This window comes from Mustelus asterias, unplaced genomic scaffold (genome assembly GCF_964213995.1).
Source record: "Mustelus asterias unplaced genomic scaffold, sMusAst1.hap1.1 HAP1_SCAFFOLD_300, whole genome shotgun sequence".
In the NCBI taxonomy this organism is placed as follows: Eukaryota; Metazoa; Chordata; class Chondrichthyes; order Carcharhiniformes; family Triakidae; genus Mustelus; species Mustelus asterias.
Genome location: NW_027590265.1, coordinates 1 through 72089, shown reverse-complemented (window position 1 = coordinate 72089; position 72089 = coordinate 1). Strand labels below are relative to the sequence as shown.

General features: G+C 44.8%; 1 long non-coding RNA gene across 1 annotated transcript; it reads right to left on the bottom strand.

Annotated features, from left to right (window-relative positions):
• Positions 1–49326: 49326 nt before the first annotated feature.
• LOC144486219 (uncharacterized) lies at positions 49327–71945 on the bottom strand. Its single transcript, XR_013496233.1, has 4 exons — positions 71795–71945; positions 66510–66680; positions 60375–60542; positions 49327–50827 (listed from the first exon to the last, which is right to left on the bottom strand). It is a non-coding gene; the product is annotated as an uncharacterized LOC144486219 (long non-coding RNA).
• Positions 71946–72089: the final 144 nt, after the last annotated feature.

Genomic DNA, 72089 nt, shown 5'->3' with positions numbered 1-72089 from the left:
CAACATTTAGGGCATTTAAATGGTAATTGGATAAACATATGGATGATATTGGAATAGTGTAGGTTAGATGGGCTTGAGATTGGTTTCACTGGTCGGTGCAACATTGAGGGCCGAAGGGCCTGTACTGCGCTGTAATGTTCTATGTTCTATGTTCTATGAGGCCTAGTCAGACAGAACTTGAATTGAGAACTAGTCACACAGCCCTTAAATTGAAGCCTAGTCGCACAGGCTCTGAATTGACGCCTAGTCAGAAAAGCTGCATTATACCTCAGGTGCAAAGAACAAGTCCCTGTCCCACCGCAACCCCCTCCCCCACCACTAGTGAAACTGAACAACCCTTTCCATCCACAAATCCCACCACCCTGTCTGAAAACACAAGCAGGACTCTGGCATGGAGAACAAGCCTTTCCCCAGGCTCAGGAATGTGAATTTCAGCTCCCTCTCCCTCCCGAGTGCTTCGCAGTGAGAGAGGGAGACTGAAAATGTTACAAACAGAAACTCAGTAAAAGTAGATTGAAGCGCTGCCCGGGTCTCTCACACAGCACCGTGACATTACTGAGAGTAAAGCACAGGCACTGTCCAATTGGTCAATTAAACCGGGTCCCAATCGCAGCCTTTTTCATTCTCAGCCCCTGTGAGAACTCGACTGAAACTTCTTTTCTATAGCTCTGCCTTACCCTGTTCCTCTCTATATCCCACCCGCCTTTCCCTCAATCTTTTATGTTTAAAATGTGGACACTGATGCAGTGTGAAGAATATGTGGCGGGTTTAAGAAGCACAGAGCATGAACGCACACCAAGATCCCCCGCCCCCACCCACCCCCCCCCCCCCCCCCCCCCCGCCCACACACACACACAGTCTGAACATGTCCAGATACAACGTGATATTTAAGTGTGGATTTCGGTAAAGCTATTGGGCAATGAGGGACCACACCTCTCCCTCTCCCTCTCTCTCCCTCCCTCCGCCCATATTCCTTCCACCCCTCCCCAGTTAAAATAATAACAAGTCACTCCAGGTTTGTTGCTGTTTGTGCATCTGACATGAACAGGGAACCTTCCACTTCTACGGCAGTCACTCCTCTCTGTTTCCCTCTCTGATTCCCTCTCTTTGTTACCTCCACTATCTCTGTCCCGATCCGCATCCCTCCTCTCTCTCTCTCTCCTGCTACTGATGATCTAACTCTGTTCTCTCTCTCTCTGCCTGTTCATCTCCCCCTATCTCTCTGCGTACCCATCGCCCTCCTCTCTCTCACTCGCCTGCTCTGGATAATCTCTCTCTCTCTGATGATGAATCTGGATTGAAATGCTCTCTGAAAGATTTCTGTCTGACCATTTTAAATCATGTCACCCTGTGACCACTCTTTCTGTTGATCACTGATTCACATCGAGAAATGAGGCTGGGGGCAGCCGTGGGAAATGGAAGTAATCACAGTCAGTTGTCAGTACACTGAATTTGGTGAGCGAAACCACAGTCTCCCAACAGGATAGGCTGCAAGAAAAAGATGCACAGCAAGATCCCACAAGCAAACGGCTCAGTTACCCTCCAGTTCCCCCCTCTCTCACTGTTACCCTAAATTTCCCATTTATCTCCCTCTCTCTGATAACTCGAAATCAAAGGAGAATGATGGGAGACAGAGAAAGAGAGAGGGAGAGCAGGAAAACCCACAATCTCTTCCTGAATAAAATGAATTAAGATCCACTTCATGAAAGCAGAGAATGCTCCTATGAAAATCTTCCCCGCAACAGCCGAACGGCGTCGCTGCTCTGCTGCCCTTGCTGGATGCTTGCCTTAATTCGAACACGGAGGGTGTATTCTGCAGTTCCACTTTCTGGAAGCAGTGTCTGCGTCTATGAAAATTAGCTTGCCCAACACTATTGATAATGATAGTTTCCAGGTCCTCACCTGCCATAGTCTTGTGGTCGTAAATTTTTGGCATTTTGTTTGTGTCTTCCACTGTGAAGACTGACACAAAATATCTGTTCAATGCCTCGTCCATTTCCTCCTTTGCAGTTATTACAACCCCGTTCTCATCCTCTGAAGGCCCAATGTTTACTTTAGCCAATCGTTTTCGTTTTTTTAAATTTGTTGAAACTTCTGCTATCTCTTCGGCTCAGATAGGAAAAGTATTATTTTATGCATGACATGTGGCAGCATCCTTAATGCCAACCTTACCAGGCTTCAGAAAGGAGATGGATGATGCCTGTCCTCCAGTTAATGACGTGTGTGAAATATTAGATGCAATGCGCATTAAGAGAGAGAAGTGCTGGTGGGACAACCATGCCTGAAAGGAGATAGATGATGAGAGCCCGATTAATTTCTTCTCATGCACTGAAATGAAGCTTAGGATGAAAGACTAGATTTCCTGAGGATCAGCTTTCAATCTTCACGCGGCAGAGGGCAGAGTACTGAAAGCCTGAAGGCCTATGCACGTTGTACTTTTGTTTACACACAAGTGTGATTGATAGGCCAAATGGCTATAAGCCAGTCACTCTGTGACAGTGGGTGTACAGTTTAATAGAATATTTTCTCAGAGACTGGATGAAGTGTCACTTAGAACGGCAAGTGTTAATCAAGGGCAGTCTCCGTGACTTTGCTCTGGATAAGTTGTATATTAAAATCTTAATTAAAATATTTGAGGAGCTAAAACGGATGATTGATCAGGTCCATTTTGCACATGTGGTCAACATGGATTTAGTCGGGAATATGATCTTTGAAACGTGGCTGGGAAGTAAAATCCCGTGTTACAGCAGAATATGCAAGGTTGGATTGGCTCAGTCACCGGAAACAAGGGATTATAATTCACACATTTTGGTGAATGGAATGTGGTTTCCAGTGGAATTTCACATAGCTCAGTCCTGGCCTCCTGTTGTTATCACATTCCATTGACATGGAGTTATCGGTGGCAGGCATGATTGGTAAATTATCTGTTGATTCAAAAAGCGATCGAACGTTAATGGTGAAAACCATAGCAGTTTTCTCCAGAATGACACCAATATTTGGGTTTAGAAATCAGAAAAGTGGCAAATAGAAGTCAGTTGGAGAAGTGTGAAGTGATGCAGTTCGGAGGGAACAGAAAACAATGGAATTCATCACAACTGAAAAGATTTTGGGAACTGTGAAGGAAATTAGAGTTATTACAGTTTGTGTCCAAATTTCCCTGAAAGTGACAGGACAGGTCGGTAATCTGGTAAAGAAGGAAAATGCAATGCTTTCCTTAATTGGACCTAGTCGAGAATATCAACCCAGTGCGGTGATGACGGATTAATAGAAAAACACCTGTTAGGCCACAGCTGGACGTCTGCATCCGGTTCCGTCAATCAGATTACAACGAGAATATAATTGTATTTGCTTAATTGTGTAAAAAGACTTGCAAGAATCGTGCTGAGCTTGATAATTGTACATATGAGGAAATCTGGGCAGCTTAACATTGTTCACCGGGGAACACAGTCGGATGAGTTGTAACTTGATTGAATCATAGAAGTCTATGTTGGTTCTAAAATGAGTTAGCAAGAAATATCTGTCTCGCCTAATGGATAGAACAATTACTGGGGAGCATAGTTTTAAGTGGCTTGATGGGAAAACTGGAGGTTGCATTTGGCCAATTGTTTTTCATGCAAAGGGCAGCTGTAGTCCGGAATTAACCTCTTCAGTTGAAACAGAAACCTAAACTGATAAAACTGTACCGGGGTGCGAATCTGAATTGCTGTAACTGACAAGGGTATCAGTCGGGTTCAGTTACGTCTGATGGGAATATATCGACACAGACACGATCACTGAATGATCACTTGTCCGTACCCTACTTTTTATGATGTTCTATATTTTTTGTTTCAGTATCTATGCAGCATGTTTTGTATCTGATTTAATGTGTACATTTACGTGCTGTGTTACGCAAGTTGCACTCTGTTTCTCTTTCTCCCGCTTTGACAACCTTTGCTCACCGTGTATCATTCCAATTCATTTTTCTCAGATTCTGCTCCAGTGTTTCTGGAGACGCTGTTTTCTGATTATTATCCGTGTTCTAAAATTCCAACACGTTGTTCTCAGCTTCTGTTTGTTTCACTCCCCCTCACTCAAGACGCTGTTCACTCTTTATGACATCGGCGATGCTCCACCTGGCACATAGAGAAGCACTGTTCAAGAGACTATTTATTAAGAGAAGAGGGCTGCCCTCCATTGGTACAATTATGATGCGAGGAGAAGTAAATTAATCACAGTCAGTGAAAAGCAGATTCATTCACACCTTTAAATCCCATACGTTTTACTCTCACAATGAAGTAGAGCACGTACCCACTCTGTGTGAGATGTATAGTACTTGCAGATTCAGGATATACTGGAGTCAGCAGAGTCTTTAAACACTCCTTATCTATGGAATTGAGTCTCTGGACTGTGGGTTCTAAATATTCCACATTCTTTATAAAAAGAGAGCGGGAAAATCCGTGCGACTTCAGACCAGTCCATGCAATATTGCTGAAACGATGCATCAAGTTTCAAGTTCCATAATTAGGAACAACATAGTGTTTGCCTTTAAAAAAACAGCAAACAATGACTCGCACAAGAATGTTAATAATGAATAATGTCCGATAAACTTGTTGCAGTTCTTTGATAAAGTAATGGAAAGGTTGGTGTTGGAGATCATGCACTTTTATATGGATTATCAGTTGTCCTTTCATAAACTGATTAAAGTGGTTGTGTCAATTTTGTTGTAACAATGGTTAGAAGACTAAAAAAGAGAAAAGTTGTGGATGATGCTTTTTTTTACCAGACGTAAAGAACATCTTTCAGACCCTGAGTTAGCCTTGAACAAATGACATACTTATTTCTCATGGGCACAATTTCAATAATTGCGATAACGGGTCATTCAATGGAACGTGGTCATCGCTGACACGGTGGCACAGTGGTAAGCACTGCTGCCTCAAAGTTCAAGGACCCGGCTTCGATCCGGACACAGGTGACTGCGTGAAGTTTGTACGTTTCCCGGAAGTCTGCGTGGTTCTCCATCGGGTGATCAGGTTTCCTCTCACAGCACAAAGATGTCCATGTTTCTTATTGCCCTAAGATATGGCGGTTGCGTAGGTTCAATCTCACGAAGGTCGATGTGAAGGATGTATAAAACACGGAAAGCAGGAATATATAAAAGACATGGGACATTGTTTTAAAGGAGGACAGACAGCGTCAGATGCGTCAACAATCATTTAGGAAGGTGATAGGAGAAATAAAATTATTGCTAAATTCATCCAATGTGGAATTAATAAAAGAGGCTTAGAGTGTCAAAACATGTTTCTTATCTCTCACGGAGTACGTGTCAGTTGAGATATTGTGAGTAATTCTGGCCATTGAATATTAGAAAGCTGCAAAGAGTTTGAAGAGAGTGCAGAGGAGATTTACTAAAAAAATACCGGGAGAAATCAAATCTAAGTGAGGGAGGCGAGGTAAGATGGCTGCTTGTCTCTCCTTACATCAGAGGAAATAAACCAGGTAATGGAACTAAGTCTGAGAGAGACAGAGAGAGACAGAGAGGCAGACAGACAGACAGAAACAGAGACAGAGACACAGGGAGGGACAGACACACTGGTCCTCCTTAGACATCCATATATCTGTAACTTCCTTTAACTCCCATAACCTCTCTGCATTGCTCCAAGCTGGCCTCTTGAGCATGCACGAGAATCATCCATTCAACATTGCAGAAATGTCAGCAGCTGCTTTAAGCCTAACTCTGCTTTTCTTTTTTCCTAACACGCTCTGTCATCATAAGCCCCTTTAAGATGCTTTTTACTACTTATTGGCCTGGCCGGATATTTGTCCTCCTTCTTACCAGGGATTCGCAGGACCACAAAACTTTTAAGGCACGGAATGAGTTTATTCGTATTGTGCCTGTTCTGGTGTCTGAATGAAAAATACACCCAGTGTCATTGGCCCACCTTCTGCTCCGACCCCACAGTATTTTTCCTTTTCAGATAACGAATGCAATTACTCTAGTGAGGTTGAAGCCACTATGTCAGAAGCCTACCATTGATCAAGTGTAAGTGATGTTCTGCCCGAAACCTTCCATGATTCACCTGGAGGAAGGAATATATTGGTCACTGACATCTTACTGGACTTCCTTTAGGTCTCGATAGTAATGGGAAGGGTGTGTGATGTCATGAAATGCAACGGCAGCACCTGTATCAGAAGAAGGACAAGATGGTTTACCTCACAATTGTTGATGTTGGACATCCCTCTCATGTCTAACTGAACCGCAGTGTCCATTTTGACTTAGACACGAGACTGAACAGTAGGCCATTCCACACTTTGAGCCTGCTCCGCCATTCAGTATGATCATGGCTGATCTTCAAATTCAATATCCTGATTCCCTATTTCCCCCATATCCCTTCATCCCTTTAGCCCCATTACTATATCTAATTTATTCTTGAAATGAGACAAGGACTAGTTCGAGTCCGAGTGCAGCTTCTCTTTTGGTAAAATAAACATCGGTCTGAATAGTGCTGTCTTCATTCTGCCCACGTCCCGCGTTCAGTGCATGTGGAAGTGAGTTTTGTTTATTTTTAGAGCAAATAAGCTATCTATTTTTTAAAAATTATCCAATAAACTGAGGGGCAGATATGAGGAGCCACGTCTCAAGGAAGTGAACGTAGGAAGCCCATTCATACTGCCACAAGGATATTGTGTTCAATCAGCAAATGACTGCTAACTGAACCGGTACTTCCATGGAGGCAACTTCAGTCCATGGGGATCACCAATTTGGACCAAATTTATTGCTTCCTCATTCCGTGACAGAACTGGAGCCAATTGGCCAATGGTGTGGCAGTGAAGAGTGTAGTAGATTATGTCAGGAGTAGCAGCAAATATTCTGCAAAATGAGGTGCCATCCTGGTGAAGCTTCATCAATGCAATAATTGCAAGCCCAGCCGCTTGCATTAAGAGAGGTCTGTAACCCCGTGTCAAAAGATCGGACCACAGGTTTGCAGTCAGGTCACGCTAAGGCGTGGCGCGCAAACATAAAGCAAACTCGTTGCACTTATATCACAAGCCAAAATGATGGAATGCCCAGATCATCAGTGTAAAAGACATGCAGAAGCATTTGTAACACCTCGAGGCACATTTACGGAAGGATGGTATATCTCGACCTCCTCCTGAAGTCCACAGCATTAAAAAGTGCTCGTCTTCAGCCAATTTGATCAAGTCTACGTGATATGAAGAAACAGTTAAACTTGCATTTGTTTATGTTTTAGTCTCTTCAGGAAAGTTACAGCTGTGGTTGTCACCAGTTACGGGAAACATTTGGGAAACCACTTTAGCGCCGTCTTCCACCATCACTCTGACACTCCAGTGGTTATCGATTGAAAATGGGACGATTTGGACATCAGCAGTGGGCAGCTTGTATATCGTCCACAGTGATGCACAGTGAAGTATTAGATCCTATCCTGAGCTGGACTCATTACTGTAAAACACTCACACCGTGCTCAAGGCTCTCAGGCTGGCTGGCAACTGGTGTCTGTTAAATTCCGTGTTCCAGGAAAATATTTAAGAGGCTGTAAACCTGCTCAAAATCATCATGGTCTGTCAGGGCTCAAATGGCCATCATGGAACTCTTTCTATACACACACTGCATTCAGTAACTTCCAAATGTTCATCCCACTCCTCTATACATGAATAAATTAAGCTTTCAGCTAATGCCCAGAACTGGGATACAATGAAAACATAAATACAGTTCGCTGCACAGAGATATAGCGACACTTTCGGCCCATCGAGTCCAAGCAGCTGAAATCCAATGATTGATCATTTTGCACAGGGTCCCAAGGAAGAGCTGCTGGGTACAAGCGCTGGAGAGTGATAACATTCGGAAACGTTTTGAAAGGGCTGGGGTCACGGAGTGGGACAAGTGTGCTTGGGGACAAGAGAGTAGCGGGGTGTTAATTTGGAGATTCAGATCGCGGGTTGAGGTGGGAAAGGGGAATACATTGTGTCATCGAATCATGGAATCCCGGCAGTGCAGAAGGAGACTATTCAGCCCATCAGGCCTGCACGACAAAAACCCCACACAGGCCCCATCCCTGTAAACTTACGTATTTATTTTGTTAATACTCATGACACAAAGGAACAATTTATCATGGCCAAGGAACCAAATCAATGCACCTTTCAACTGTGGGAAGAAATTGGAGCATTCGGAGGAAACGTATGCTAACGCGAGGAGAATGTGCCCCTTTGGAACAATATGTAGACAGCCCGACTAGAGAGGGGGCTATACTGGACCTGGTACTGGGGAACGAGCCCGGTCAGGTCTTCAAAGTTTTGGTAGGGGAACATGTGGCAAATAGTGACCACAATTCTGTTAGCTTTAGGATAGTGATGGAAAAGGATGAGTGGTGTCCCAAGGGTAAGGTGTTGGAAATGGGGGAAGGCTAACTTTATTGGGATCAGGCAGAAATTGGCAGCTCTTGATTGGGAGAGGCTGCTTGAGGGTCAATCCACATCTGGTATGTGGCAGTCTTTTAAGGAACGGTTGTTAGGGTTACTGGACAAGCATGTGCCTGTAAAAAAGAAGGATAGGAAGGGTAGGATTAGAGAACCGTGGATAACCAGGGAAATTGAGGGACTGGTCAAAAAGAAAAGAGAGACGTATGTTAGGTCCAAGCAGCTAAAAACGGAGGGAGCTCTGGAGGAGTACAAAGAAAGTAGGAAAGTACTCAAACGGGGAATTAGAAGAGCAAAAAGGGGTCACGAAATGTTCTTGGCAGACAGGATTAAGGATAATCCGAAGGCATTTTATTCATACGTTAGGAACAAAAGGGTTGTTAGGGAAAAAATCGGACCTCTCAGGGACAAAAGTGGGGACTTATGCTTGGAGCCCAAAGAAGTAGGGGAGATCCTAAATGAATACTTTGCATCGGTATTCACAAAGGAGAGGGATGTGTTGACTGGGAGTGTCTCTGAGGGGAGTGTTGAACCGTTGGAGAAAATCTCCATTACAAAGGAGGAAGTGTTAGGTTTGTTAGAGAATATAAAGACTGACAAATCCCCAGGGCCTGATGGAATCTATTCAAGGCTGCTCAGGGAGACGAGAGGTGAAATCGTTGGGCCTCTGACGCAAATCTTTGTCTCGTCACTGGACGCAGGTGAGGTCCCAGAGGATTGGAGGATAGCCAATGTGTTCCCGTTATTTAAGAAGGGTAGGAAGGATAACCCGGGTAATTATAGGCCGGTGAGCTTGACGTCCGTGGTGGGGAAGTTGTTGGAGAAGATTCTTAGAGATAGGATGTATGCGCATTTACAAAGGAATAAACTCATTAACGATAGTCAGCATGGTTTTGTGAGAGGGAGGTCATGCCTCACTAACCTGGTGGTGTTTTTTGAAGAAGTGACCAAAATGGTTGACGAAGGAAGGGCCGTGGATGTTGTCTATATGGACTTTAGTAAAGCGTTTGACAAAGTCCCTCATGGTAGGCTAGTGAAAAAGGTTGGATCTCATAGGATAAAGGGGGAGGTGGCTAGATGGGTGGAGAACTGGCTTGGTCATAGAAGACAGAGGGTGGTAGTGGAAGGGTCTTTTTTCCTGCTGGAGGCCTGTGACTAGTGGTGTACCGCAGGGCTCTGTATTGGGACCTCTGCTGTTTGTGATTTATATAAATGATCTGGAAGAAGGAGTAACTGGGGTGATCAGTAAGTTTGCGGACGACACAAAACTGGCAGGACTTGCAGATAGTGAGGAACATTGTCAGAGGCTACAGAAGGATATAGATAGGCTGGAAATGTGGGCAAGGAAATGGCAGATGGAGTTCAATCCTGATAAATGCGAAGTGATGCATTTTGGTGGGAATAATGTTGGGAGGAGCTACACGATAAATGGAAGAACCATAAAGGGTGTAGAGACGCAGAGGGACCTGGGTGTGCAAGTCCACAGATCTTTGAAGGTGACGTCACAGGTGGAGAAGGTGGTGAAGAAGGCATATGGCATGCTTGCCTTTATAGGACGGGGCATAGAGTATAAAAGTTGGGGTCTGATGTTGCAGATGTATAGAACGTTGGTTCGGCCGCATTTGGAATACTGCGTCCAGTTCTGGTCGCCACACTACCAGAAGGACGTGGAGGCTTTGGAGAGAGTACAGAGGAGGTTTACCAGGATGTTGCCTGGTATGGAGGGGCTTGGTTATGAGGAGAGATTGGGGAAACTGGGGTTGTTCTCCTTGGAAAGACGGAGGATGAGGGGAGACTGAATAGAGGTGTATAAAATTATGAAAGTCATAGATAGGGTGAACGGTGGGAAACTTTTCCCCGGGTCGGTGGTGACGTTCACGAGGGGTCATAGGTTCAAGGTGAAGGGGGGGGGGGAGGTTTAACACAGATATCAGAAGGGCATATTTTACACAGAGGGTCGTGGGGGCCTGGAATGTGTTGCCGGGCAAGGTGGTGGAGGCGGACACACTGGGAACGTTTAAGACTTATCTGGACAGCTATATGAACGGAGTGGGAATGGAGGGATACAAAAGAGTGGTTTCGTTTGGACCAGGGAGCGGCGCGGGCCAATTGTTCTTTGTTTCTCGTTTCAAGGCTTCATTCTATGATCAACTTGCTGATGCCAGTACAGAGCGAGACTGCGGATAGTTGGGAACCTGTCTCGGGGGCCGGGAATTCATATGCTGTTCGTGGAAGTGGAAAAGAATAGGGTTGGGAAGCATTTTCCGATCTGGGCCAGTGTGATCTCCTGGACTCGTTTCGATCGCCTCAGGGGGTCGGAGAGGAATTTCCCAGATTTTTTTTCCCCATATTGGCCCTGGGGTTTTCACTCTGGGGTTTCGCCTCTCCCTGGAGATCACATGGTCTGGAATGGGGGAGTGGGGGTGAGTTAATAGGTTGTGATGAACAAAGCATCGTAGCTGTGAGGGACAGCTCGGTGAATAGGATATTAGTATGCAGATAGGCTGGAAAATTGGGCGGGGATCCTGGATTCAGGATTCAATCCTGGACCGGGGAGCGGCGTGGGCTTGGAGGGCCGAAGGGCCTGTTCCTGTGCTGTATTGTTCTTTGTTCTTTGTTTTGGTTAACTCAAGTTGCACCAGGGAGAGCCAAAGGGCTCACTTGGACAGTCAGTGACACATTGTCCCGATGGAGCGCAGAGTTCCTTGCGCTGAAGACAACCACACGAAAAGGTCATCTGTGAGATCTTAGAGCCCTGCCTCTACATTCAATCTGAGATGTTAGAGACTGCAAATACTGTCCCTTATTTGTAACAAAGCTGTGATGTGGGGATGCCAGCGTTGGACTCAAGTGGGCCTAGTAAGAATTCTCACAACAGCAGGTTAAAGTCCAACAGGTTTATTTGGAATTGGAAGCTTTGCGAGCATTGCTCCTTCATCAGAAGCGCTGCTCCTTCATCAGGTGAGTCACCTGATGAAGGAGCGGCGCTCCGAAAGCTCGTGATTCCAAATAAACCTATTAGATTTTAACCTGCTTCTGTGAGACTTTTTGCTCTAAAAAAGATAACATCAGTGTTTGTGAATACAAAACACGTGTATTCTGATAAAGACCCGTTTGCCTTAATAATGTGCTTTGGTGAAGGATATCTGCTGTGTTTACCCAGTCTCATCTACATCTGATTCTGGTCATGCTGCAACGGGGTTAAATTTTAAACGCACCTGGACTATCATTCGGTTTGGTTTGTCACGATAATAGCAGGGAGAGAGCAGACGTCAGAACAAGCCAAGGCCTCACTGGCATTTTCTACCTGCAATACACTCGCACGCTGAATCTGACTCGTGAACAATGTGTCAGTGTGATTCGTCACCATCCCCGGTATGTCCAGTCCCACTGGCATTGCAGAACCAGCACAGCTGACAGCTGTCTGGCACACATTCTGGATGGATTGTGTGTGGGAAATCCTCAACAGTGACTCCGGAAACTATGATTTATCATGACATTCGTGCAAAGGCAGGGAAGTACATCTTCTGCTGACACCCCCTAACACCCTCTGTCAGCGGAAAAATCCCTGTTACTCAACGCTAAATAATAGTTGAGGGAATCATTAGCTTCAGATTTCCACCTCTCTCTTTGGTCCATGTCATTTTCTCAACCACCATGGGAATCACATCATCTTTTGCATGGAAGTTCAAACGTGTATCAGTGTCCTCTGAACAGAAAGGTCTAATCTACTCGGAACTAAGTGCCAGATTATAATACATTTTTCCAATTCGATATGAGTAACAGATTTCTTAGGCTCAGTCGAATTTACGTCTCCATATTGTGAACTTAAAATCTGAGGCAATTGTCTGCAACATTATATACCTGGCACCAATCTCTCACTGAAAAAAATATGTGCCTTGATTTGATATTCATCAGTTGTGAGGCTGTGGCGTCGTGGTATTGTCGCCAGATTAATAATCCAGAGAACCAGAGTAATTTTCTGGGGTTCTACGTTCGAATGGCACCTGGAGAAATTTTAATTCAATAAAAATATGCAATTGAAAGTCTACTGATGACCATGAAACCATTACCGATTTTCGTAAAAACCCATCTGGTTCACTGATGCCCGACAGGGAAGGAAATCTACCATCCTTACCTGGTCTGGGCTACACGTGACTCCAGAAACACAGCAATTTGTTTGACTCTAAAATACCGTCAGGGATGGACAATAAATGCTGGCCCAGCCATCGACGCCCACAACCCATGACTGAATAAAAGAAAAATAAACCACCGTCAGTTATTATAAACAAATAGTTACATATACAAAAGCGATAAACCCAAACTTCTGAAAACAAAATTAAATATCCTGCACAATTGAAACAAGAGACAGGGGAAAAGGGATAGGTAGAATAGATAGACAGATAAAGGAGAGTGAGAGAGAAAGGGTTAGGCAGACATGTCGTGAGACTAACAATGACAGGGACAGGAACAGAGACAGATTAAGGAATGAAAAAATGAAATGGAGGGAACTATCCGCTAAACATAGCGAATGAAATTCTTACCCCCCTCCACCGCCCCCCCCCGACCAACACACTACCCCCCCCCCCACCCCTCCATCCGCCGCTCCCCTGCCCCCCGCGCACATATGCTGATATCGTATTGTATTGCAGCTACAATTATAGGCTCTCAAAAACATCTATTGCAGACTGACCGGCGAATCACTGTCAGTGACATTGGTCGGCGGATGAATGTTGCTACAGGGAGAGAGCCATTTTCCCTCGAGGGAAAACGCTCCAAATCTTCTTTGCACAAGGTTCAGGAAAGTTTGAACGTGGCATATTCGGTTATAACTCTGCTAACCAGGTACTGGTTAGTCGGCACTGTTTTGGGAGTTTCAGTGTATTAGCTTTCCAGAGGTCTCGACTGGTGCTCCCAGATGTGATTTAAAATCCATCGTGGTTGGTGTATTTAAAATCCAATGAATACAACCCTCAACTGAAAGTTATTCTCAGTAATGTGGACCATGAACATATCATTGGAGTACAAAAAAACAACCCAGTTTATGAATGCATTTAATGGATTGACTCCTGTCCACTTTGCAAAGCAGGCTTTCATGCGATTCCGGACACTGATTAAACTGGTTGACTCTCAAACTCTCTCTGAAATGGCCAAGCCAGTGTTTCAGATCAGGGCCATTGTTAGGCACCAAAGGCTCCTTCAGCCACGCACACGTCCGATGAAATAGTGAAAATGAAGTTGAAAGAGGGTGAAAATAATTCACAGGTAAACCAGCGGACGAGATTTACCTTTAACACAGCGAGATATTGCGATCTGGACTTTCTGACTGCAAGGATAGGGGAAGATATCCAATAGTATATTTCTCAATGAGAATTCAACCAACAAATCACAGTGGCTGCAGTCACTTTTACACAGCAATCAGCTCGCTGTTGCATGGAGCACCCCGGACCAAACCGAATGGGGAAAGACTTGCTCAAGCACATTCGGCTAAACTGGAAGTCTTCAGGTTAGGCGTGGAATATACTGTTTTCTGATCATACCCTGGAGTTAATTTCAGGAACATCGAGGTAATTATAAAAGGGGCCAAGGCCAAGATCAACGTGAACCCGAATGCTAAACATAGCTATTTCAGAGCCAAACCTGGAGAAGGTGAAAACGGAACGACGAAATCTTGAAAAGTTGGTGCAGTCAGTCCTGTGCAATTTGCAGAATGGATTGTGCCCATTGTCTCTGTGCTTCGGCCTGAAAACTCAATCTGTCTGTGTGGTGACATAAACCGACAGTCAACTGGGTCTCCAAACACTATAAATACCCCAGGACCTGGATGAAATGTGTCAACAAGTTAACAGGTGGCAAGATGTTCTCCACATTTGACATGAGTCATGCCCAACTTCACTTGAATCGGACGAGTCCTCCTGGAATGTATGTGACATTCAACAAATATAATGGAGTATTTGAGCATACCTATTTGCACTTCGGGGTCACATCAGCATGGGCCATGGGTATCATCAGTGTATGTCGCCTTGCAAAGAGTTATATCGAACATCCTTCATGGGCTACTCAAGTTAACAGTATTTTTTGCTGACGTCTTGGCTACGGGCATTTTAGAACAAGAACAGCTGGTCAAAAAGGAAGATGTCTTGCAGAGATTTTCCAGAGCAACAGTTTGCTTGCAGAGAGAGGGAGATCCATTTTCCAAGCAGGTGAAGTAACCTAATTAGGCTTCCAAGTAGATGATGAGGGATTACTTGTGCTGTGCATAAAGAAAAGGTCATCAAGGAAGCGCGAACCCCAAGGAACGCATAGAGTTAAAATCCTTCTGGAGCTAATTAGTTATAACAGAAAATTTATTCCGAATGTAGCTTCCATGCTGCCACGTTATATAGTCCAATATGAAAAAGCCTCAGATTTTCCTAGGGAGCTACGCAGAAAGAGAATATTTCTAAAGAAAACCGTCAGTTACTGTCACCAACTTAGTGGCCCGTTTTGACTCTGAAAAATACCTTATTTTAACTGATGATTCTTCGTGCAGTGCTATCAGATTGCTGGCAAGACGGGAGAGAGAATCCCGCCATGTACACCTCCCAGACCCTTGAGGATGCAGAGCGATGATACTTTCAAATTCAGAAGGAAGGATTGGCGGTCACATTTGGTCTGGAGAAATTTCACCAATACATCTACTGTTAATGTTTTTTTTAATAGTTGCCGATCCAATACTGCTCTTCATCAAAGAGGACAAAGCAATCACCACCACTCGGATACAATGCTGCACATTGTTATTGACTGACTACGAATAGATTCTGGAACACCTCCATGGAATCAGGGTAGCTAATGTGGACAGACCGTGTCACAAGCCTGATTCCTTTATCAACACTCGAAGATGTTGTGATGACACTGAACAATATGGAGACCTTGCTAGTGTCAGCAAAGCAGATTAAAGTTCCGATTCAAAAGCACCCAGCCTTATCCAAAATAAGGCACACAATATTACACACTGAATTCTAGCTTGGAAACTCCGAAGAAATTAAACCCTAGCTCATTAAGGAAGCCAAACTTAGTGTTGAGAATGGGATCATTCGTTTGCGGTCCAAGGAAAATGTTCTGACCCGAGGTCAAAGCCAAATATTAATGGAACAACTTAATGGCCGCCCGGGAGTATATAAATGAAAATGCTGACTGGGAGATTCTTCTGGTGGCCCAGTGTCGATTCTGAAATCGCAGACTTCTGGCAGCAAAATCAAAACCTGCCACCTCAAGCCTCCTTAAACCCAAGGGACGCGCCTGGTATGTGCGCGGTTGCATGTGGACTTTGCTCGTCTCTTTGAGGCTTCTCTGCTTTTAATAATGATGGAAGCGCACTCCAAGTCGCAGGAGGTGCATCGGATGGGCTCCACGACATCTCAGGTGATGATCTTGGGCAGGACAAGCAAGACAAGGAACCTGATAATGAAACGCAGTGACTACCAAAGATCAGAGGGACCACGGTGTGCGTGTACACAGGTCATTTATGGTTGCAGGGCAGGTAGATGATGTGAATAAAACGGCATGTGTTTTTCTTTCATTAGCCGTTGCACAGAGTTTAAGACCAGGATTGTTATACTGGAACTATATAAAACGTTGGCGTGGCCACAGCTAGAGTATTGTATGCAGTTCTGGAATCCACATTATAGATGGGATGTGATAACACTGGAAAGGGTTTAAAGGAAATTATCCCGATGTTCCTTTGTCTGAGAAGTATTATTCCTGAGAGATTTGGTAGAATGGTGTTGTTTCAGTTGAAGCAGAGGGTTGCATGGTTGAGATGTAAATAATTATGAGTGACATGGACAGATTAGACAGGAAGAAACTTTTCCCCTCGGTGGAGTGAATCAATGACCAGTGGCCATGGATTTAAGGTAAAGGACAGGAGGATTAGAGCGGACGTGAGGAAAGTCCATTTGACATAGCAGGAGCTGGAAGTCAGTACTCGCTGCCTGAAAGTGTGGTGGTAGCACAAAACCGCGCTCCTTTTAAGAACTATTTATATGTAGCCTTGAAATGCCATTGCTTGTAAAACTGTGAGCCATTTGCTGGCGAATCGGTTTAGAATAGTTAGGTGGTTGTTTTTGACCAGCCTAGAAGAGATGGGCCGAAGGGCATTTCCTGTGATGTCGACCTCTATGACTCAATTACACTGATTTGATATCAAACCGAAAAGAGAAAATAATTTGGAAAACAGAAATGGAGTGGGAAAGAAGAAAGAGTAATTGGGAAATTGGGAGAAATCAAGATGAGAGAACTTTAAGAAGCATAAGCACTGAGAAAGGGAATTTGTAAGAGACGGGATGATGCGAGGGAATCCAAAGCAGCGTCCAGTTTACAAATGAAAAATCGGTGTTTTAAGGAAAGTTTTTGAAATGTCCAACATCCTATAGATAAATTAAAATCAGAATATTCGGGTTTCTAACCTAATCCGAAAAGTGTATCTGTTTTGCTACAACCCCGAATGAGATTTACAGTGAGAGAAAGCAGGTGTCAGCAGCTTGTTTCTTCACCAACCTGTGAGTAACATTATTAGGGGTGTAATTGTTTAACATCACTAAGCATCTACTTCAATATAAACAAACCGTTCATTTCTCTTTACTGCCTAAGTGTCCAGGAGGACATTTCTTCTCCAAAACCAGCACGGTTCCTTAAGGCACATCCAATGCGTTGGACAGCAATTTCCCAGACAACAGCTGTGTACTATCCGATACTCGCAGCAGCTGGAGGACCTGGTAAGTTACTTTGATATCTTGAACCTTTGAACTTTCTACTGTTTTGTGTTCTGTACCGGCTTAATGTATTGAACTTGCCTTCAACTCTGTGCGAATAGTGGCGTTCTTGAATTGAGTGCAAGCGTATCCATCTGGTCTAGAATGTCTTATCCCTGGAGATTATTTCTTACTGCGACTGACTTTTGTCCTTCTGCTGTTGACTCCCACACTGTGTTACAATTCTGATGTATGTTCCTTCCTTGCAATTTAGTAATAGGGGTTTCTTCTGAATTTTCTATTTTTCGATCTGCTACAACATTTTCTTATCTATTGCCAATTTCTTATCTCAGCCCAGCTTGATTTTAATGATCTGTATTCTTTATGATGCAACGTAGTGTTATCGTTCTGCTCCTTTTACTTCAGTTTCGTCCCGTCTTTCCTAGGACACTTATCCTGGTTGTTGCCTCCCTCCTGCTGCATACACCATTGTTGTTTTATTCTCTGGCGATTTGTTCATCATTGATACTGTCTGCTTGCTCAATCCGTTCATCCTGGACATTATCTCCTCTGCTGCACCGGCTTCGTGCTCAATTTAACATTACCAATGTACATAGATAAATAGCCGCATGTAATGGATCGCACATAGCTTTACACCAATAGATGAGACACCATAATGTATCCCAACACCATGCACTAGATATTCAGAAAATACATGTAGATCAGCGGGGATGGGGATTTTAGTTTAGGCAACATCAGATGATTCCAGAAGATGGAATTATGAAGTTGAAATCGCAGAAGGAGGAGTTTCAGAAGAGCAGATTAAGCTGACATGCTACTATTTGTGTGTGTTTATTTTATAGATGGGTGGAGGTGTTACATGGCGGACTAGGTCATTGAGACAGATTGAAAAGACTGAGGTCCATTTGGCTGGAAACATTGCCATAGACGAGAGCAAAATAAATTGACAATGGCTGGAGGATGAACGCATGAAGGAGTTGGAAATGGGGGACGGTGCTGCACTGTCACATTTCAAACTGTGGAAATAGAGCACATAAGTAATCACAAGGACAAAAAGGTGGTGGTGTGGAATGGTGGAAGTTTCCAATACGGGAAATAGATTGCTGAAGATATACACGACTGGCAGGTGGTGAACATCAGGCACGGGAAGTTTGACGAGCTTGAAAAGGGGGATCACAGGCGAATGGAAGGGGGATGGAAGTTGGTTAATGAGTAGAACAATGGCAGTGAAGTTATGGAGGTGGCCACGTAGGTTGCAGAGTGAGAGACAGTGGATGATTAAGTCATTGTTTTGGCACCGACACAATGAAGGATGTCGGCGATTTGGTGTGGAATAGAGGGGTTCAAAGATGTGGTGGATTGTGGAGATGCAGCAATGGATGTGACCTGCGTGGTGAGGGGAGGGGTGATGCAAGATCTGATGTGCATGAATTTTGCAGTTAAGGATATGGACAACAATGTATTCAAGACGTTTTGGAGTGGGATTGTGATCACATGGGATGATAGGTGGACTGCATGACGTTTTAAATACGTGGGAGTGGGTTGATGTGCCGCTTGATGGAGGGCGATTGAAGTGTAGTTGTGGATCGGTAAGAGAGAAACAATGTGATTTAAGATGTCCTAAATTGACAGCGTTTTTGTAGGGAGGCATGCTTCGATTAAATAGATTGCACTGGGAATATCTGCATGATAATGGGCTTATGAAGATTGGCAATAAGGTGACGGACTGAATAGGAGTATTGGAGGTGAAATTACAGAGATGGAAGGGAAGTGAGTGAAAATGTTTTGGAACATCAGGCTGCAGGTTGAGGCAGGAGTGCTGGGGTGAATTAGATAGTCCTGAAGTTGGGATGGGAGTGGGCAGTGATGCCGGTCTGGAGGCGAGTGGGCTGTGGGCGAGTGAGGAGGGCACAAAGTGGGATGCTGCAGCTAAGGGGACAGGAGCAAATGTATTTCAAATGCTTGGAAGAGATGCGCTGGACACATGGAGCCGGACAGAGACTGAGTCCAAATTGGGTGAAGTGTGAGGCACAGAAATGAAAGGTGCAGATGAAGAGGTGATGTGATGGGTGCGCAGAAATAGGGAATTGGTCACACAGGCGATTGAGACTTTGGTGCAGGGTGGGACGTTCGAAATGTTTCGGGAAAAGATGCCCTCTTCCAGATGTTTTAGTTGGTCAGTAATATGTGGTGGCGAGTGTCACAAACTGATGGAAAATGGAGAACAGTTCTGAAGGAATTGTTAACATAAATTGAGGATAAGTATTTAAATTGACTGACTGAGGTTTGATTAACTATGGAGTTAATGGTTCTGGGAAACAGGCTGGAAAGTGAAGCTAATGTTACAATCTGATCAGCCATGATGCGATGGAATGATTGAGCTGGTTGGAGCGGCAGGTTGACAGACTCATACTCATATTCCTTGTGACATTGTGACTAGTTACAACAGCACTGCCTCACAGCGCCAGGGACTAGGGTTCAATTGCAGCCTTGAGTGACTGTGTGGAGTTTGCACATTCTCCCCGTGTCAGCGTGAGTTTCCTCCAAGTATTCCAGTTGCCTCCCTCAGCCCTAGATGTGCTGGCTAGGTTGATTGGCCATGCAAATGTCCCCTTCGTGTCAGGGAAATTAGCAAGTTAAAAAGGTGCAATAACGGTGATAGTATATGAGTGGGGTTGCTGTCAGTGCAGGATTGATGAGCCGAGTGACCTCTTTCTGCACTGTCAGGATTCTATTCTATGTTTCTATGAACAAGTATATTGTTTGGCGAATTATACACCCTACGCACAGCAGCTGGTAATTAATATCTTGTTTTAATTACGAATTAATTACCACACATTACACTGGACCTGGTCATAGAGTCACATATCGATGCCAGACTGGGAAATCTGTACTTCAGCGGTGATACAATGCTCCCAATATTTCTACACTTCACATACATTCATTCCTAGGCAGATGACCGACTCGGTCCATTCAATTATCATCCAAAATAATTCACAAATCAAGATTGTGGAAAGGAAATGTTATTGAACAGGGTTACAAAAAATGGAAATCCTAAATATGAAAAATTCACAAGTCCAATGATCTGGTCAAAGCACGTTAAAATAGCTGATTATATTTTATCATTTTTCCTCTGTGCAGATGTTTATTCACAAAATAAACATGAAGTTCCAAGCATATATATCTTCCTGCATTCTCTCACGATATTTAATGCTTCGCATTTCTTCAATTGTTCGCTCTATGAATGCAATACATTATCAAAAATATATCTACATTGTCACGTTGGGTGCAGATTCTCAAGACCTCGTTGAAAGTTCACCTCTTGAAAAGACGTTCCTGAATATGTATTTTAACAGATTCATGTCAATAAATGAAATATGTGAAATGATTTTGCTGTTGAAAGGTTCTGCACGAACAGCTTCTTCCCTGCTGCCATCAGGCTTTTGAATGCACCGACCTCGTATTAAGTTGATATTTCTCTACATCCTCGCTTTGACTGTAACACTTTATTCTGCACTCTCTCTTTTCCTTCTCTATGAACGGTATGCTTTGTCTTTATAGCGTGCAAGAAACAACAATTTGCGCTGTATGTTAATACATGTGACAATAATAAATTAAATCAAATCAAAAGATGAAATGTTAAATATACCCCAGCACCAATGACAACTTGACTTATTTTGCCACAGTTCTGCACAAACGAGCTAAGTCACTCTCGCTTTTTCCTCTCTATCTCGTTAACACGATTGACGACAGGATCATCCTGCAACACCTCCTATTATCATTCCCCTGGGCAGGACCTGTCCTGTCAGATCACATTCATCTTTGTCATTCATTGTCCTAAAGCCCCCATCAATGATTATTCATCCTATCCTGCACAGTTTAGTTTGGTGTGCCCCAGGATCTCCTTTCTGACACTTCTATTATATTTTTGTGCACGTCCTGTGGCGAACAGTGGGGAGAAAAGTGAAATTCTTTATCCTCAATACATCAGAAGCTGTGGGTTCGAGTCGCACCCCGGGGCCTGATGGTCAATGAAGCTGCTTACATAATGCAGATTCAGTGTCAAGTTGGAAAATCTTTCAAAAAGGCCAGTGTGCGGAGGTAAGAGTGGCATTGGCTTCTGGACAGATAGACTTGATGTGCAGTGACGTTCCTCAATCTTTAACCCTCGGGAGGCAGACGACTGATCTGTGCTAGTAATAACCAGCTCTGGAAATAGGTGTAAGTCTGCCTATCACCGTTCATCACCGCGAAAGGGAAGGGAAAGGGCTTGGAATGCTGTAAGTCACACAGAGCGAACGCTCTTCATCATTTCCTGGAAAGACTAGTCTCTTTCGAACTCAGTCCTCGGGGGGTGGGGCTGCTTTTTTTCTTTACAACCTCACACATATTCACAATAAATGCGGAGGTATTACAACTAGAGATGACATCAATAAAAAGAAACATATGTAAATATTAGCTTGTGTCATTTCCAAAGTCTGAGAGCTCCAGTCCCAGGGAATCTGATGGTCTGGATAAGTTTCTGTCTGGAATCAGCAACTCCTAAATCCTTGAAACGAATGATGAGGCATGGGACTGATGTACTCAGACCGCTTGACAGGAAGTGTCAGAGATTGTTAAAATTAAGCAGGATTTAAGGAGTTCACAGAGAGTGTTCGCCACCTTTGTCAGAACCGTGAATTGTTGAAGATCTTTCTAGTTTGTGTTAAATCAGCTCAACTGAGCTTTGGTTTGGAAAAGAAACAAATGGGATTTGTGGACTTTTTCACGCAACCTGTGGTTCAGTCTGGAATGTACTGCCTGGAAATATGTTGGAGGTTGTTTCAATCGAGGCATTCAAAGGAGCATTAGATGTTGATATGAAGAGAAACACCGTGCAGGCGTTCCGGAGAAAGGCAGGGGAATGGCACGAGGTTCTGATGCTCATTTCGAGAGTCGGTGCACCGAATGGTCTCCTTCTGCAGGGTAACAATTCTGTGATTCTGCGATTTAGTTATCCATTATTACCTGAAAGCTGTTACCACTCAAACTAGTTTCCAACCAAACTATCGTCAAACTAAAGTGAACTTCTGTCGAACCTTCTCAGCACTGATTGCATTGGCATGGATGGTGATGATCTGTCACTTTGGCTCCATTCGAATCTGCAGTGATAACTACGTGCACAACATTGTCACTTCTGGTCAACCAGGTACTTGTATTTTTCCGATAAAAGTCACAATCTTCATGCCACTAATACCTCCTCCACATGCTCAACTCAAAATCCATTTATTACATTAACAATCTGATACGGACAGAAGCTGCCATCCTCCCACTCTGCCGTATGTCAAGGTCAAATATTGTTCCAGGAGATGGAAATTCTGTCTCAACATTCCACATCCTGCTCCTGTCAAACCTGGGCTGGAATTCTGCTGTGGCAAAGAAAAAATAAAAAGGGGGCAAAGGTGGAAGAGAAATGTCACATTGTGAAGTTATTGATACCAATGTTGAGTTAACAAGGATGTAACCTACTGAATCGGATGGTGAGATGCTGTTCCTCCAGTTTGCGTTGGACTTCACGGGGACACTGCAGCACCCGAAGGACAAATATGTGGATGTGAGAGCAAAGTGCTGATTTGCAATGACAGCAACGGGAGGGTCACGGCTATGCTTGCCGACTGAACAAACGTCTGCCACAATGTGGGCACCTAATTTGTGTTTAGTCTCCCCCATGTGAGACCACACTGGGAGCAGCGAATATAGTTGCCTAAAGAGATCCATCCCGCCACAACCCTACAAACAACGCTCACACCCTCCACTGCCTCCGCCACAGGGCCATTGGTTTAAGGTGTGGTTTACACCAACCTTCTCAAGGATAGGGAGGGTTGAAAATAAGTTTCGGCCTTATGATTGGAGCTCACACTCAATAAGGAAAATTGGTCCAAAACTCAGGGAATGTTCCTGGACGCCATGATGCAGGGTCACATCCAAATTTACCTGACCTCATCATTTATACTGGCAGATACAAGAAGATCACTCGCTGCTTCAGTGAGATTAATATCAGTGTTTTCCAATTAAAGTGCAAGAGGAGCGGATAATTAATTGATTGAGGAAATGCTGTTTCAAACAGGATCAGGTAAATTGTTAATCATGCACTCTTATTTTTTTTTACTCAAATGCATTGAAAGTATCACAGTGCGGGACAGTTTTTAATATGATATCTCACTCCAGTTGCATTCCAGGCTCTGGAGTTTTATCTCTTCATTCTCCCATTTCGACAAGTTGTCTATCTTTGAACAGTTCTGTGCCAAAAGCTGTCAATAACATTTGATCAAACCTACAAAGAACAAAGAACAAAGAAAATTACAACACAGGAAACAGGCCCCTCGGCCCTCCAAGCCTGCACCGATCATGTGTTCCTAACTCGACCTTTCGTTTGTATCCCTCGATTCCCTGTTTGTTCATGTGGCTACCTAGATAAGTCCTAAATGACCCTAGCGTGTCTGCCTCAACCACCTCGCTTGGTAGTGCATTCCAGACCCCCACCACCCTCTGTGTAAAATACATCCCCCGCATATCTGTATTGAACCTTGCCCCCCTTACCTTGAACTTGTGGTCCCTTATGCTTGTCATTTCTGACTTGGGAAAAAACTTCCAACTGTTCACCCGATCTCTACCCTTCATAATTTTAAAAACTTCTATTAGGTCGCCCCTCAACCTCCGTCTTTCCAGGGAGAACAACCCTAGTTTAGTCAATCTCACCTTATAGCAAATACCCTCCATACCAGGATGTTGCCTCCACGTCCTTCTGGTAGTGTGGCGACCGGAACTGGACGCATTTTTCCAAATGTGGCCTAACCAACGTTCGATATAACTCTACCATCATAGGCCAGCTTTTATACACTATGCCCCTTCCAATAAAGGCAAGCATGCCATATGCTTTCTTCACCACCTTTTCCACCTGTGCTGCCACCTTTAAGGATCTGTGGACTTGCATACCCAGATCCATCTGTGTGTCTATACTCCTGATGGTTCTGCCATTTATTGTATAGCTTCCCCCTGCATTAGATCGACCAAAATGCATCATTTCGCATTTATCTGGATTAAATTCCATCTGCCATTTCTCTGCCCAATTTCCCAGCCTATCTCTATCCTGCTGTATTCTCTGACAATGTTCATCACTATCCGCAACTCCAGCAATCTTTGTGTCGTCCGCAAGCTTACTAATCAGACCAGCTACATCTTCCAAATCATTTATATATATCACATACAGCAGAAGTCCCAGTATAGAGCCCTGCGTAACAACACTTGTCACAGACCTCCAATCAGAAAAAGACCCCTCCACTTCTACCCTCTGTCTTCTGTGGGCAAGCCAGTTCTGTACCCATCTAGCTAGTTCACCTTTGATCCAGTGAGATTTAACCTTTTGCACCAGCCTGCAATGAGGGACCTTGTCAAATGCTTTACTAAAATCCATGTCGACGACATCCAAGGCCCTTCCCTCGTCAATCATTTTTGTCACCTCCTCAAAAATCTCAACTAAATTTGTGAGGCATGACCTCTCTCGTACAAAACCACGCTGTTTATCGCTAATGAGATTATTCAGTTCTAAATGTGTATAGATCCTATCTCTAAGAATCTCCGCCGCTCTACAGCGGTACACACATGGGAAGGGAGGTGGTGGAGCTCTGATATTTAAGGATGACATCAGGGAGGTAATGAGAGGTGATATAGGTTCTACGGAAAAAGGAATTGAATCCATTTGGGTGGAAATTAGAAATAATAAGGAGAAAACGTCACTGATAGGCCTAGTCCATAGGCCACCAAATAATTACATCATGTTGAGGCGAGAAATTTTTTAAAAACTAATGAATGTAAAAATGGTACAGCAGTTATCATGGGGTATTTCAATCTACATATCAATTGGTCAAACCAGGTCGGTCAAGGCAGCCTTGAGGAAGAGTTCATAGAATGTATCCATGTTAGCTTCCTTGAACAGCATGTAATGGAACCGAAAAGGGAGCAAGCTATCCTCGATCTGGTCCTGTGCAATGAGACGGGAATAATTAATGATGTTGCAGTCAGGGATCCTCTTGGATGAAGCTATCACAGTGTGGTTGAATTTAAAAAAGAGATGGAGCGTGAGAAGGTGAAATTCAATACCAGTGTCTTGTGCTTACAGAAAACAGACTACAAAGGGATGAGGGAGGAATTGGCTCAGGGAGACTGGGCGCAAAAACTTTACGGTGGGACAATTGAGGAAAGTGGAAAACTTTCAAAGCGATCTTTCACAGTGCTCAGCAAAACTATATACCAGTGATAAGGAAGGACTATAGGAAAAGAGATAATCAGCCATGGACAGCTAAGGAAATAAAAGAGGGTATCAAAATGAAAGTAAATGCATAGAAAGTGGCAAAGATTAGTGGGAACCTAGAGGATTGTGAAATCTTTAACAGTCACCAGAAAGCCAGGAAAAAAGCTATAAAGAAAAGTAAGATGGATTATGAGAATAAATTAGCTCAGAATATGAAAACGGATAGCAAAAGATTCTACAAATGTATAAAACGAAAAAGAGTGGTTCAAGTAAACACTGGTCCTTCAGAGGATGAGAAGAGGGTGATGTAATAACTGAAAATGAGAAAATGGCTGAGGCACAGAACAGGTATTTTGTATCGGTCTTCACCGTGGAAGACACGAATATCATGCCAAACATTGATGTCAGGATGGCGATGGCAGGTGAGAACCGAGGAACTATCATTATCACGGAAGAGGTAGTGTTGGGCAAGTTAATGGGGCTAAAGTTAGACAGGTCTCCTGGTCCTGATGGAATGTATCCCAGCGTAATAAAATTCTTGGCGGGAGAAATAACAAATGCACTCGTGGTAATTTACCAAAATTCGCTGATCTCTGGGGTGGTTCCCACAGATTGGAAAACAGCAAATGTGACGCCACTGTTTAAAAAAGGAGGTAGACAAAAGGCAGGTAACTATAGGCCGGTTAGCTTAACTTCTGTAGTAGGGAAAATGCCTGAATCTATCATCAAGGAAGAAATAGCGAGACATCTGGATATAAATTTTCCCATTGGTAAGTCGCAGCAAGGGTTAATGAAGGGAAGGACATGTCTGATTAATTTGGTTGTTGTCGTTGTGGAGGAATCTCAAGAAGTTGGTTTGCAGGTGCAGCAGATAATTCAGAAGGCAAATGAAATCTTGTCCTTCATTGCTGGAGGGATGGAGTTTAAAAACAGCGAGGTTATGTTGCAGCTGTATAAGGTACTGGTCAGGCCACACCTAGAGTACTGTGTACAGTTTTGGTCTCCTTACTTGAGAAAATATATACTGGCACTGAAAGGGGTGCAGAGGGGATTCACGAGGTTAATTCCAGAGTTGAGAGGGTTGGTTTATGAGGAGAGACTTTGTAGACTAGGGCAATACTCATTGGAATTCAGAAGAATGAGGGGAGATCTTATCGAAACCTATAAGATTAACAAGGGAATAGATAAGATAGAAGCAGAGAAGTTGTGTCCACTGGCGGGTGAAACTTGAACTAGGGAGCACAGCCTCAAAATAAGGGGGAGCAGATTTAGGACTGAGTTGAAGAGGAGCTTCTCCATACAAAGGGTTGTGAATCTGTGGAATTCCCTGCCAAGTGAAGAAGTTGAGGCGACCTCATTGAATGTTTTTAAGGCAAGGATAGATAACTTTTTGAACAGTAAAGGAATTAAGGGTTATGATGACAGGGCGGGTAAGTGAAGCTGATTCCACAAAAAGATCAGCCATGATCTTATTGAATGGTGGAGCAGGCTCGGGGGGCGAAATGTCCTACTCCTGCTCCTAGTTCTTCTGTTCTTGTGTTCTTATATAGCGGAGCAGTCACTTCGATTTCAGCTGTGCCCATTCCTCTCTTTCATCTGCTTTCAGTCCATCAACAGCGCTCTGCACAAATTAATAACTGGTTTCGCAAACAATTGACGCAAATACTACACCTTTCAGGAAAATAGCGATTCATCAAGAAAATTCCAGAGTGGCAGGTAGCTGCTGGCCAGAAGAAACATAGTTGCTGCCGTAAATGTCCTTTAAAAATGTGGCCGAACCGTCTCTAATGTGTTGCTGATTACAGTGAAACACGCTTGGGAAGAAACACAAAACTCCAAAAGGAGGGACTGTCCTTCATTGAGTAGCTACTGAGAGGATAACTATGATGGCCGTGGCTGCAAAGACAAGACTTTCTCCGACAACGTTTGCTCATTCCAAATCATTGGGAGAATGTTGTCACAAAATCTGCTTGCAGAGAGGAAACACAAGGTAAATACAACTGAGTTCACCCGAGTGTAACACGGGGCCTGTGAAATGGGGCTTCTCTGTGGCTGGTACAGAAGTAAATGCATCAATCACAAAGCGAGTTCCACTGTGATTTTTTCTTTCTTTCAATAATTTATGACTTGCTCTAACCGGTTAAACAGATCTAGGTTGATGGCCATTCAAGAATATATTTCAGTTCACTGAAGTTGCAACTCCCAGAACCATAGCCCCAAATTTAAAATTCAACAGGCTCCAGGTAATTCTGCGCTGAAACACCGGCCATGAGTTTGGAAAACTGAGCGCCTGACCTGCAAATGGTGAAATTGTTCCTCAAAATCCAACACATTAAAGCTGGGAAAGAGTGACATTTTAAAATATTTTGACTGAAAGGTCTGAACAAATCTTGCTTTTTAAGCTGAAAAATAATTTCAAATGGAATTGGGGTGAGCATATCATACAGGTAATGGAAATGTACCCAAACCATATGACAGTAAGTGTTTTTACATGGAATTGCATCAGATTTCCAATGATGAGGAAACTTGCAGTTTGAGATTTGCTTTGTGCAGAACATATTGATCATTGCGACAAAGAGAAACACAGCTGTTGCTGAGCAGGTTTATGAAGATGGAAACATTGAGAACGCTGTGGAGAAAAACAATCCTTACAGCATGCTGAAAAGCTGAAGCTTTGAAGTTGCAAATCCAAGAGGATCTGAAATTACCACAATTGTGCGATTCGTCAGCAATAAAGCTATCCACTTAGTGTTACACTGAATATGAAAATCTGCTGCTTGTCTCTTGAACTGCAGTCGTCGGTGGCCGCTTACCTCAGGTGATTAGAGTGTGGTCATAATGTGAGTAGAGATCTCCATGTACACTGTCCCTACCAAACATCCCCAATACTGGTACAGCTCGGGGTTACATAGAGGGTAAAGCTCGCTCTACAATGTCCCATTAATCACTCCCAGGACAGGTACAGAACGGCGTTGGTTACGGAGTAAATCTCCATCGACACTGTCCTCATCAATCATTCCCAGGGCAGGTACAGCACGGGGTTATACAGAATAAAGCTCTGGATCTTAGATGTGTAAGTTCTTTCTGGATATGGGATAAGAGATGCCATGATGAGAAAATCAGCCGACACAGCATTCCATATGAGTTACATTTGCTTATCAGACGCGGTTAGACTTTCATCTTCAGGGTACCTGAAGAGTCCACCTCGAAATAGTCCACCAGGGATCACAGACCTAACCCTAAAAGTATAAATGATGAAAACATTATTGGCCTTGCTTCCAATCTAAATTTACTCATGGTGACACCAATCGACACTTACTACTTCAATATAACTGGCAATTGTTCCATACAACATGACTGGTCATTTCTCCATGTTGACAATACAGGTGGCAAAATGTTGCTACCTTGTTCCCAGGGAAGTCACAATGGTAATGATCTCGACGCTGCACATGATTTTGGCCTCCTAGACTATGAACTCCCTGATTGAGGTAATATATTGAGGAGTGTCAGGGCTACTGAGATGCTGTGAAAATTTATACCAAACCAGCAATCTAAAACCACCAATTAAAAAGGAGTCCAGCTTGGGAAGGATCACCCCGTCAGGACCTGGCTTTTAAAAAAATAAAGCAACAGGTGTCATCGTCGAGTGTCATGCAACACTCCAATCCTAGAAAAGAGTTTGGGCTAACCTGTGAAGCATCCCTGTATGGCTTTGGGGTGGTAATAGCACATAGATAGCTCAGTGGAAAGGAACATCCAATTAAAAATGCCTCCAGGACCTTCGCCAGAGCAGAAAGAGCGCACGCCCATATTGATAAAGAAGGGTTGGTGTTAATATTTGGAGCAAAATAAAATCCATCAATACATTTATTGGTGGACATTTGTGATTGTCAACAATCACGAGCCGATTTGCGACTATTCAGAGAGGACAAAGCAGTGCTACCGGTAGCATCAGCCCGTGTTCAGCCGAGGGATATATTATTCTCCCATTACAACTATCAGTTGGAACACCGGCTGGGAGGCCACGTAGCAAACGCATAGGCCATGAGTTGCCTGCTTTCGCAGACACGCCACTGATGGTACCACAAGTAGAAGATACGGTAATGGCCATAAATATTCTGGATGTCCGTCCTATGGCTGCACGTAACAGAACTTTGGATACAAAAGCCTGGGTCCTCTCAAAAGGTAAACAGTTAGTGCTGATGGGAGAAATGGAAAGACCAGTACAACCCCAATTCCACCCTTATCAGAGCAGAAGAGAGCAGCTCACTGTAGAGGGTGGAATACTGCTCTGGGTGACACGATGGGTTTCTCCATGTCAGGACCGCTGTTCCATACTGGCTGAACTAAATCACAGGAGTGTCCAGAATGAAGATGCTGGCCAGGAGCTATGCTGAGTGGCTGGGAGTGGACATGGACATTGTGGCGCTTGTGTGTTGTTGCCAACAATGCCAGCTAGGGCAGTGTTGCCACCAGCAGCTCGCCTATACCCGTGCAAATGGTTTGGCTTTGGACTCTGCTCTGCATGGATCATGCAGCCCATTCATCGGTTCGATGTCTCCAGTTATATTGGCGACCGATCCCAAGTGGGTGGACATCCATAGGGTGCACCCGGCGACCACAGCGGTAACTGGAGAGAAACTTCACACCTCCTTTTCCAAGCATAGGATCCCGGAAGTGCTGATCTCTGACAACGGGATATCCTTTTTCCAGCCAGTGGTTCACCAGGTTTATGAAAATGAATGAGATTCAACATATCAGAATGGCACCACACCATCCATTGTCGAACAGCCGAGTGGAGACAGAGGTCCAGACTTTAAAAGTTGCTGTAAAGAAAGCAGACCGCAGCCTTAATAGACAACAAACTCTCCCAGATGTTACTTGATATAGGGGAAAACCCTCATACCATGATGGGAATAGTGCCTGCGGAATTGCTCATGGGCAGACGACTCCACCTTTGATCTTCCTGAAACTGGTGGTAGAAGAATGGAAACGCAGCAAGAATCTCAAAGCGGAGGCCATGGCACCAGCAGCCATGAGAGGCAATTGGAGGCAGGTGAAAAAGTACTGGCTGATAAATTACGCCAAGGTTCCCGCAGGGCATAGTTGTGTCTAAGGGGGTCCGGCATCCAATAAAATATGCGTGGGTGAGGCCATCCAGTAAACAACGTCTGGACCAAGTGTAGGCCTCCAAAGCCCAGTTCATGCCGAAACCAACTATGGCCAGCCAGCCACCACCCCGGACCGGGCTCTCCATCATTTGTATTTAGGATTTTGCAGCCGGAAAATGAACACGCACATGAAGCCACGGATACTCCTTTGCCTCCTGAGGAATGGAGTGAACCAGCACTCTGGCACTCGCTTCATCAGAGAGGAGTGACTGTTCGATGTCCGCCACCCATGTCAGACACTGTCGGCGGAACCAGGCCGGCGCCGAAACACCACAAGGGAGGCATGCGGGGCGTGAAGCACTGAGGTTCTTTGGACTTAACGTGGGAAGGGTGTAACGACCTCAACGAGGCACATGAGGTTTGTCTCTTGGTGTCTCAGCTCCCTGATTGAGTTGATGATTGTCCGCTCAATCAGGGAGCCTTGTCTGTATATATGTTGAGATGGGGCAGGGCTACTGACGATCTGGATTCTGACTTTGTACCTGAAACACTTTTAAGAGTGGAACTAAGAATGTAAATAAAGGGAATCTGGTGAAGGGACAACGGCCTCTGAGTAATTATTTCAGCAATCAGACCTGACCCGTGTTCTTGAGCAATGTGAGGTTGCAATTTTGCAAAGTGATAGTAGGTGATTCACATGCGCAGGTAAAACATAAATCTGTTCCAGCAGAGAATCCGCCGAGGCCCTATCCCCTTTAGACTCACGTATTTATCCCGATATCTCTGTAATACACACCTTGGAACAGACACTAAGGGACAATATAGAATGGCCAGTTCACCGAACCTGCTCATATTTGGACTCTGGGGGAAAGCTGCAGGAAACCCACACTTACAAATTCCACAGTCACCCAACCCCATATTCGAAACTGGGACCCTGATGCGGTAAGACCGACAATATTAGGGATGAGGTCTCACCAATCACTGTATAATTAAGGCATAACATCCTTATTCGATGTTAAGTTCCTCTGATAATTAAACATATCTCTCCATCAGCCCTTTTACCCACTTTCTGAGCCTGTGTGCTAACGTCTTGCAACTTATGCACTGGAAGTCCCAAATCCCTCGACAACTTGGGATTCTGCAGCTGTTCTTCCTCTAAGTAATATTCCCTTTTTGATTTTTCCTTCCAGAGTGAAGAACTTCACACTTTCCTACCTCACTCGCCACCTCCAGATTGTGCACACACACAACTCTTCTAGATCTATATTCAATCTCCTCATGCCCCCCTCACGATATGTTATCTTCCATACCTTTGTGTTAAGTGCGAATCTCGACCTCCTATCTTCACTGTCCTCAATTCAATCATCCATATAAGATGGAAAAATGTAACGTGCCAGCACAGACCTCTGACAGAATGCTGGAATCAATCATGCGATTGAAAAACTGAATATTTCTATTATAATATAAGGACGAACAAGAGGCTTACGAAAAAACATAACAGAGGCAGCATCAATTTGTGATGCGGAAATTAGGATTGAGAAATGTCTTGTTGCTCACAGAGGTTGTAAGAATCAACGTGGGCTAAAGGAGAATCACTCAATTATTGTACTTAGTTCATAAATACATGCCATTAAAAAACATGCCAGATAAAAGTTTGCTCACAAGACTGGTAGTAATACATTAGCAGCGAGAGAGGATAAAACATCTACCAGGAAATGGGAAATCTGGATAACTGCTCTCCAATTAGGACGATAAAACTATTATTTTGCCGCTGGGATCAAATAAAGGTTCCCTCAGTATTCAGAAGGTCGATATATGACCAATGTTTTAGATGATGAGGCCGTGTGCATTGCACATAGTTGTGCTCACACTCACAAAGCGAGTAAGGGAAATGTGAGGAGGGCAGATGGGATATTAAAAGTGTCAGGGAATGTGCAGGACATGTCATATTGAGTACAATCTGGGACAATTGTTGTTCATACACTTTGTCAGAAGAACAGAAACACGGGCTGTTGTTTAAATGCAGAGGGACTACAGAAAATTACAGTGGAGAAGAGCTTGTTTTTTTCATACATGGATCAGGAAATGTCATCTTACATCTACAGCAAAAAATGGAATGTTGACCTTTACTCAAATAGGACTGCAGCTCACATCGAGGGATCTCCTGCTACAACAGGCCAGTGCATTGGTGAGGCCGCATCCAGAGTTGTTGCGGACAATTTCTCATATTTACAGTAATAAACTAGCATTGCAGGCAGTTCATAGAATTTACTCGGCTGTTTCCAGGAATGACGGAGTTGTTGTCTGAGAATAAACTGAATAATTTGCGCCCATACCAATGGGAGTTTAGAGGAAAGAGAGCGAATCTTACAGACACATGTCATATTCTGACCCTTTCAATGTCATCGGATATTGTCATTCATGGGACAACCAAGAAGTATGGGAAACCGTTCCAAAATAACATGAGAAAACTTCAAATTCTGGTTGGATAAAAGTATAGAGTCCGATTGTCAATTTACCAATGATGACGAATAACAAATGTTCTTCGAGGAAAGAACAGTAAGGGGGATAAACACACTCTGATGTGGTGCAGGATGACCAGTGTGTGCTGAATTGGATATGGTGGCTGCGAGAATTCACCCCAAACAACGACAGATGTTCGTCATGTTGCTCATTGGAAAATGGCCATCTTTGAGTGAATGCAGCTTCAACTTAGCACTCATGAGAAATGACGTGGAACTTTATTTCCAACTTAAAAACAGAGCTAAAAATAGGTCAGAACAACAAGGACTTAACACAGGTGCCGTCATCTGTTTGTTCAAAATTTCAAAAAACACTTCTGGGTAATTTCTATACCCAGTGGACATTCCGCAGAGTATAAGTTAAAGACTTTCTGAAAACAACTCAAAGTTTATCTGAGGCAGATTTCCACCAGTATACAGAGAGATAGACCGCTACAGGGAATACAATGCATCGTCCAATGCAATGGGTCAAGAAAGTATTCTATATGGTCCTTGCTGTCGTTGGTGTTCCTGGTAAATCACAAATGCTTTAAAATTGTGTGAATCTATGTGTGAGTCTGTGCCTGCTTTTAATCTGTTCAATGTGCCATATGCTGTTTAATGTGTTCTACGCTGATCTGATGCTGACCATTGTGAAGATGTCTGTGCTACCAAATATGGTATTTGCTACCAAATAAACCTGTTGGACTTTAACCTGGTGTTGTAAGGCTTCTTACCGGAAAGTTATAATGCAGGTATCTGTGATTGTATGTTAGATTAGCACTAACTGGAGGGGACACTGACCATGCAAGATTTGGGCTCTGAGTCACGGGGAAATTGTGCTGCTTTTGACTATCAGAACATGGGAGAATGGAACAAGAGTATTGCATTAGTACCTTCCCCACTATTCAATAAGATCACGAATGACATGACTTGTTCTCAATTCGAATTTCCTCCCGTCTGGCACTAACACTTTAGTCGTTTATTGATCAAATAAATCTACTAAAATCAGCATGGAATATATTGAATGTCACAACAGCTACGGCTTTCTGAGGAACAGAGTCGACAGACAACTCACTTTCTGTGATTGATAGAAATAATCTCTAAACATCCCAAAACCAAGAGAGACCTCTTCCATTTGTAGTCTCCCTTCCAAGAGGAGTCACCCACTTGGTACCCATCATTTCCAGAGCCCTCAAGATCTCAAAAATATTAAAGTAAAATACCGCTGATGCTGAAAAACAGGCACTGAAACAGCAAATGTGGAAACATCTCAACCAGTCTGGCAGCGATGGCACATTATCACATTGTTTGTGGGAGTGTAATGAGATCTGTTTGCTCAGCACAACAGGAGACCTACCGGGGAGAAGAGAAAAGCAGATTCAAGAATGTGGTTTTCCACGACTTGTGGAGAGTGAGGAATGGAGGCGATAACAAGAGCCATGCAAGGATCTATCAGGGTCAATATAGATCCAAACCGTGGTTCAGGGCCACTCGTTTACCAGGAAAGAGCAGGAAGAGGGATCCAGGGAAGTTTTGGGAAGTTTGAAATTAAAACAATTCCTGTCATCGCAGGAAAGTTCGCAGTTAAATGGTTGGTGATGGAGTTTACTTAGAGATGGGCCAGAACAGATGGTGAGACTTTCGTGTTATTTAAAGTTTTATTAATCCTACTGAAACTAATTAAAATAGGGAAGTCAATTCTTCATATTTCTAACATTATTAATGCAAGACGTCAGGCTATTTATTTGGCAATATGTTTCAATGTTGATGAGGTTGATTAATATTTTTAGAATGTATCAATATTTGTAAGAGTTGTGGTTTATTCATGATGGTATGGTTTGTTGAAACAGTTGCTTTTATTAAAGTAGAAAGGAATAATGGCATTGAAAATTGTATATTGAGTCATTATGTTTACTCGCAGCAGTGTTCAAGTGATCAACTGCAATGAACAGTGAACAGCAGAAGCAGCACCTCTGGAATGGGCGATCATCATCTCAGGGATAATTCGGCCACATTCAACGTATATTCCCAGCAAAGGGAGAGGCAGAGAGAACAATTACAGAGCTCACTGTATACCGAAAAAGACAGGGATTTAATTCAATAAGGAAACGTAAGAACAGATCGAGGATGTTAACATCACGAAGGACCAGATTAACTGTAGAAAGGGAAGAGAACTTACAAACAACTCAAATAAGAGAAGCAAAGAGAAAGCAGGATAAAATAATGGCTTCTTGCTGGAAGAGAATATCACAGTTTTAGTTTGAAGAACAGAAAAGTAAGAGGACGATTGGGACGAATGGTGGGGCGGGGGGGGGGGGGGCGGGGCGGTGGATGATTTATGATTGGCGATATAGGTCATAGTTACCATCAAATGAAGAGTTAACATTCACTTTTAAGAGACTGCAAGTCTCAAGTACCCAATACCAACCAAGGAATCCACCTATGGGACTCATGCATCCTCAGTTTGAATTCTTATCTGTAACTCTTCCCCTCCTCCATCACCCACCTCACTGTCAGTTCAAGAAGGCCGATCACCTTCTCAAAGGCAACATGGGCTTTCACGAAAAGTGTTGGTCTTCTCAGAGGCGTGCCTACGCCATGAAATAATATGTTAATCAGAGTTGCTGTGTCATTTCCATGTTCTGTTCCCTTCTCTGTCTACAGTTAATTTAATGGCGATTCTGGTCCTGCTCCGGGGGAAGTGTGACCTCTCCAGCTGCACCACTCGCTACATGGTCGCCATGGCAGCCGGGGATCTGATGGTTATTATCTTTGAGATCATACTGCGGCGGTTCCCTTTCTATTATTACCCACGGTGTTTCCTGGACTTGACCCCCGTGTGCAGCGTTGTCAGTGTCCTTCGCCGTGCAGCAATAGACTGTTCTGTCTGGTTCACCGTCATGTTCACCTTTGATCGATTTATCGCCATTGGTTCCCAGAAGCTGAAAGCTAAATATTGCACCGATAAAACTGCGGCTGTGGTTCTTGCAACAACAACCATTCTACTCTGTCTAAAAAATGTGCCTCGTTACTTTAGATATGAACCCAAGAAAATAATCAACAATGTATCGTGGTACTGTAAAAATAAGAGAGTCTATTACACTGATCCTAGGTGGCAGGGGTTCGCTAACTTTTCAATAGCATTAACTCCAATGATCCCATTCGCAGTAATTCTGATCCTTAACGCTCTGATTTTCCGACGCATTTTAATGGCCAGCCGAGCTCGCAAGTCACTGAAGGGTCAGAGCGAGGGAGACAAACACAGTGACCCAGAGATGGAGAGTAGAAAGAAGTCTATTATTTTACTCTTTGCCATATCCAGCAACTTCATAATTCTGTGGTTATTCTATGTTTTGTATATGCTTGATGTGCCAGAACTCTTTTTAGATGACAGTGGTTTTGATATCTTTGAGGACATCGCCTATATGCTGCAGAGTTTAAGCTGCTGCACAAACACCTTTATTTATGTGGCCACTCAGACCAAATTCAGAACAGAGTTAAAGAAAATGCTGAAATATCCGTTTGTATCGATTGCTCAGTACATTGATTGAAACAACAGTTTAAAAAAATCCATCGTGTAAGGGACAGGAACATGGTGGCCCTGTGAGAGAGATATGACAGATATCCAGCTCAAGAAGAGCAAGATGAAACTGGGGAGGAGGTGACGTAAAGTGTCTGCAGGAATGAACTGCATTAGAGGGATGTGCGCGGCGCAGGGAGAGAGAGAGAGCGGAAGAACCAGAGCTCTACTTCTACAAGGAGGTCAGACAAGGCGAGGAGAAGCCGCGAAGGACAAGAGGTGAACTTGACATAACCCAGAATAAAGAGATCAGAAACAACGTCTCTCCTGAATGTATTGATTTAAACAGTTCTTAAACTTGACAACTGCGGAAAGGGAGGTTGTTAATTTCTCATTTCAGGGTATCTCCTGGACCGAGGGGGGTTTTTAGCTGTCAGCATGTTCCCGTTTCTGCGATTCTGTTCTGTGAAGAGGACAAGTGTGTGGCTTTCTACATGACAGTAATGTTGCAGAAACAGATAACGGGAGAGAGGGAAAGATAAAGAAAAAGAATCAGGGAGAGAGATAGAAACGGCTGGATGTTGTGTGTTAGAGGCAGATGGAGCGGTGAAAGCCTCGAGTGAGGTGTGGGCGGCCTAAATGGGGGACAGGGTCTCCATTTAATTCTGAGGGTCCCGGGATTTCACTGTCCCAGCCTCACTCTGCCTCACTCTGTTCCTCTGTATACTAATTGACCACATTTAAAACGCACTCCACACTGTTGATTGCATCTTGTGGGATCTTGCTCACCACCAGGGGCTTCACTTTAAAAAAGCCATCATGCTTTTCATGACGGATGTTTACCCTTTGAGGGACTGAAGGGATATATCCAGACTTGAGAAACTGCCCACTGATACAGAGGTGTGTGTGTGTGTGTGTGTGTGTGTGTGTGTGCTTGTCTGTTTTTCGGGCCGTGTGTCTTGGTGTGTTTTAATGTATGTGCGTGTGTCTGCGTGTGACAGTGTTTGTGTGTCTGTTTGTGTGCATGTGTCTATGTTTGTGCGTGCTGCACGTTGCTGTGTGTTTGTCTCAGTGTCAGTGTATGCATCACTGTGCGATTGTACTTGCGTGTGTTGGTGTGTGTGTGTGTGTGTGTGTGTGCGCACCTGTGTGTGCGTGTGAGCCCGCCTGTGTATGTGTCCCAGTATCTGTGTATGTGCCTCAGTGTTGTGTCTCCATGTGTGTCTGTTTGTGTCTCAGTGCGTGTGTCTCAGTGTTTGTGTTTGTCTGTGTGCTTGTCTGTGTGCGTGTGTCTCTGTGAGTGCATCTCTATGCGTGTGACTGTGTGTGAGTGTGTGCGTTTTTCTAGGTGTGTGTTTTGTGTCTGTGTTCATGTGTTTGTGTGTGTGCATGCGTGTGTGTCTATGTCTCAGTTTATGTTTCTGTGTGTACAGCTTTATGTGTTCCGTGTGTTTGTGTGTATGTGTCTTCTTGTGTGTGCCTATATATATGTGTATGTATGTGTGTGAGCGTGAGTGTATGTGTGTTAGTTTGTCTCAGTGCGTTTGTGTGTGCATGCTTGTCTGCATGTGGGTGTGACGGGAGACAGACTGAGGTAAGACAGTGAGGGGCGACTTTGAGGCATCGCACAGTGCGGGAATAATGCGAAGGGAAAAAGAGTGAGGGAGGAGAGAGTGAGATGGAGAGATCAAGGCGGAATAGCGCAAGAGGAGGATAGAGCGACGGGTAAAGAGTGTAACGGGAAAAGAGTTGGGGAGAATGTGAGGGAAGAGAAAGTGAGGGGGAGAGTGAGTGAGTGGGAGAAGGATTTTAGGGTGCGAAGGAACAGTGTGATAGGACAGAGTAAGAGGGGGGAGGAATAAAGGAGTTGAGGGAGTGAGATACTGGGTAAGGGACGAGCAGATGGGAGAGAGATTGTTGAGGTGAGAGGGGAGTTAACAGAAAGCAGAATATACTGGCCAGTTTGAATTTAATCTCAATTCATGAATTCTAACTTTCTATCTGAAGGAATTCACATCTGAGGAGTCCAGTTAAAAATCCCAGTGACCCTCCCACTGTGATGTTGCTGAAGATGCTGTATTTAGTAAGTGGAAATATTATATCTCACAATGAGAAAATTAAATTTAATGCAGATTTCTAGAGCAAGCAAATCCTAATTGAGTTAAGAAGAATACAACTGTACACAATGCTCCAGGTCTGGTCTGGCCAAGGTTCTGTGCAATTGCAGCAAGACATCTTTACTGCTTTACACAAATCCCCTTGCGATGAAGGCCAACGGACCATTAACCTTGCTAAATGATTGCAGTCCCTGCATGCTCGCTTTTAGAGTGCCATGAACAAGGACACCCAGAACTTTCTGGACATCATCTATTTCCAATTTTGCACCATTGCATAATTACCTTGTTTCTCTGTATTTTCTACCACAATTGGAGAACTGGACACTTATCCACGTTATATTCCATCTGCCCTGTCCTTGCCCATTTCCACAGCCTGTCCAAATCCCGCTGAAGAGCCATCACAAGTGTGTGTGTGTGGGTGGGTGTGTATGTGGGTGGGCGTGTGTTTGTGTGGCTTCAAGGTGATTTAAACAAGTTGATTAAGTGGGCAAATACATAGGGAATGCAATGAAACGTAGATAAAATAGTATAATGTAATTAAATGTGAATTTATCCATTTTGCACGGAGAAACGGAATGGTATAGTATTCTTTAAATGGTGACATAATAAATTTTAGAAAATTCAGAAATCAAATTCACAACAAAGTGTTGGATTGGACATGTTCAATTATAAACCCAGGATTAAAGTTCAAACATACAATATGTTCTCACTCCTCATTAGTGTCCTCACAGTTACTTCCCTGCCTTCCTTAATATCATTAGCAAATTTATAAATGATAGATTTCGTTCCTTCATCCAACTTACAGATATAGGAACAGCAGCACAGATCATCGGTACGTATACCGTTAAAAAGTGGACAGAGAAAATCACAAGGAGCACCAATCAGAGCGAGAACAGGATAATAAAAGTACTGAATAACATAAAGTGCGTATTCGATCCGTGTATTCATCCATCTGGCTGTAGTGGCAATGTGAAGCCACACTGATAAACCCCTTTCCAATGTTGTAACATTCGAATCTATTGTTCTGAGATCCTGATCCCTTGCTGTATCATCCCAAACTATTATTCTCAGATTCTCATCCATTGCTGAACCGTTCCTAATTATTGCTGTCAGAACTGGATCAATTGTTGTCATCTTTCAAACTACAGTTCCAATCCCTCCCATAACTCTCACTTGAGCCACCGTTTCCTGTTGCTGCTGTTAACAGTTCATAACTTATCGAGGTGACTCCCTTATTAATGAAACAATGACGCCCTCCCGTGAGGCATAATTGTCACGAATCCATGGAGAATGAAATTAATTTCTGTCACTAAACAAACAGGTTACGTTAACCCGTTTTGATTTTTGGATTCCGGGGCTTCAAAAACAACAATGGTCAGTTGACTGTCCGTGACTAGTTTAACATTATTTAATATAGTTATTGATAACAAACAGTTTGGCTGAAGCAAATTATCTGCATTGCCGAGACAAATCGACAGTTGACAGCTGATCACTGATCCGAGAGGAGCACCGAGAGAGTGGCAAGGAATGCACTTTTTTTTCCTGCATTCTCCAGGCACATCATGTGTCACCACTTTGATATTTGACATCAAAACGGTATATTCCCTGAGACAGATTGGACAGCCAACCACATTCGGGATCAGCATATTTGAATCATGGACTCTACCCACCATCATGTGCCCCCCACCCCCCAACGTCCCCTCCCACTCCCCCCCCTCCCCCCCGCCACCCACCCCCCTCCCCCGCCCCCCCCCAAGAAAAATTACCATCCACTTTCCCCTTGCCCTATCGTATGTCGCCACTCAGGCTGAATCTCTAAGCCTGGTTTGTCGCAAACCTCAATCCAGACATCCATTCACAAAGGTCACCTAAAAATGGGGTGTGGGGTTTCGTTTGGAGGGGGGTCCGAGCGTTAGTGAGGTGATAGAGTGGAAGTAAGATGACAGAGACTGAAAGCATTAACACAAACTAGCGGCAATGTTCGACGGAGAGGAATATGAGAGGGACGATTAATTCCGGGGCTGAATGGCAAAACGTTGGAGTGTCAATTTGAGGTGAATTGAGACCAGGATCCTGAAGCAAGATAACTGATGAGAGTTCAAATAATTAACAAAAAAAGCAGAGTCAATTGCTTCGAGATACATTGAAGTGAAATTCAATGATATTCAATCCCACCAAGGCCCTATCCCTGTAACCCCATATGTTTACCCTGCGAGTCCCTCTGATATTAAGTGGCAATTGAGCATGGCCAATCATCCTAACTCGCACATCTTTGGTACGTGGGAGGAAACAGGGGCACCCGGAGGTAACCCACGCAGACATGGGGAGAATGTACAGACTCCATACAGACAGTCACCCGAAGCCGATATTGAACACGGGTCCCTGGCGCTGTGAGGCAGCAGTGTTATCCACTGTGCCACCGTGCCGCCCCTGTGAGACTGCAAATCCCAAACTTAACCGGGTGAATGGCTTCCCAAAAGGAAAACCAAATGTGAAACTTCGATTCTGCAAGGACAGAAATATTCTTTTGCAATGTATGATCTGGTACATGTTAGGAACTTAGGGGATGGTTCCGATGAGTCCATGGCATTTTTATGAAAGAAAAAAAACATGACCAGATACTTACAAGGCAAATTTCAGGCAAAAGCGCTAAACAGAGAAATATCAAAACCAAAAGTAGGAGTTCGCCATTCGGCCCCTTGAGCCTGCTCCGCCATTCATTTCGATCATGGCTGATCATCAAATTCAATATCATGATCCCCTGCCCCCCCCACTCCCCCTCCGCCCTCCCTCCTCCCACCCTCCCCACCTACCACCCCCCGCCATATCAATATACCTTGTCCCCTTCCGCCGCAAGAGCTGCATCTCATTTCTTCTTGAAATCAGACAAAGTTTTGGTCTCAATTACAATCGGTTGTACTGAACTCCACATGCTCACCACCTTCTGGGTGAAGAAAATTCTCCTCACCTTAGCTCTGAAAGGTTTAACCCGTATCCACAAACTATGACTCCTAGCTCTGGACTCCCCCCGCCATTACAGAGATTCTTTCGGAATCAACCCTGTCTAACGCTATTTGAATTTTATAAATTTCTCTGAGATCCCCTCTCACTCTTTTAAATTCAAGGGAATCTAATCCTCACCGGCTTAATCTCTCGTCATGTGGCACACCTGTCATAGAGCCATAGAGGTTTACAGAATCGAGACAGGCCCTTGGGCCCAAATTGTCCATGCCGCCATTTCTTAAACCTCTAAGCGAGTCCCAATTGCCCACATTTGGCCCATATCCCTCTGTACCCATCTTAGCCATGTAACTTCCTGAACGCTTTTTAAAAGACAAAGTTGTACCCGCCTCTACTACTAACTCGGGCAGCTTATTCCAGACACTCACCACCCTCTGTGTCAAAAAATGTCCGTCTAGGCCCTTTTGCATCTCTCCCCTCTCACCTTAAACCAATGCCCTCTAGTTTTAGACTCCCCTACCTTTGGGAAAAGATATTGACTATCCAGCTGATCTATGCCCCTCATTATGTTATAGACTTCTATTAGATCTCCTCTAAACCTCCTACACTCCAGAGAGAGAAGTCCCAGTCTATCCAGCCTTTTCTTATAACTGGAAACATCTAGTCCCGTCGCATCCTCGTGAGGCTTTTCTGCACTCTTTCCAGTTTAATAATATACTTTCTAGATTTGGGTGACCAGATCTGTACACAGTGTTCCAAGTGTGGCCTCACCAATGTCTTGTCCAACTTCAACAATTCGCCCCAACTCCTATATTCAGTGTTCTGACTAATGTATACTCTGTGACTCCGCTGCCGCACACACACTCACTCCCTCATTCCCACACACCGTAACACTCACACACCCACTACAGTATAAACTTACACTCTCCAACCGCCCCCTCCCCACCAAATACAAACTTACCCGTTCACGCACTCTCTCCCTCACTCCCACACAGCAACACTCACATCCTCACTACAGTATAAATTTACACTCTCCAACTCCCCCATCAAATTCACACTCACCCGCTCACAAACTCAGTCGCTCTCTTACCCCACACGTAATCACTCACTGTCTGACTCAGACAGATGCACACGAACAATCTAGAGTCTCACTCTCTGTTCCAGTTACAGTCACACTCAAGCTTTCTCTGCAACACACTCACTTCCTCAATGCAACACAACCACAATCCGAATCTCTCATTCCCACACACAAATATAGACTAACCACCTCACTCACTTACATAGATACACTCAAACAAGCACAGACAAAACACCAAGTCTATATCCCTCACACTCATGCATGCACTCCCAATTTCACATGGAAGCCAACATCCACAAACACACACAAACACTCTCTTTGTCTTTTCCCACGCTCACAGACACACACATACATTTCTCTCTTGCACACCTTTCTCTCACACGTACAATCACACTCATTTTCACATCCCCACAATCTCTCACCCACACTCGCACATGTCCTGTCTCTGGTCTTTCTGACACAACACAGACACATACACGAACACACACATGCACGCACACAGGCAGAGTTTATTTTATTTTGTTCAGGTGCAATGTTCCCAGGCAACAGTGAATGGAGCAGTAAAGCTGAACATTAAAATAACTTTTTAATTAAAGTGTTTACTTTGTTCTATGTCCATTGTCTATGTGACTGTGTATTTCACTTTCTTGCAACTAACCTATTTACTGGTTTGATACTAACACGTGGAACATGTGGTCTCTCCAAATGTGTCACCTGCTAGTTAGTGGCCATGGCAACAGCAGAACTATTTGTAATTATTTTCGACGTGATAATGAAGCAGATTCCGCATGTTTACCTTTTACATTTTTTATTATTTGCCGCACTCTATCAAAGTGTGCAATATCCAATATACAATTCTTCATACAGCCACGGACTGTTCTGTCTGGTTCACCGTGACTTTCACCGTTGATAGATTTGTGGTCAGATGTTGCGGAAAGCTGAGAGGTAAACACTGCACCGTGAAATCGGCAGCGGTGGCTCTGGGAACAGTAACTGGGTTGAGCTGTTTAAAAAACATGTTCTGGCGTTTTACGTTCATATGTTCATATGCGTTTATAAAAAGACTATGGCTTTGTAGACTTACAGGCGTCTTTATAAGCTCCCCTATGTGGGCATCAATCGAATTGCGGCAATATATTTTAACACCTTGTATTCCATTTATCCTGATTATAATGCTCAATACCTTCACCGTCAGAAACATTTTAGTGACCAGCAGAACCCGCAGGAGACTCCGTGCTCAGAGCATTGAGAAGACTCACCTCGACCCAGAAATGGAGAATAGGAGGAAATCCATCATTTTACTGTTTGCTATATCAGCGAATTGTATTCTGTTATGGGCATTGTTGGTGTTTTCTTCGATACAGACACGCATGACATTTCTCCCGATTACGGATATTGCTGTGGGCTATTTTATCATGCAATTGAGCACCATGCTTCAACTTCTTAGTTGCTGCACAAACACTTGCATCTATGCAATAACACAGACAATGTTCAGGCAGCAGGTGAAAACTATGCGAATATATCCCTTCAGTAGAATTGTGAAATCTATCCAATGATTCAAATAGATGAATAATTGAAATTTCCCATGAAGTCAAGATCTACTCTTACTTGTAAATGGACCAATTCTTTTAAGTTGTAGACAGCGGGTGGTTGGTTCATGTCACTGTCCATGTGCACCAACTGTCCTGAACTAATAGAACATGTGGTGCATCTTAATCTAGGATAGGAAAGGTTGGCTGGGGGGCGGGGGGGGGGGATGGTAGGGGAATGACAGAGCGGGGGGTGGGGGGTGGGGGAAGTGGGGTGCAGAGCCTGTCATTATGGCAACAGGACTGGCTGAAGAATATCTCTGTTGCAATAGGGATGGAATGCAGGCAAAATGATGGTAGCAGAGCAGGGCGGAGAATTGCCGCGAATCAAACAAAGCATGGAAGGTGCCAGCACTGTGCTGGCAGAGCATGGGTCAGAGCGCGATGTGTTTTCACAGAGCAGGGATGGGACCTATAACTATGGTAACATGTTGATGAGCATCTGTTTTGGGGCACGTTTGGAGTGATGTTAATCTCTGAGTAACGCAATACGAATTGTGCTGTCATTGTGGTGAAACGTGCAGCTGTGGGATTTCTCTTTAGTTGCAGCGATGTGGTGTGGCAGTTTTCAGCGAGAATTGGAGGATCTGTTTATGTTGGTATGCGTTAACAATATTTCTGTGTCTATGTTAGATTTTCTGCCCATTAGATTCAGGGCCCCCATTAGTTTCAGGGTCTTTGTCAGTATAAAGGTATCTTTCAGTTGCAGCAACCTTAATTGCAGTCTCACCGAAGAGCCCCCATTCCAGACCCCTCCCCCTTCAATCACTGCAAATCACAAACACTTTTAGAACAGTACAATTGCATCTAATGGGAACTCTCTGCTTGGACATTTTCATGTGAGCGTACATTAAAGCAATGTAAATGCCACGCAGCTTACAGCTTCAGTGATGTCATTGGGGGGCTGCAGCTAAGCTGTGGCAGTCGGGTGATAGGGTTCTTTTCCTTTGGGCTTTCAGCTACGTTTTTGGAAGCAGTTTACCTGCAAGCTAAGAAGCAGACTGCTTTTCTCCCTGTTTTTTTTCTCTTTGTTTGGTTCTGCCTTAAAGGATCTGTGTTTTGGAAAAATCGATCCGACGACAACCTCTTCTGACTTTCTTCACAAGGAAAATGTGGCAAATAGGAACAGGAGATGACCATTCAGCCCATCGAGCCTGCGCCGACAACAGTCCCACCCTATCCCATAACACCTCACACTCACCCTGCTGATCCCACTGAAACTAGGGTCAATTTGTCATGGCCAATTCACCTAACCCTCACATCTTTTGACTGTGGGAGGGAACCGGAGCACCCGGAGGAAACCATGACCAGCCATGATCACAATGGATGGCACAATGCATCACAATGGATCACAGGCTTTGAATTGAGGCCTAGTCACATAGGCCTTGAATTGAGGACTTGTCACATACAACTGGAATTGAGGCCTCGTCACACAGGCCTTGAATTGAGGCCTAGTAACACCCAACTTGAATTGAAGCCTAGTCATACAGGCCTTAAACTGAGGCCTAGTCTGCAGGTTTTGTATTGAGGTCTAGTCACAGAGAACTTGAATTGAGGCCTAGTCACACTGACCTTGAATTGAGAAGGAGACCAAAGAGGTGGATAAGGGTAAAGCAGTTGATGTGGTGTATATGGATTTCAGTAAAACATTTGATGAGGTTCTCCACAGTAAGCCATTGCAGAAGATACGGAGGCATGGGATTGAAGGTGATTTAGCGCTTTGGATCAGGAATTGGCAAGCTGTAAGAAGACAGAGGGTGGTGGTTGATGGGAAATGTTCATCTTGGAGTTCAGTTACTAGTGGTGTCCCGCAAGGATCTGTTTTGGGGTCACTGTTGTTTGTCATTTTTAAAAATGACCTGGATGAGGGCGTAGAAGGATGGGTTAATAAATTTGTGGATGACAATAAAGTCGGTGGAGTTGTGGACAGTGCAGAAGGTTGTTGCAGGTTACAGAGGGACATAGATAAGTTGCAGTGCTGGGCCTGAGAGGTGGCAAATGCAGTTCAATGTGGAAAAGTGTGAGGTGATTCACTTTGGAAGGAGTAACAGGATTACAGAGTACTGGGCTAATGGTAAGATCCTTGGTAGTGTGGATGAACAGAGAGATCTCGGTGTCATTATGCTTAGATCCCTGAAAGTTAGCACCCAGGTTGATAGGGTTGTTAAGAAGGCATACTTAGTGTAGCTTTTATTGGTAGAGGGATTGAGTTTTGGAACCAGGAGGTCATGTTGCAGCTGTACAAAACTCTGGTGCGGCCGCACTTGGAGTATTGTGTACAGTTCTGGTCGCCGCATTATAGGAAGGATGTGGAAGCATTGGAAAGGGTGCAGAGGAGATTGCCTGGTATGGTGGGAAGGTCTTATGAGGAAAGGCTGAGGGACTTGAGGTTGTTTTCGTTGGAGAGAAGAAGGTTAAGAGGTGACTTAATAGACGCATACAAGATGTTCAGAGGATTAGATAGTTTGGATAGTGAGAGCCTTTTTCCTCGGATGGTGATAACTAGCACGAGGGGACATAGCTTCAAATTCAGGGGTGATAGATATAGGACAGATGTGAGAGGTAGGGTCTTCACTCAGAGAGTAGTAAGGGCGTGGAATGCCCTGCCTGGAGTAGTAGTGGACTTGCCAACATTAAGGGCATTTAAATGGTAATTGGATAAACATATGGATGATGTTGGAATAGTGTAGGTTAGATGGGCTTGAGATTGGTTTCACTGGTCGGCACAACATCGAGGGCCGAAGGGCCTGTACTGCGTAGTAATGTTCTATGTTCTATGAGGCCGAGTCACACAGAACTTGAATTGAGAACTAGTCACACAGGCCTTGAATTGAAGCCTCGTCACACTGGCCTTGAATTGAAACCTCGTAACATAGGACTTGTATTGAGGCCTTGTCACACAGGCCTTGAATTGAGGTCTAGTCACGCAGGCCTTGAATTGAGGCCTAGTCACACAGGCTCGGAATTGAAGCCTAGTCAGAAAAGCTGCATTATACCTCAGGTACAAAGAGCAAGTCCCTGTCCCACCGCAACCCCCCTCCCTCACCCCTAGTGAAACTGAACAACCCTTTCCATCCACAAATCCCACCACCCTGTCTAAAAACACAAGTAGGACTCGGGGATGGAGAACAAGCCTTTCCCCAGGCTCAGAAATGTGAATTTCAGCTTCCTCTCCCTCCCGAGTGAGAGAGGGAGACTGAGAATGTTACAAAGAGAAACTCAGTAAAAGTAGATTGAAACGCTGCCCTGGGCTCTCACACAGCACCGTGACATTACTGAGTAAAACACAGGCACTGTCCAATTGGCCAATTAAACCGGGTCCCAATCGCAGCCTTTTTCATTCCAGGCCCTTGTGAGAACTCGATCGGAACAGCCTCTCCACAGCTCTGCCTTACCCTGTTCCTCTCGATATCCCACCCTCCTTTCCCTCAATCTTTTATGTTTAAAATGTGGACACTGATGCAGTGTGAAGAATATGTGGCGGGGATGAGACACAGAGCATGAACGCACAGCAAGATCCCACACACACACACAGTCTGAACATGTCCAGTAACAACGTGATATTTAAGTGTGGGTTTCGGTAAAGCGAGTGGGCAATGAGGGACCACACCCCTCCCTCCCCAGTTAAAATAATGACAAGTCACTCCAGGTTTGTTGCTGTTTATACATTTGACATGAACAGGGAACCTTCCACTTCTAGCGCAGTCACTCCTGTTTCCCTCTCTTTGTTACCTCCACCAGCTCTGTCCCTATCCACCCCCCTCCTCTCTCTCTCCTGCACTTGATGATCTATCTCTCTGCTCTCTGCCTGTTTATCTCCACCTATCTCTGTACGTACCCATCGCCCTCCTCCCTCTCTCTCTCTCTCTCTCTGTCTCTGAGATGAATCTGGATTGAAATGCTCTCTGAAAGGTTTCTATCTGACCATTTTAAATCGTGTCACCCTGTGACCTCTGTTTGTGTTGATCACTGATTCATTGAGAAATGAGGCTGGGGGCAGTGGTGGGAGATGGAAGCATCACAGTCAGTTATCAGTGCACTGAATATGGGGAGCGGAGCCACGGTCTCCCAGCAAGATCGGCTGCAGGGAAAATACACACAGCAAGATCCCACAAGCAAACTACTCTGTTACCCTCCTGTTTCCCCCCTCTCACTGTTACCCTCCATTTGCCATTTCTCTGTCTCTCATATAACTCACAATCAAAGGAGAACGATGGGGGGGGGAGAGAGAGAGAGAGAGAGAGAGAGAGAGAGAGCAGGAAAACCCACAATCACATCCTGAATAAAAAGAATTTTTTTTAACCATCAAGTTCTCCCACTTCAGCACTGACACTGTTCGGGAATGAAGCAAATACAAAAGGACATTCTAAGGGCCCCCTGAGATTAGACGTTGAATTGAGGCCTGAGGTCTTGAGGTCTTTTCAGTTTCACACTCACTGTTAGCTACAGTATTTATACTAGTTCCGCGCTCTTTATTAGCTTGTGTACGTATTAGTTTCAGCATTCCAAAGATTCCCAATTAGCATTTAACTAATTTACCAATAAGCATTTAATTGCAAATAACTAGTTCTACAGATGATAAAATTAGGAATATTCATTACAATTACAGAGCAGCAGCACTAACCCGAAATAACCCTCGACTCAATAACATGGATCATGTCACATACTGAGCAGTATTCAGTTAAAACTAGCACAGACCAGACAACACAATAACGTTAGTTTAAATTGCAATAATAGATGATATGAATAGTTTGTTCTGAAGAAATGATACTAATTTGAAAGTGATTAATTCATAGTCTTTGAAGAATTTCCCCGATTCAATGTGATGCTTTTAATGGTATGGAATATCTACCCACTTTTCAGCGCCGGCATCTGCAAATGTAGATGGATGAAAAGCAACAATCTGACAAACACCAGGTAATATCTGTCATGGTAAAATAAACAGTTTGATAAATAATGGTAATATCTGACAGCATGCATCTGTCCTGAGATCTTTGGGATAATCCAAAATAAATCATACATTGTGCTTGTGATTGTGTGTTTTTGTGTGGGGATGTCAGTGTCTCTGTGTGATTGAGATTATAAATCAGAAACACATTCCACCTTTGGATTGGAATCACTTTAATCAACCTGTGCATTCGGGATTTTAACAGTTCCAGAAATAATTGAAGTAACATTTACCGTGTGTGTTGTGGGTTAAGGAATGGAAACCCTGCTTCACCAGAGTCAACACTGAAACTATCCCAGATAAATATGTGGGAGCTTTTGTTGAGGGTGATAATTGGCAGGGTAAACGGGGGGCGAGAGTGGAATGAGAGCATTTGGATTCCAATGGAGCTGCTCTCTGTATCACCGAAACCTGTGGAATTGTAAAGCAAGAGCTGCAAAAGGGGAATAGTGTGTTTGGAAATTATTTTCTGTTCGAACACGGACAAAATGTGATTAAAGGTTGTAATTGTGGCTCAAAATGTTTGTATTTCCAATTTTCAGAGAATCAGTCTGTGAGATTGAGACAATTATCTTGGAAACATTAAAAGAACGGTTAGCAAGATCCCCTGTGTAAGATTAAACACTGACAATGTCTGACACAGGAATTACAGAGTGCAGCACAGTTTACTCACTCCCATTCTGAATGGGATTAGTGTCTGATAACTGCACCAAATGTACACATTACAGTCCGAGATCATCCCCAACTACAATCTCCAGACAATATCTCCCAGAGGGAATGAGGGAACAGAGTTCATGTACAGTGTCTGGTAATAAAAGGGTTAATTCACCAGCCGGGATTCCTGCTGCAAACTCCAATCCCTGTCAATATTGTTCAATATTCACACTACAGTAACCGGTTCCCAGATGCAGACATGGGACTTACTGAACTTGTCTGAGGCTCACAGAGAGCAGCGCCTGCAGTAGCTGTGAGCCGCCAGCAGATGGTGGCATTGTGTCACTTTAATCACCAGATAGTGAAAGAGGTTTTGAGGAGAGACTGGTGGAGCCTTTAATTCATTCACAGAGACGGAGAGGAAACTCTGACAAGATTGACCAATCTGCCCTCTGCTGGGTACTGTCAGAATCACACACACACTGTTCTCTCTCTGGAGAATGATCTCTGCTGCTCCATTTTGAAAGGAGGTCGAAGACTCTGTTGCTGAGAACACTGACAACACATTGCTGCTTAAACAATGGTTTGCAGCAATCTTTCCTTCAATGTGGAGACTAAAACTACAACAGTTTTCCAGCTGGGAAACCAGGTAAGCAGGGAAATCAGTGCCAGGCTGGAGGGGCTGATGGAATAGGGAGGGAGAGGGGCAGGAATGAAGGGTTTGGAAGGAGCTGTCGAAGATCTTCACAATTCAGGATTTCACTGTAACCGGTGGAGCAGTAATGTTTATAGATTGAAATGTTCACACGAACACACTCAGTCCCCGTCTGGACCCCCGCAGCGACTCCAGGTGTGTCTCTCCATTTGGACTGAACTGATTTTGCTGCAGCCTGAAACAGTAAAGATGAAACAGGAACTAAACAGATTGAACAACAGAGTAAATAACAGGAGACTGGAGTTAATGGGACAAATCTTCTGGTCTCTGGATCGCCAGAGGCAAGACACACATCTGAAGATGAGCATTGGGACCCTGTGGATGTCCTGACGCACTGATCTACCTGGGAATTGTCCCAGAGGTATTAACTACTATTGGGGAACTCCCCTGCTGCAGTTAGAGTCAGATACTTGGGACAGATCCACAAAATTTACCTGGATAGTTACTCAGGTAATGTTAGACAGCTCACCACCTGGGCTAATACCTGAATAGCACAACCGAGTCCCCCAATCACTTCCCACTGATCCCCAAACAACACCTCCCACAATCTGACTAGACCCACTCATAGAGTCACAGAGGTTTACAGCATGGAAACAGGCCCTTTGGCCCAACTTGTCCATGCCACCCTTTTTTTTAAAACCCCTAGGCTAATACCAATTGCCCGCATTTGGCCCATATCCCTCTATACCCATCATACCCATGTATCTAAATGTTTTTTAAAAGATAAAATTGTACCCACCTCTACCACTAACTTTGGCAGCTTGGTCCAGACACTCGCCATCTCTGTGAAAAAAATTGCCCCTCTGGACTCTTTTGTATCTCTCCCCTCTCACCTTAAAGCTATGCCCTCTAGTTTTAGACTCCCTACCTTTGGGAAAAGATATTGACTATCTATCTGATCTAAGCCCCTCATTATTTTATAGACCTCTATAAGGTCACCCCTCAGCCCCTTACGCTCCAAGGAAAAAAGTCCCAATCTATTAGCCTCTCCTTATAACTCAATCCATCAAGTCCCAGTAGTATCCTAGTAAATCTTTTCTGCATTCTTTCTAGTTTAATAATATCCTTTCCATAATAGGGTGACCAGAATTGCACATAGTATTCCAAGTGTGGCCTTGCCAATGTCTTGTACAACTTTAACAAGACGTCCCAACTCCTGCATTCAATGTTCTGACCGATGAAACCAAGCATGCTGAATGCCTTCTTCACCACTCTGTCCACCTGTGACTCCACTTTCAAGGAGCTATGAACATGTACCCCGAGATCTTTTTATTCTGTAACTCTCCCCAACGCCCTACCATTAACTGAGTAAGTCCTGCCCTGGTTCAATCTACCAAAATGCATTACCTCGCATTTGTCTAAATTGAACTCCATCTGCCATTCATCAGCCCACTGGCCCAATTGATCAAGATCCCGTTGCAATTGGAGATAACCTTCTTCACTGTCCACCATGCCACCAATCTTGGTGTCATCTGCAAACTTACTAACCATGCCCCCTACATTCTCATCCAAATGATTAATATAAATGACAAATAACAGTGGGCCCAGCACTGATCCCTGAGGGCACAACGCTGGTCACAGGCCTCCAGTTTGAAAAACAACTCTCGACAACCACCCTCTGGCTTCTGTCAAGGAGCCAATTTTGTATCCATTTAGATACCTCACCCTGGATTCCGAGAGATTTAACCTAATGCAACAACCTACCATGCGGTACCTTGTCAAAGGCCTTGCTAAAGTCCGTGTAGACAACATCAACTGTACTGCCCTCATGCTATCTTCTTGGTTACTCCTTCAAAAAGCTCAATTAAATTTGAGACATGATTTTTCACTCACAAAGCCAAGCTGACTGTCCCTAATCAGTCCTTGCATCTCCAAATGCCTGTAGATCCTGTCCCTCAAAATAATCTTCCAATAATTTACCCACCACAGACCAGTGAGGGCCTGTAGTTTCCAGGCTTTTCCCTGCAGCCTTTTTTAAACAAAGTCACAACATTTACCACTCTCCAATCTTCAGGCAGCTCACCCATGGCTATCGATGATTCAAATAACTCGACTAGGGGACCCGCAATTTCCTCCCTAGCCTCCCACAACGTCCTGGGATATATCTCATCAGGTCCCGCAGATTTATCTACCTTGATGCGCTTTAAGGCTTCCAGCACCTCCTTCTCTGTAATATGTACACTGCTCAAGACATCAATATTTATTTCCCCAAGATCCCTAACATCCATGCTTTTCTCAGAAGTAAATACTGATGAGAAATATTCATTTAGGATCTCAACCATCTCTTGTTGATCCTTAAGAGGCCCTACTCTCTCCCTTGTTACTCTTTTGCCCTTTATGTATTTGTAGAAGCACTTTGGATTCTCCTTTGCCTTATCTGCCAAAACAATTTTGTGTCCTCCTGATTTCTCTCTTAACTCTACTCCTACACCCCCGATACTCAAGAGATTCACTTGATCCCAGCTGCCTATGCATGTCATGTACCTCTTTCTTCTTCATCTTGACCAGGGCCTCAATATCCCGAGCCATCCAGAGTTCCTGACTTCTGCCAGCCTTGCCCTTCACTCGAAGAGGAATGTGTTTACCCTGAACCCTGGTTAACACACTTTTGAAAGCATGCCACTTACCAGACGTCCCTCCTCCTTCCCACAGACTCCCCCAATTAACTTTTGAAAGTTCCTGCCTGATACCATCAAAATTGGCCTTGTCCCAGTTTAGAATATTAACTTTTGGAACAGACCTATAATTCTCCATCGCTATCTTAAAACTAATAGAATTATGGTCACTGGTCCCAAAGTGATCCCTCACTCACACTTCTGTCACCTGCCCTTCTTATTTCCCAAGAGGAGGTCAAGTTTTGCCCCCTCTCTCGTCGGGCCATCCACATACTGAATGAGAAATTCCTCCTGAATACACTCAACAAATTTCTCTCCATCCAACCCTCTAATACTATGGCTGTCCCAGTCAATGTTGGGAAAATTAAAATCTCCGACTATTACCACCCTATTTTTCTTGGAGCTATCTGTCATCTCCTTACATATTTGCTCCTCAATTTCCCGCTGACTATTTGGGGGCCTATAGTACAACCCTATCAAAGTAATTTCCCCCTTCTTATTTCTCAGTTCGACCCATATAGACTCAGTGGCCGAACCCTCGGATATATCCCCTCTCAGTACGGCCGTGATGCTTTCCCTAATCAAAAGTGCAACTCCCTCTCCTCTCTTACCTCCTGTTCTATCTTTCCTATAGCATCTGTACCCTGGAACATTGAGCTGCCAGTCCTGTCCCTCCCTTAGCCATATTTCAGTAATTGCTATAATATCCCAGTCCCACGTACCCATCAATGCCCTGAGTTCATCTGCCTTGCCCGTCAGGCCTCTTGCATTGAAATAAATGCAGTTTAATCTGGACTTCCCTTGCTCTGTCTTGCTTCTGTCTGATACGAGGATTACTGACACTGCCTTTACTAATTAATGTGCTCTCTTTAACTTCCGTGCTGTCCTCAAACTTCTCTTCTGTCTCCCTACTGCTTTGGATCCCACCCCCCTGCCAAACTAGTTTAAACGCTCCCGAGCTGCTCGAGCAAATCTCCCCGCCAGGATGTTAGTCCCCTCCAGTTCAAATGTAACCCATCCCTCTTAAACAGATCAGCCCTTCCCCAGAAAAGATCCCAATGATCCAAAAATCTAAATCCCTGCCCCCTGCACCAGCTCTCAAGCCAGTCATTCATCTGCCTATTCCTCCTATTCCTACTCTCACTAGCACGTGGTACCGATAGTAGTCCTGAAATTACTACCTTCGAGGTCCTACACGTTAGCCTTCTGCCTAACTCTCTGTATTCACATTTCAGGACCTCATCCCTTTTCCTCCCGATGTCGCTGGTACCAATATGTACAACGACCTCTGGCTGCTCACCCTCCCCCTTCAGAATGTCCTGCAATCGCTCAGAGACGTCCTTGACCCTGGCACCAGGGAGGCAACACACCATCCTGGAGTCTCGATTGCAGCCACAGAAACGCCTGTCTGTGCCTCTAACTAGCGAGTCCCCTATTACTACTGCTCGCTTGCTCTTTGCCCGACCCTGTCCCACAGCAGAACCAGCTGTGGTGTCACAGGCCTGGCTACTGCTGGTATCTCCCCCTGACAGGCTATCACTCCCCTAAATCATCACTACCTCCCCTCCAGCCCGACTACCTCCCACTAGCCCTTGAACAAATCTGACTAAACCTCCCAACTTGGCCTCATCCGTCCCAACCTCTCCTGACCTGACACAGAAACATGGAAGATAGGAGCAGGAGGCGGCCATTTGGCCCTTTAAGCCTACTCCACCATCCATCACAATCATGGCTGATCGTCCAACTCAATAGCCTAATCCTGCTTTCTCCCCATAACCTTTGATCCTGTTCGCCCCAAGTGCTATATGCAGCCGCGTCTTGAATACATTCTTGACTATATCTCTGACTTAAACGGATTGCTCAAGAAGCAACCCCAACCCACTACTCTCCAAAGCTATTAACCAATCCCAACCTCCGACCCCGCAACCAAATCTAACGAGACACCCAACATTACCAACTCCCAGCCACCATCCAAACTGCTGATTAACCCTCCAACCCAACACAATACAACTCGACCACCCTCCCGACACCCAGAACTAATCCTTGAACCTCTCCTCAGCTCCCTGACGAACCATTCATCCAGCGACACACCAACGCATTCACTCCCCCAATCAACTCACACTTAGTACACCTGTACAAGAGGGAGGGGTCACAACTAAGTTGGAAGGGCACAAATATCCTGGCTGGGAGCTTTGCTAATGCAGTTCGGGGGGGTTTAAACTAGTGTGGCAGGGGGGTGGGGATCAAACTATTAGGTCTATAAGTGTGGTGGCTGGGGACGAGCTTGGGGCTGGGACAAGGCTGGCAAAGAAGAAGAGCACTCTGGGGGAGGATGACCTCACTGAGCCTGGGGGTCTGGAGTGCTTATACTTCAATGCAAGGAGCGTAGCAGGTAAGACAGACGAACTTGGGGCCTTAATGCGCACGAGGAATTTGGATGTGGTTGCGGTGACAGAGACTTGGTTGAAAGAGGGACAGGACTGGCAGCTGAATATTCCAGGGTACAAGTGTTTTAGGCGAGACAGAGGAAGGGCCAAAAGAGGTGGGGGAGTAGCGGTATTGGTTGGAGAGCATATTACAGCGGTGCAGAGGGAGGACAATTCGGAGGAGTCGTGTAGCGAGTCACTCTGGGTGGAGCTTAGAAACAGGAAAGGCGCAGTCACTATGTTGGGGGTGTACTACAGGCCCCCCAACAGCCCAAGGGAAGTGGAAGAATGGATATGTCAGGAGATACTGGATAGGTGCAGGAAATATAGGGTTGTTGTAGTGGGAGACTTCAATTTCCCTGGTATAGACTGGAAATCGCTGAGGGCAGGGACTCTGGATGGGGAGGAATTTGTAAAATGTGTACAGGAGGGTTCGTTGGAACAATATGTGGACAGCCCGACTAGAGAGGGGGCTATACTGGACCTGGTACTGGGGAATGAGCCCGGTCAGGTCTTCAAAGTTTTGGTTGGGGAACATGTGGCAAATAGTGACCACAATTCTGTTAGCTTTAGGATAGTGATGGAAAAGGATGAGTGGTGTCCCAAGGGTAAGGTGTTGGATTGGGGGAAGGCTAACTTTATTGGGATCAGGCAGAAATTGGCAGCTCTTGATTGGGAGAGGCTGATTGAGGGTAAATCCACATCTGGTATGTGGCAGTCTTTTAAGGAACGGTTGTTAGGGCTACAGGACAAGCATGTGCCTGTAAAAAAGAAGGATAGGAAGGGTAGGATTAGAGAACCGTGGATAACCAGGGAAATTGAGGGACTGGTCAAAAGGAAAAGAGAGGCGTATGTTAGGTCCAATCAGCTAAAAACGGAGGGAGCTCTGGAGGAGTACAAAGAAAGTAGGAAAATACTCAAACGGGGAATTAGAAGAGCAAAAAGGGGTCACGAAATGTTCTTGGCAGACAGGATTAAGGAGAATCCCAAGGCATTTTATTCATACGTTAGGAACAAAAGAGTTGTTAGGGAAAAAATCGGACCTCTCAGGGACAAAAGTGGGGACTTATGCTTGGAGCCCAAAGAGGTAGGGGAGATCCTAAATGAATACTTTGCGTCGGTATTCACAAAGGAGAGGGATGTGTTGACTGGGAGTGTCTCGGAGGGGAGTGTTGAACCGTTGGAGAAAATCTCCATTACAAAGGAGGAAGTGTTAGGTTTGTTAGAGAATATAAAGACTGACAAATCCCCAGGGCCTGATGGAATCTATCCAAGGCTGCTCAGGGAGACGAGAGGTGAAATCGTTGGGCCTCTGACGCAAATCTTTGTCTCGTCACTGGACACAGGTGAGGTCCCAGAGGATTGGAGGATAGCCAATGTGGTCCCGTTATTTAAGAAGGGTAGGAAGGATAACCCGGGTAATTATAGGCCGGTGAGCTTGACGTCCGTGGTGGGGAAGTTGTTGGAGAAGATTCTTAAAGATAGGATGTGTGCGCATTTAGAAAGGAATAAACTCATTAACGATAGTCAGCATGGTTTTGTGAGAGGGAGGTCATGCCTCACTAACCTGGTGGTGTTTTTTGAAGAAGTGACCAAAATGGTTGACGAAGGAAGGGCCGTGGATGTTGTCTATATGGACTTTAGTAAAGCGTTTGACAAAGTCCCTCATGGTAGGCTAGTGAAAAAGGTTGGATCCCATGGGATAAAGGGGGAGGTGGCTAGATGGGTGGAGAACTGGCTTGGTCATAGAAGACAGAGGGTGGTAGTGGAAGGGTCTTTTTCCGGCTGGAGGCCTGTGACTAGTGGTGTACCGCAGGGCTCTGTATTGGGACCTCTGCTGTTTGTGATTTATATAAATGATCTGGAAGGAGGAGTAACTGGGATGATCAGTAAGTTTGCGGACGACACAAAACTGGCAGGACTTGCAGATAGTGAGGAACATTGTCAGAGGTTACAGAAGGATATAGATAGGCTGGAAATTTGGGCAAGGAAATGGCAGATGGAGTTCAATCCTGATAAATGCGAAGTGGTGCATTTTGGTGGGAATAATGTCGGGAGGAGCTACACGATAAATGGAAGAACCATAAAGGGTGTAGAGACGCAGAGGGACCTGGGTGTGCAAGTCCACAGATCCTTGAAGGTGACGTCACAGGTGGAGAAGGTGGTGAAGAAGGCATATGGCATGCTTGCCTTTATAGGACGGGGCATAGAGTATAAAAGTTGGGGTCTGATGTTGCAGATGTATAGAACGTTGGTTCGGCCGCATTTGGAATACTGCGTCCAGTTCTGGTCGCCACACTACCAGAAGGACGTGGAGGCTTTGGAGAGAGTACAGAGGAGGTTTACCAGGATGTTGCCTGGTATGGAGGGGCTTGGTTATGAGGAGAGATTGGGGAAACTGGGGTTGTTCTCCTTGGAAAGACGGAGGATGAGGGGAGACTTAATAGAGGTGTATAAAATTATGAAAGGCATAGATAGGGTGAACGGTGGGAAGCTTTTCCCCGGGTCGGTGGTGACGTTCACGAGGGGTCATAGGTTCAAGGTGAAGGGGGTAGGTTTAACACAGATATCAGAAGGACATATTTCACACAGAGGGTCGTGGGGGCCTGGAATGTGTTGCCGGGCAAGGTGGTGGAGGCGGACACACTGGGAACGTTTAAGACTTATCTAGACAGCTATATGAACGGAGTGGGAATGGAGGGATACAAAAGAGTGGTCTAGTTTGGACCAGGGAGCGGCGCGGGCTAATTGTTCCTTGTTTCTCGTTTCAAGGCTTCATTCTATGATCATCTTGCTGGTGCCAGTACAGAGCGAGACTGCGGATAGTTGGGAACCTGTCTCGGGGGCAGGGAATTCATATGGTGTTCGTGGAAGTGGAAATGACTAGGGTTGGGAAGCATTTTCCGATCAGGGCCATTGTGATCTCCTGGACTCGTTTCGATCGCCTCAGGGGGTCGGAGAGGAATTTCCCAGATTTTTTTTTCCCCATATTGGCCCTGGGGTTTTTAACTCTGGGTTTTTGCCTCTCCCTGGCGATCACATGGTCTGGAATGGGGGGGTGGGGGTGAGTTAATAGGTTGTAATGAACAAAGCATCGTAGCTGTGAGGGACAGCTCGGTGGATAGGATATTGGTATGTAGATAGGCTGGAAGATTGGGCGGGGATCCTGGATTCAGGATTCAATCCTGGACCGGGGAGCGGCGCGGGCTTGGAGGGCCGAAGGGCCTGTTCCTGTGCTGTATTGTTCTTTGTTATGGAGCTCCCCGGGGTCACTGTGCTGTAAATAAGGTGTGCTCGCTCTACCGCAACTCCACTCTGCTCTGCTGGAGCTCCCCGGGGTCACTGTGCTGTAAATAGGGTGTGTGCTCTCTCTCTTCCAGGACTGTGCTCTGATGGAGCTCCCCGGGGTCACTGTGCTGTAAATAGGGTGTGTGCTCTCTCTCTTCCAGGACTGTGCTCTGATGGAGTTCCTTGGAGTCACTGTGCTGTAAATAGGGTGTGTGCTCTCTCTTCCTCGACTCTGCTCTGATGGAGCTCCCCGGGGTCACTGTGCTGTAAATAGGGTGTGTGCTCTCTCTGTTCCCTGACTCTGCTCTGGTGGAGCTCCCCGGGGTCACTGTGCTGTAAACAGGGTGTGTGCTCTCTCTTCCCCGGCTCTTGTCTGCTCTGATGGAGCTCCCCGGGGTCACTGTGCTGTAAAGAGGGTGTGTGCTTTCTCTCTTCCAGGACTGTGCTCTGGTGGAGCTCCCCGGGGTCACTGTGCTGTAAAGAGGGTGTGTGCTTTCTCTCTTCCCTGACTCTGCTGTGCTGGAGCTCCCCGGGGTCACTGTGCTGTAAATAGGGTGTGCGCTCTCTCTTCCCCGACTCTGCTCTGAGGGAGCTCCCCGGGGTCACTGTGCTGTAAATAGGGTGTGTGCTCTCTCTTCCCCGGCTCTTGTCTGCTCTGATGGAGCTCCCCGGGGTCACTGTGCTGTAAATAGGGTGTGTGCTCTCTCTTCCCCGGCTCTTGTCTGCTCTGATGGAGCTCCCCGGGGTCACTGTGCTGTAAAGAGGGTGTGTGCTTTCTCTCTTCCAGGACTGTGCTCTGGTGGAGCTCCCCGGGGTCACTGTGCTGTAAATAGGGTGTGTGCTCTCTCTTCCCCGACTCTGCTCTGAGGGAGCTCCCCGGGGTCACTGTGCTGTAAATAGGGTGTGTGCTCTCTCTTCCCCGACTCTGCTCTGATGGAGCTCCCCGGGGTCACTGTGCTGTAAATAGGGTGTGTGCTCTCTCTTCCCCGACTCTGCTCTGAGGGAGCTCCCCGGGGTCACTGTGCTGTAAATAGGGTGTGTGCTCTCTCTTCCCCGACTCTGCTCTGATGGAGCTCCCCGGGGTCACTGTGCTGTAAATAGGGTGTGTGCTCTCTCTTCCCCGACTCTGCTCTGATGGAGCTCCCCGGGGTCACTGTGCTGTAAATCGGGTGTGTGCTCTCTCTTCCCCGGCTCTTGTCTGCTCTGATGGAGCTCCCGGTGTCGCAGTGCTGAAGATTCTGGGAGAAATATGCAGCAGTTTCAGGTTGGGGGAATTTTCACACATACCGGCAATCTGCTTACCATTGCTGCTGCTTGGAAGATTCAGGCCCATTTATATTTTAAATCCATTTATATTTTAATTGTTACACTAAAAATTGACACAAATACTCACGAGATCCATTCCAGACGCCTGCAGGTCAGTATGAGGCGGCGGAGAGCAGGGACAGATTGATCTGTGAAGGAGTTTGATCCCAGGTACAGAATCCTCAGTGACTGTTTTGTACAGAGAGCAGAGGCGAGCTCCTCAGCACAAGAATCTGTCAGAGCATTATCACTGAGACTGGAGACCAGAGAGAGGAATAATAGGAATCAGGCTCAATCCCCAGTGTTTTAAATAATACTGTTAATAACAATAATAATGTATTGTATCAGACATTCCAAAAACACAACCTGCATTTCTGTAGAATGAGGAAATACTCAATGCTGAAAATGAAATATAAATAAACTGGAAATGTTCAGCAGGTTATGTAAATATTTGTAAAGAGAGAAACAGGGGTAAAGTTTGAGCTTCCATTGGAACTGGGAACGGGCAGTGAATTGACAGGTTTGAAGTGACAGCGGTGGGTGGCTGGGGAAGAAACAAAGAAAGGACAAACTGGAATTACAGGAGAGATTAAATGATAAAAGTGATGATGGGACAGGACCATAATCACAGGATCCCCATGTCCTTACTCGGAGTGGCTCGGGAGGGACATGGGATGGTCAGTGGTTTGGGAATGCAGTTTGTGGTGAGGTTGAAGAGAATGGCTGTGATTTTACCAGAAGCTCTGAAGTCCCAACATGGGGATTGGAAATGGGTGGTGTGTCCGTGTGGGCAGGATAGGCAGACTTATGAAGGTGATATTGTCAGAGGCGGACAATTAACGGCTGGCAGGCAGGGGGAGCTGCCCACTGAGGCAGCCTGGGCAGGGGGCAGTCCCGGTTCAGGCAATGCTGGCACAATCTCCAAAGGCAGCCAGCAGGACTTTCAAACACAGCAGCTCTGGTGGGAGCAGCGAGGGAGCTCTGCTTATTGAATGAAGGACTGAAATGTCAGAAAGCAGAGCAAGGCTTGCCCCCCCCCTCCCTGGAGGGGCTCCTCCCGGCTGCTCAGGCTCAGAGGGAGGTCCTGTTCCCTCAGGATGGGAGGAAATTATCCCATCGGTACAAGCCAGTCTGGATGGAGATTGCTGGGAGGTGAGCAGGTTTCAGACACGTGGTTACAGAGTGGAAAAGGATCAATGTCCTGATGTGTTCTGCCACAGTGTGTGCAGCACAGCCTGATATGTGAATAAGGATGAGAGAGAAATTGTGGAAAGAACATCTCCACCCAGACACTGGCAAAGGACTTGCAGAATGTCACTGGCTGTCCTGTCTGGAGACAGTACACATCTCTGTAACCTGTGCTTAATGCTCCCTTCTCTCACATTATCTGTCTCTTTAAGACCTGGTTGGCTGTAGGGATTCGCATTCTAATCAGTATTCTGTAACTTGATTTTGTGTCTCGGTGTCCTGTTTGAGAGCAGATTTCCACTCCATCTGACGAAGGAGCAGCGCTCCGAAAGCTAATGGTATTTGCTACCAAATAAACCTGTTGGGCTTTAACCTGGTGTTGTTAAAACTCTTACAATGCAAAGGCAGCAGCATTGACTGTCAGAGACATGTCCGTTAGGCTGGCACCAGCATAGCTCGAGCAGGGTTGACCAACATATTCACTGGGCAAACACACGTCAATGTTTTTCTCACTCAAGGGGCCGATGAGTAAATTTCAGAATGATAAAGTTTGGCACAGCAGAAATTTCAATTAAAGACGAAAATGAGATATCAAAAGAAACAACTTGCTGAGCACAATAATGAGTAATAAATAAAGATGATTATTAGAGTTTAATCCTCATCAATCACAAATTGTTTCTCTCCCACATTTGCTGCAGATTGGCTCAAAAACCTATCAGCAGCAAACATGGGAAAGAAACGGGATGTGATTGGAGGAGCAGCTCCATGCAGATTCTTCCATTCAAACTGAACTGTGTGACTGAGATTCTGGAAACTCGCTCCGGGGGCCGCATTGAGGGGCTTCGAGGGTCACATTCACCCCTTGGTCCACACGTTGGACAACCCTGGGCTACTGCATGTGTTTGATGGGTGAGTAATAATTTATGTGTTTGGAAAGAGAGCAAACATCATCAGGGAACGAGTGAAGAAGAGTGGAGACATCCAGGTCTTGCCATCCTTACACCAATGGACGATGAAGTGCTGGATCAGGAAGGCCTGGGGGCAGAGTGGGTAATTACTGCTGGTGAGATGGGTTGAGTGGGTGGCCTAATGAATGGGCACAGGAGAGCGTCTGGTGAGGACAAAACATAGAGCTTGTTTATCCATCACTGGTCACAGAGAGCAGTCTGAAGGACGTATTGGGATAAGAACAAAATAACTAGGAGCTGCAGAAGGCCATTCAGACCCTCGAGTATACTCCATCACGGCTGATCTAATTATAGTCTCAACTCTTTTCCCCGTAACCCTTGATTCGCTTCTCAATCCAAAATCATTAACTCAGCCTTGAATATATTCAATGACTCTGCCGCCACGACAAGTCTCCAGGGAAGAGCATTCCACTGACCAGCCACCATCTAAAAAAATAAATTTCTCATCATCTCAGTCTTAAGGGACTGACAATTACATTTTAAAATCTGTCCCCTTGTTCTGGTCTCTCTTCCAAGAAGAAACAGCCTCTCAGCAACCACTCTGTCTCATCCCCTCAACGCGATCACCTTTTAATCTTCTGAACTTTCATAGATATTACTCCAATCTGCTCAAATTTTCCTTGTAAAATAAACCTCTCCATCCCAGGAATCAGCCGAGTGAACTTTCTCTGAACTGGTTCCAATACAATTCTATCCTTTTTTAAGTAAAGAGCTCAACATTATACACATTACTCCAGTTGTGATCTAATGAAGGTCATGTAAAGCTGCAGCAAAACCTTCTTACTCTTACCTTCCATTCCTATTGCAGTAAGAACGTTAAGAAACAGGAGCAGGAGTCATCCATTCTGTCCTTCAAATCCACTCCATCATTCAATGTGACCATGGCTGATCCTCTGCTTCAACACCATTTCCAGCATTATCCCTGCATTCCTTGATTCACCAGCATTCTAATGGAAAACAAATACCCCTCATCTCAGCCTAAATAACTGCCCCTTATTCTCAGACTGTCTCCCAGGGTTCAGACCCTCCAGCAAGGGGAAACATCCTTTCTACATCTGGCCTATTGAACCCCGTAAAATAGTGTAGGTTTGAATAAGTTCAGCTATCATTCTTCTAAAGGCCTGAGAATAAAGTGTTTTTGTTCCTCATAGGACAACCCATCTGTTCCTGGACCTATTTTAGTGAACCTTCTTTACATGCCAAGTGCATCTTTGCTTCGGGCAGGTGACCAAAACTGTACACAATACTCCAGGTTGATCTCAGCAAGGCTGTATATAACTGCAGGAAGACATCTTTTTACTCAACTCAAATCCTCTTAGAATAATGGCTAACATACCATTTGTTATCTTAATTGTTCACATCTTAGCTTTCAGTGCCTCATGAACAAGGACATCAAAATATCTTTGGTGTCGTCTTAATGTCTGTTTTCCTACAAAATTAGATAGCCTCATATTTTTCCACCTTGTCGTCCAGCTGGCAATCCTTTGGCCGCTCCCTGAGCCTCTCCACATCCCCTTGAAACATCTTTGCATCCTCCTCATAATTCAGATTTTCACCTAGCTTTCCATTCTTCGCAAATTTGGAAATATTATATTTAATCCCCACATCCATATCATTGATATACATTCTGAATAGCTGAGACCCAAACACTGATCCCTGCCGTACTCCACTAGTTAGAGACTGTCAACCCAAAAATAACCCAATTATTCCAACTCCTTGTTTCTGTCCACTAACCAGTTCTCAATCCATGCTGGTATATTCCTCCCAATCCCACGTGCTCCAATTTTATTTAATAACCTCTTGTGTGTGAATCATGCAACTATAGAATCCCTAGTGTAGGAATCGTCATTCGGCCCATCGAGACACACTGACAGAGTAATTTACCAAGGTCCGCTCCCCATAAACTCACAAATTTACTCGGGCTAATCCACCTAACCGACATATCTTGGGACACTAAGGGCAATTTTACCATGGCCAATCCATCTACCATGCATATCTTTGGAGTGTGGGAGGAAACCGGAGCACCCAGAGGAAACGCACACACACGGGGAGAATGTAGAAACTCCACACAGACAGTCACCCAAGGCTGGAATTGAACCCGGGCCCCTGGCTGGGATGCAACAATGCTAAATAACCACTGTGTCACCGTGCCAGCCTTTCATAAATCCATGTTGGCCCTGTCTAATCCTGCCATTAATTTCTAAGTGTTCTGTTATCACTTCCTTTATTATAGATTATTATAGGATTTCCATACCATCAATGTCAGACTAATAGATCTGCAGTTGCCCGGTTTCCTGTAACCCCACATATTTACGCCGCTAATCCACCTAACCTACACATCTTGGACACTAACGGGCAATTTAGCATGGCCAATCCACCTAACCGACACAGTTTTTTTGGACTATAGGAGGAAACAGGCGCAGACGAAGGAAATCCACACAGACACGGGGAGAACGTGAAAACTCCACAAACAGTCGTCCAAAGCTGGAATGAATCCGGGTCCCTGACGCTGTGAGGCAGCAGTGCCAACCCCGGTGCCACATCTTCGCTTAATCTAATACAGTCCTTGAATTAGCAACGGCTGGAACACTTCTGCTGCTGTTTTTCAACTGAAAGGAATCTATTTTTGTTGGAAGCGCCACACATTTGCACATCACCATGTCTAAAACAGCTTGTTTTGTGTTTGGAACTGGAACGTGCTTCTCCAAGAAATTGCTTGAATAGATTCTGTGAATGAAGCTTCTATTCAACTTTTGACAATCTGAGCGATTTATACAGTAAATGGAAGAATCCACAGGAGCATTGACTTACAGAGGGATCTGTGTGTACAAGTCTATAGATCCCTGAAAGTGGCAACACTGGTGGATGAGGTGGTCAAGAAGGCAGACAACATGCTTGTCTTCATCGACCGGGGCAGAGTATAAAAGTTAGCAAGTTATGTTACAGCTGTATGAAACTTTAGTTGGCCACATTTGAATAATTCTTGCAGTTCTGTTCGCCACACGACCAGAATGATGTGGATGCTTTGGAAAGGGTGTAAAGAAGGTTTACCAGAATGTTGCCTGGTCAAGGAGGGTTAAGTTATGAAGAGAGGTTGTATAAACAGATTGTTTTCACTAAAAAAAGGGAGGCATGCACATTATGAGAGGCATCAATATGGTGGATAGTCAGAGACTTTTCTCCAGGGTGGAGTGATCAACTACAAGAGGGCACAGGATGAAGGTGAGAGGGGCAAAGTTTAGGGGAGACGTGTGGGGAAGATTTTCACACAGCGGGTGGTGGGTGCCTTGAATGCACTGCCAATGGAGGTGGTGGAAGCAGGCATGTTACCAATGTCCAACATGAATCTTTATAGAAAGATAAACAGGAGACGAACAGAGGAATAGAAACTGCAAATGGGCAGTAAGTACTGGGTCTGAATAAGGATTAGGCGTCGCCACAGGCTTGGTGGGCCTGTTACAGTGCTGTATGTTTCTTTGTATATGGAGATTAAAACCACCCGTGATTATTGCAGTATGCTTTTACAAGACCCCATTATTTTTCCTGTGGAGTGTCAGAGATGATGACTATTGTCAGGGGCCAAAAAATGATTCCCACAAGTGACCTTTTAACCTTGTAAATTCTAATCTCTACCCAAGCTGATTCTGCATCTTGATCATTGGAACTAAGTTCACCTCTCGCTATTGTACTGACACCTTTTACTAACAGACAGGCTCCACCACGTGTCCTGTCCTCCATTTACTGTCATCCACTCACTCTCCCCCTTTTCACAAATCAATTGATGCTGTGTCTGGGGAGAGCTGTGCACATCTGAGGAGGAGGGGAGAACCTCCAAAGGTGAACCATAACATTATTCCCCCACACTTTCGACAAAGATTTGTGGGACTGTCATCCCATTGCTCAGGGATCAGAGAGAGAAGCAACAGGAGTCAGAAGAAAGGCAATTTTCCTTATTCATAACTGACGCCAATAGTAATGGGCAGTGTTTTTTATACAAATACCAGTGGTGAAATTATATTGTTGAATATTCAGTTATTATAAACACAATCTCACAGTCTGCTACTTACTGCAGTTCCTGTATTTTGCAGTCCGGATTCCTCAGAGCCACAGACAGCAGTTTCACTCCGGAATCTCCCAGTTTATTGTAACCCAGATTCAGATCGATCAGTGAGCGGTTTGTACTGAGAGCAGAGGCCAGGTCCTCGGCACAAGAATCTGAGAGATCGTTACGAAAAAGACTAGAGATCAGAGAGAGGAAAATAACAGAAATCAGGGTAAATCAACAGTGTTTTTAAGAATAAGATCATTAACAATAATAATGTACAGCGCGGGACATTCAGGAAACACAACTTCAGTTCATACAGAAGGCAAAATAGCATTGATGCTGTAAATCTGAAATATGAATAAAATATGTTAGGAATTCTCAGCAGGTCAGGCAATATCTGTGAAAATAGAAACAGATTTAGTTTCAGTTCAATTAGCTAAAATTAGAACTTGGAAGTAGCAGTGAATTAAATTGTTTTAAGTGACAGGGAGCTGGGGATGGGCGGGTGACAAGGAAAGAACAAAATGGAAGTGCCTGACTGATTAAATGACAAAAAGGATGATGGTGAAAGGGAAGAGCACAGGATTCCCATGTCCTTACCCTGAGTCACAGGGAGGGACATGGGATGGTCAGTGGCTCAGGAATGGAGTGTGTGGTGGGGTTGAAGATGATGAGAGATAAACCTTTTTCACGATGCCAGTGGTTCGGGTCTGGAATGTACAGTCTGGAAGTGTGGTTGGGGCAGGCTGATTCGAGGCATAACAGAAGGCAGTCGATGAACATCCGAAGGAAACAATGTGCAAAGATACGAGGAGAAGGCAGTAGAATGAGACAAATTCCTAATCCTAGTTTGGTGAGCCGGTGCAGACACATTTCGCCTCGTGGTGCTCCGCAATAATTCTGTGAAGATAATGGTTGGAAATGTATCGAGATTTTAACTGGAAGCTGGTGATGTTGCAGTGTCAACAGGGTTAGGTAATTTAGGCAGTGTCCACAAAGGGCCATTGGTATCTCTCTCAGATAGAATCAGAGAATTGTTACAGAGCAGAAGGAGACCATTCGGCCCATGCTCTCTGCACTGACTCTCTGAATGAGCAATTTACTAAGTGTCCTTCCCCCAAATTCTCCCCGTAACCCTGCACAATCTTCCTTTTCAGATCATAATCCAATTCCCTTTGGAAATTTTCAACTGAACGTGTCTCCACCACACTCTCAGACAGTGAACTCCAGCCCTTAACCACTTGTTGCAGGGGAAGTCCCGGTTCAGGAAATGCTGGCACGGGCAGCACTTTGATAGGCAGCAGCTCTGGAGAGACCAGTGAGGAAGACCTGGTTAAGAACACAGGGCTGGAATGGGAGGAGAAAGGTTAAACTCAATTCAATGATGCACTTGGCAACACTTGGTACTCTTCCCCAAGGCTACATGAGTTTGGAGCAAATTTCTGTTCTCTCAGGACTGGACAGTATCTGCCACATCAATCCAAGTATATCGGGATGGAGATTACTGGAGACCTGAGTAGGCGTGGGTTATATGGTTGCATGAGGCAAAAGGATGAATAACATGCCAAGTTCTGACAAGGTGGTGAAGCATTTTATAGCATATAATCTGAGGCATATGGGGTCGAATGAGAATGAAAGTGAAATGGTAGAAAGGCCATCCCCACACAGACACAGGCAATGCCCAGACAGCAGCATCGACTGTCAGAGACATGTCAGCCTCTCTCTGCAGAGTTCTAGATAGTCAGATAACTCTAGCACTGTGAGAATGGGATGGTCAGAGGCAAGAGGCTTTCCCTGCGTAGACATGGTGGTCAGTCAGGTTCTCACCAGGAGAGGCTTGTGTCTTTGATGGGAGAGTAACAATGGAACTTTATGTGCCTGTAGAAGAGAGCACGAAACGTCAGGGAATGAAGTAAAAATGCTGACAGCGTCCAGATCTTGAAATCCTTACACGTAGAATTAGCAGCGCTGGAGCTGGGAGAACAGCAGATAGTGTGGGAAATCGCTGATTGCAATACTGGTTGTGGAGCTGAGAGTGTGCGGTCGAATGGATGGACACAGGAGACTCTCTGGTGCCTGCAACACATAGAGCTTGTGTACCCATCACCGGTCACATGGAACCGGCTAAAGGACATGTTGGAATGTACATTTTGTCACAAACTATGTCTTGAAGAAATATGCTGAATATTGAAGGATATTGAATTTGATGATCAACCATGAACAAAATGAATGGCGGAGCAGGCTCGAAGGGCCGAATAGCCGACTCCTGCTTCTAGTTTGTATTTTAATCATGTTTCTATGCAGGTTATGTTGTCGGCACCGTGCTATCTGTAGCCGGTTTCCTTTATTGTTACTGAAGCAGTATAATTGACATCATGTTGATTTTAATCTGAACTAATGCAGTGTTCTGTTGTTTCAGTGTTCCCCCTGGGATGGCAGAGTAGAGCTTGATTGCGGGTGATTGACAGGTTATGTCATGTGACTGAGGGACAGCTATTTTTCACAGAACATTCTAGTTTCAATTCTGCTTTCAGAAGCTGCTTGAAGTTAAGACAAACAGCAGTGCTGTTTCCCTCTCTGAAGTTGGAGTTTTTGTTGATTAAGTGTTGCTGTGTTGGAAGCTGTCAGAGACTGGGGTTACCTCTCTGCAGTTCGGCTGTTCGGGGGCGACATCCTTCTCTGAAAACAATTGTCTGTTGGCTCTCCGGAAGTGGTAACACGTGAGCATACTTGTTTTTGTGCAAACTGATGATGGAGAAGGGTGTATGTCTGTGGGTATTGCATTATATTGGAACAACAGAGATAGCTAGCTGTGAAGAGTTATACTGTGTCATGTTTAAGTCTTGCAATTGGTAAAGGTTATGCTAATTCTTGTTGTTATATTCTAACTGCATTCTTAAATAAACTGTGTTTGATAAAAGCATCCTCATGGGTCACTTGATTCATAGCTGGAGTGAAACACCTCATGCTCATCAATGCCAAAATCAAATGTAAAACCGAGGGCCCAGGCTAACTTCACAAAACACCTTGGAGTTTCTGGTCTGCATCTTAACAATTGCCTCCATTCACTCTTTACTCTTCCTCACAAATCAAGGGCTGTGTGACTGGGTGACGTGTGTCCCCCTGTAAGCATGTGAACGGGTCCTCAGAGTCACTGTCACATTATTCCCCTACACCCAGGGCACAAAAATCAATGTGATTGACATTCCATTGCATTGGGATCACAGAGAGAGAAATCACAGGAATCAGTGAAAATTCAGGTTCTGGTTCATAACTTCCAACCCCTGGGCCTTTATAGAGTTTTTCAGCACAGAAAGAGGCCCTTCGGCCCATCGTGTCTGTGTCAGCCATCAAGCAGCAATCTATTCTAATCCATTACCAGCACTTGCTCCATAGCCTTGTCTGCTGCGGCATTTCAAGTGCTTGTCTGAATGCTTCTTAAATGTTGCGAGTGTTCCTGACTCCACCACCCTTTCAGACAGTGAGATCCAGATTCCCACCACCCTCTGGGTGAAAAAACTTCTCCACAGAACCATAGAATCCCCACTGCGCAGAAGGTGCCCAATCGCGCCATCGACTCTGCACTGACTGTCCGAAAAGGCCTGGCCCACACAACTGTTTATCACTGGACATTTACCATGGCAAATCCACAAACTACATATCTTTGGACACGAAATGATAATTTAGCATGGTCGATCCACCTAACCTACACATCTTTGGACTGTGGGAGGAAAACAGAGTACCTGACGGAAACACGCACACATGGGGGGAACATGCAAGCTCCACACAGGCAGTCACCCGAGGCCAGAATTAAACAAAGGTCCCTGACGTTGTGAGGCAGCAATGCTAACCACTGTGCCATCTTCAATTCTCCTCTGAAATCCTCCTAATGCCTTAAATCGATGCCCCTGGTTATTGTCTCCTAAAACCAAGGGGAAAGGTTTATTTCTATAATTTGATACAAGTCCACATGGTCGTCCCCCAGCCTTCCCTGTCTGAAAAAAATAACAGGAGCATTGACATACAGATGGATCTGTGCGTACTTGTCCACTGATCCCTGAAAGTGGTAACACAGGTGGATAACTTGGTCCACAAGGCATGCAGCATGCTTGCTTCATTGGTCAGGGCATCAAGTATAAAAGTTGGCAAGTTATGTTACAGCTGTATTAAACTTTAGTTCGGCTCAACATGGAATATTGCGTGCAATGCTGATCGCCAGACAACCAGAAGGATGTGGCTGCTTTGGAGAAGGTGCAAAGAAGGTTTACAAGGATGTTGCCTGGTCTGGTTAAGGTATGAAGAGAAGTTGAATAAACTCGGATTGTTTTCACTGGAAAGACGGAGGCTGAGGGGTGACCTGATAGAGGCAGATATATGGTTGATAGTTGGAGTCTTTTCCCCAGGGTGGAAAGGTCAACTACAAGACGGGACAGTTTGAAGGCAAGAGGGGAAAAGTTTAGAGGATACGTGCGGGGAAAGTTTTCACAGAGAGTGGTAGAGGCCTCGAATGCACAGCCAGTGAAGTTGACGGAAGCAGGCACGTTCCCAATGTTCAAGGTTTATCTTGATAGAAACATGAACGGGAGATGAACAGAGGAATAGAAACTGCGTATGAGCAATAAATACTGGGTCTGAATAAGAATGAGGAGTCGCTGCAGGCTTGGTGGGCCGAAGGGCCTGTTACGTGCTGCATGACTCTTTGTTCATCTTTGTCCATGAATGTTAAAATCACCCGTGATTATTGCAGAATGTTTCTACAAGACCCCATTATTTTTCCTGTGTACTGTGTCGGAGATTCTGAATATTGTTAGGAGCCTATGAATGATTCCCACAAGTGATCTTTTAACTTTGCTAATTCTTATCTCTACCCAAACTGATTCTGCATCTTGATCATTTGAATCAAGTTCACCTCTCGCTACTGTACTGACATCTGTTACTAACAGCGAGACTCCACCACCATGTCCTGTCCTCCATTTACTGTCATCCACTCACTCTCCCCCTTTTCACAAGTCAATGGATGCTGTGTCCGGGGAGAGCTGTGCACATCTGAGGAGGAGGAGAGAACCTCAGAGGGTGAACCATAACATTATTCCCCCACTCCCTCGACACAAGGATCTGTGGGACTGACATCCCATTGCTCAGGGATCAGAGAGAGAAGCAACCGGAGTCAGAGGAAAAGCAATTTTCCTTATTCATAACTGACGCCAATAGTAATGGGCAGTGTTTTTTATACAAATACCAGTGGTGAAATTATATTGTTGAATATTCAGTTATTATAAACACAATCTCACACAGTCTGCTACTTACTGCAGTTTCTGTATTTTACAGTCCGGATTCCTCAGAGCCACAGACAGCAGTTTCACTCCGGAATCTCCCAGTTTATTGTAACTCAGATTCAGATCTATCAGTGAGCGGTTTGTACTGAGAGCAGAGGCCAGGTCCTCGGCACAAGAATCTGAGAGATCATTAACATTCAGACTGGAGATCAGAGAGAGAAAAATAACAGGAATCAGAGTAAATCCACACTGTTTTTAAGAATAAGATCATTAACAATAATAATGTACAGCGCGGGACATTCAAGAAACACAACTTCAGTTGATAC